General features: G+C 40.4%; 3 protein-coding genes across 8 annotated transcripts in view; 1 reads left to right on the forward strand and 2 right to left on the reverse strand.

Moving 5' to 3' along the window:
• Window positions 1-5928: 5928 nt before the first annotated feature.
• Window positions 5929-31181, reverse strand: znf512b (zinc finger protein 512B). 5 transcript variants are annotated; one of them, XM_088990735.1, is made up of 19 exons: window positions 30938-31181; window positions 30203-30493; window positions 28189-28323; window positions 19691-19764; window positions 19422-19550; window positions 19096-19265; window positions 18712-18989; window positions 17733-17804; window positions 17514-17648; window positions 15955-16076; window positions 14686-14778; window positions 12967-13065; window positions 11519-11767; window positions 11110-11421; window positions 9964-10065; window positions 9744-9806; window positions 8868-8966; window positions 6450-6775; window positions 5929-6253 (listed from the first exon to the last, which is right to left on the reverse strand). In XM_088990735.1, exons 3-19 carry the CDS (start codon window positions 28319-28321, stop codon window positions 6202-6204), a joined length of 2508 nt encoding a protein of 835 aa, XP_088846861.1. In that variant the 5' UTR covers window positions 28322-28323; window positions 30203-30493; window positions 30938-31181; the 3' UTR covers window positions 5929-6201. The 5 variants fall into 5 exon arrangements, with proteins under 5 accessions (XP_088846861.1, XP_088846868.1, XP_088846885.1 ...); XM_088990742.1 differs by having other exon boundaries at window positions 30270-30493; window positions 30618-31181; XM_088990759.1 differs by having other exon boundaries at window positions 11519-11665; window positions 30618-31181.
• A 1945-nt stretch (window positions 31182-33126) lies between these two features.
• samd10b (sterile alpha motif domain containing 10b) lies at window positions 33127-55840 on the reverse strand. Of its 2 annotated transcripts, none has more exons than XM_089003681.1 (5): window positions 55603-55840; window positions 46589-46773; window positions 41557-41725; window positions 40128-40268; window positions 33127-35803 (listed from the first exon to the last, which is right to left on the reverse strand). In XM_089003681.1, exons 1-5 carry the CDS (start codon window positions 55781-55783, stop codon window positions 35781-35783), a joined length of 699 nt encoding a protein of 232 aa, XP_088859807.1. In that variant the 5' UTR covers window positions 55784-55840; the 3' UTR covers window positions 33127-35780. The 2 variants fall into 2 exon arrangements, with proteins under 2 accessions (XP_088859807.1, XP_088860624.1); XM_089004498.1 differs by lacking the exon at window positions 55603-55840 and adding an exon at window positions 50480-50856.
• Window positions 55841-62609: 6769 nt separating this feature from the next.
• Window positions 62610-72089, forward strand: part of prpf6 (PRP6 pre-mRNA processing factor 6 homolog (S. cerevisiae)) — a 15290-nt gene continuing 5810 nt past the window's right edge. Inside the window, exons 1-13 of the mRNA XM_088990769.1 lie at window positions 62610-62838; window positions 63322-63484; window positions 63565-63683; window positions 63769-63847; window positions 63937-64113; window positions 64276-64404; window positions 65854-65948; window positions 66048-66204; window positions 67965-68127; window positions 68207-68325; window positions 68861-69079; window positions 70577-70699; window positions 71492-71613. Of these exons, the coding sequence (XP_088846895.1) occupies window positions 62651-62838; window positions 63322-63484; window positions 63565-63683; window positions 63769-63847; window positions 63937-64113; window positions 64276-64404; window positions 65854-65948; window positions 66048-66204; window positions 67965-68127; window positions 68207-68325; window positions 68861-69079; window positions 70577-70699; window positions 71492-71613 (1853 nt within the window). The 5' untranslated portion in view covers window positions 62610-62650. The remainder of the gene's footprint in view (window positions 62839-63321; window positions 63485-63564; window positions 63684-63768; window positions 63848-63936; window positions 64114-64275; window positions 64405-65853; window positions 65949-66047; window positions 66205-67964; window positions 68128-68206; window positions 68326-68860; window positions 69080-70576; window positions 70700-71491; window positions 71614-72089) is intronic.

Here is a 72089-nt window from a genome sequence, read left to right on the forward strand (position 1 = left end):
TTATTGTAAAGTGTCCTTGGGTGTTTTGAAAGGCGCTTGAAATAAAATGTATTATTATTATTATTATTCAGAGCCTGATCGTTTTAGTGAGCTGAGCCAAAAGAACCGGTTCTCTAAAAAGAGCTGGAATTCCCATCACTAGGACGTACGTTTTGAACCCCGTGGCATTGTGGGATATGTTGGCGTGCCAGTATGGACCGGGCCTCATGCTGAACGCATCCCGTCATGGTGCGCCTCCTCCGGGCGCTGTTTCTCTCCAGCGCCTCCCTAGCCCCAAGCGGTGCTCCGTGACTTCGAAAGAAATAATAAAATAGAAGCCGAAATTCTGCCCTGGCTGCCCGCCGGTGGTGCTCGCCGGGCGGCCTTCACAGCCGCACAGAATCCCCAATGAACGACAAGTCCCAGAATTCAGAATAAAAACCAAGTGCACTTCCGCCTTCCCAATGGTAGCAGTGGGTTTCCATGGGAGGACACATTTTCCAAAATCGATTAAATTTTACCCCAGGCCCAGACCACGTACATTTGAAAAAAACATTTCCTGTTTTGAGAAAAAAAGGCATTTTCAAGGGGTCTACATTGTATAATTAGACGGTGTAGACATCGCTGCTACGAGCGTGACGCAGATTGTTCTATTATATGTAGAGGGAACCAGGCACGATGTGAATGGCCTTTCGCGGCTGAAGCTAGAAGGTAGCCATCTTACGTTGCCATCAGTAGAAATCACTTAAATGTATTTTTCACTGAAACCAGTTATGTCTGTGTTTTATGCCAGAATTATTCTATTAAGCAATGCCAGCCTCTCAAAGAATTAACTTCGCTGTTTGCGTTGATCTTTCTCCGAGTATAATTGTTTGAAGATATTGAAATAATACTGACGGTGATCGATGGAAAGGTTTCTTCAAACGTCATCTGCACTTTTTTTGAAGGTGTCGGACGTTTCGCTTCTTATCCAAGATGCTTCTTCAGGGTAGAAGCCACAAAATTACATACTATGGGGAAAGTACTAAGACGTATATCACAATTATTGTTTTACACTTTTTTTTTCAACAAAACTTTATTATTTAGTTGAAGGTTAAAGAACAGTTCATACAATACGTTTGGGAGAAAACTGTTAACAGTCCAGACTTGGAGGGGAAAATCCTCCTCTGTTAGATACAACACAGCTTTATTTCCGCTATCTTTACTACATCACCATTGTGAGCTACAACTCCATCTCTTAAAAATTCTCCTTCACGATACTGTAATTATACCTGCGGATATCTTTCACTGTTTTCAAAGTAGGTAGCATACAAAGTCAACCAATGTCGTCCAAATAAAAGCGTACAATTCGGAGACGGTCTTGACTGGATTTCTGTCAACTCGCCTCCGTTTTAGGAAACAACAAAGGGAAGACACTTGAGTCATCTGTTGTCTGGCTACAAAAGTCACACCACATACAGTCCAGATTACTAGAAAGCTCAAACAACACTCCTATTTCAAGCCTATTTCATGGTATAGTAAGTGCACTAAATACAGAAACAAACACATATAAATATGCCTTGTTGTCCCATATTGAATAAGAATAAAGGACAACCCCTATGTATTTGTCACTGTGTGTGTATATATATATAGATAAAAAAAATCAAGTTCCTCGGAGGACTCAAAAATGACAAAATAACAGTGTATGAAGACAAATAAGCATACAATATATGTGGTTAAAAGCACTATCAGAGCAAACAAACAATATGTCAATAATTGAGATAAGCGGTACGATTGTGAGAAGACATCAAGACCAAAATATCAGCAAGCACACAAAATCAGCAAAACTTGATGTATTGCTTTACTCTCTAAACATGTTGCGGTTTGCACACACTGTGGGATAGATATGCAATTTCCATATCATAGGAAGACATATAGTAAAGGGTGTAATAAAATATAAAATACCCAGGTGAAAGCGGTTCGAAGCTATCAAATGGGAACACCAAAGTTTGCCTGAAAAGGGGGATAATAAGAATGACAACAAGCAATTGATTTTGTGAGACTCAACAGAGAGAGAGAGCATTACAAACTTTTGATTTTCCGGTAATAACAAAGTTGCTAAATGTTCAACACGCACGCACACACACACATATTCCTGTTTAAATGGTTTTGTGAGGTCCGGATAACTCCAGATAAGGAGTGAGGACCACCGTTGCTAATAAGAGAAGAACTAGTGTTACATTTGAAAACAAAATGTCACCTCATTTCCCACTTTTTTAAAAAAGAAATAAAAAGTGGACTTGAAACTGAAATTACAGCAGGAGTGAGGTTTCTGAATGGCTACATTCAAAGTCCTCACCCCTGTGGTGAATTTGGATAAAATATTCTTTTACTTTTTGTGGTATGGACTTTTTCCTCTTATTAACCACACACACACACACACATATAAACACACACAGTGAGTAAAAAGTGTGTGTATACAAGTGAAATGAAAATACACAGCAGAAAATCATTTTGGGTGAATTTGTGAGGACCTCTCTGAAACTTTAACAGATGCATATATAGACCCTCTAGAAGCCTTTAGAATGAAAAACTTGTGAGGAACGGCCAAAAGGTCCTCACTTGTCAAAAATGTCCTCACTACGTATGGTATAAAATATTCGTGGTCCTCAAAGACTACTCATACAAACACACACATACACACACACACGCACACACACACACTCGACTACTCTGATGGAAATAATCAGTGCTTGTCTCATAAATCGTCACCAGTTAAACCTGGATAGAGGAAGGTGGATAGAAAGAGATGCATAATCAACTCCACCTTGATTAAAAAGGGAGAAACATCTGCGCTTTTACACTATAAAAAATTCATGAGTGTCAATATATATTCGAATTAAGAGTGCGTAATCAGAGGTGGCATCACAAGTTGATTAAAATGACGGCGTTAAACAACATTATGAGGCGCAAACTTCGGAGGACCGGATGAATTCTGAGAGATCTTTTTAGGTCAAGTCATACATTGTCAAAAATGTTGGTGTCATGAACTTTTCTGGATTTCTCATTGACTCACTTCATCAATAAAACATTGGATTCAAGTACAGTGGGACCTTGGCTTACGAACTTAATTGGTTCCCAGACGGAGTATGTAAGGTGAAAAGTGTGTATCCCAAAAATTAATTTCTCATAGGAAACCATTAAAATGAGAATAATCCGTTCCCAGGACCCCATAAAACATAATTTTCTACTTTCTAAGCCTTAAAACTACACAAAATATACCTCAATTTGTGTATAATAAATGTGCTATAGTATTATGATTAAAGAAATAAACTATATTGTACAATAAAGTCATTTTATTTACCTTTGAGATGGTTAATGGTTTTATGGAATGGAGTGTCCGGTTTCCTCAGCATTAAACACTTGGATAAGGAACGTAGCCTTCCTCTTTCACCATCTTGAGGAATGATCCCTTATAGATGCTTTCTCTGCGATAATTGTATCTAGTTCTTCATCAATTGTGATCTGTTTAGCTGGGTTGATAGCTTTTTGCATCAAGTGTACAGATGGCTTGTGCGGGTTATTTGTGGAGCCTGATTGATGGGATATTTTAACCTTCCAGTCTACACTCTGCTTTTGAACTATCAAAGTTGAAATGGGTCCAAATTTCACTGTTTTCTATCCATTTTCTCACTATTTCACTTTTGTTTGTTTTCTGTCATCTCCCTTTCGTGTGTGTGTGTGTTTTCTCACTCTCACTCTGTCTGCCTGTCTCTTTAATGTTTAACCCCATGCCCCACTGCTGCGTTCTTGACCAATCACGTGGCTTTAACCGATGACTGGGGGCGGGGAATAGAGGACAAAAAAAGTCCGCTGCTATTTCCTTGTTTGTAGCACGGGCTCGTTCACAAACGACATATCACTCATTGTGGCAGCTCCGTGTGTATCCCGAAAAATAGTTCGTATGCCAAGGTAAAATTTTCATAAATGTAACATTCGTAAACCGAAAAGTTCGTAAGCCAAGGGGTTCGTAAACCGAGGTTTCACTGTATCTACTCTACTATTCTCTGCTATTGCACACTTTTCAATGTGGTGATTTGATAAGATTGGATTAATAGTTAAAAACTATTATTTTATGAGGTGGCTAGAATGGCTTTTGTGTGGTGAGTTCAAATGTTACAGTCATGCTTGATGATGGATAGGAAAGGTGTCTATTTATCGCTGCAAATAGACTCTTCAAAGTCTGTCCCGAGAATAAAGTATTTCTGTTCCTGTGTGACAGCTACTAATTTATATTAAAGTACTATGTTGAAGTGCAAAATCACAAGAGGCTAATAACGAGGGTTAAAGTGCAATGCAATATCTTTGAACATCCAGGTGTAAGTTCATATATATTATTATACGCGAATCATGATTTGCAATGATAAAAGATCACTTTCCTAAATGGCTACAAAAGATAATATTTTCATTCTAGTCTCATCTCTTTAAGATAACGCAATCGCCAAAATACGTCTCCTTTAATTAAAAAAAAAAAACATGTTTCTACCCTACTTGATTGTGCTGCAACAGTGCAACGATCTTCAAAAAGAATTATTCCTTCAGTCAAACAATTAGCTTTTACGACAGTATTTCAAGCTTATTTTTCATTTGAAATTGTTTCAAATCTTGACACTGTACAGCACAGGTGTCAAAGTCAAGGCCCGGGGGCCAAATCCGGCCCGCCACATCATTTTTTTTCGGCCCGCGAAAGCAAATGAAATCTGTGAAATTCCATGATGCTTGCTAAAATCCTAACCAAAATTTCATATTTTTGGATGTAAAGCACAATATCAGTCATTATTCTTGATTTCAGATTTGAAAACTAGTTATTCATTAATTTGTTGTGTGCTCGATATGTAATATGTGGACGGGATTAAACTCCTCAAATTCATAACGGCCCTTGAGAGGAAACCATAACTACAATGTGGCCCGCGGCAAAAAAAATGACTTTGACACCCCTGCTTTACAGAAAACAAATCCCTATTATATTTTCTGTTAACTAAGGTCAGTTGTGTAAATTGATTTTGCACACTAAATTATGGATTTCAAAGCAGATATACCGTTCAAGTGTTACACGGACAAAATGTATGGAAAAAAAAGTTGAGCTTAAAGGACAACCGACGTCACTTTTTAGTATCCTAACTGACACCTGAAAGACGCTTTATAGCATCTAAAATACCCAAAACACACAGGCTGATATTTTTAGTCAAATGCAAAACACCAATAACAATGTACATGAAAATAAAGTGTCCAAAATCTGCTACAAATCAGCTTGAAACTGGGCATTTTCACAAAGTCCCGCCCCCAGTTCATGACGTCACGCCAAGTCATCTTGCTTTGCTCAAGAAACAAAACAATGGGCTCACGGAGTTCAGATTCGGAGAAGATGCTTTCTTTCTTGTTACTCATCCAGTTATGAATGATTCAAATAGTTCTGAAGAGGAAAGTATACATGTTTGCAATCGATTAAAGGAGTCCTCCCATATCAATTCGAGCCGTCAATGACAGCAATTTAGTGTCCCAGAAAATGCAAGTTGGAAATGGGCTGATTTGTCTGCTGGGAATTTGTGTCAGCGAATATCAAATATTAGTCTTGGTGCAACACACAACGATTCACCATCGCGTCATTTATGTGTTTTCCTTCTTATTTCGCCATCAACACCAAGTTTTCAGACGAAAAAAAGTACCCAAAATGCATTGTGTGTCGCTTTCTCGGTCTTGGGTGTTCCAAATGTGACGTCACGTCGGGGATCGTCATCAACTCGAAAACAGGACATCCTGAATATTCAGCGCGAGTCTTAAAATGTAAAATACGCTCAGTAGAAGTAATTTGAAGTGATTTTACAAATTATGGACACAACTTGTCCGAAGGCATCGGTTGTCCTTTAAATGAGACATCCTTCATTGAAACTGAAACACAACATGAAAAAGCATGAAATCATTTTTGAACAGACACAATCAATGACGGTTTTGTTAGATGCATAAATGTGACGGCATCATTGACTGCAATAAATAGCTTAATAAAGATAAGCGCGTATGTACAGAGTATAACAGTGAAAGAAATGTGAGCGCACATGGCGTTAATACCATGCTAAGAGAAAATGTATTCCGTGACGTGAATCTTTTCAAGCGAATGACCCGCCTCTAACCTGCAGCAATGTTTTTTTTTTTCTGCTGAGAAAATGTCCTCAACGTGGAAGTCAATCATGCGGAAGTCGTCGATTTCATCTCTGAAAATCTCGCTGAAGTGTGGGAACTGAAATGAGACATTTGAAATGAGATAACTTCAATGGAAACAGACCTCTTATAAGCGTCGGCTTTTGAACTGCAGCTTTTTTTTTTCTTCCTATCAGTGCTCGGTTCTCATAAAGTTCAATCACATCTGGAGCAGGCGGCCTCTGTGGTTCCTTTGCTGACAAAAAAAAATAACATTAAAAAAAAAGCAGACCTACTCGCACAACGACAGCTTCTTCGGTTTGCTCTGCCGTGAGGAGAAACTACTGGACTGTTGGTTCAGGTCTGAATCGGTCATCTCCGTAAAGTCAGGACTATGTGTGGGGGACTGGGTTGAGTCAGAAGACTGAGTGGAGTTTTGATCAAGGTTTGCTGCTTCAATTTGTGTTTGGAGAGGAACAACCACCGGCGGGCGCTCTTTGGGCTTGCGACCTCTCTTTTTGGCAGGGGTGGCACCGTTCTTCACTTCTTCTCTAATGCCGCTGTCATCCAGGGCTTTATTCTTGTTGGAAATCCCTTCACCGTCCGACACACGGAACCAATTCTGAAGCAATACAAATATTGTTAGACCTGATTAGAAGTTTGTGAAAAGGAACCGGTACAGCAGGATTATTTTCACACTTTAAATAGAACCATAGACCATATACAGGTATCATCCGAGTTACGACCGGGTTCCGTTCAGACAAAACGGTCGTAAGTCAAACGGTCGTAAGTTGAAATTCATTCAAAATGGCTGATGTGACGTTTACACGACTGGATAGTATACAATTTCAATCTATTGTTTTTAAGCAACATTTTCTATTGAATACTATTATTATTATTATCATTTACAGTTCATTTATAAATGTTATAACTTTTAGTGTCATTTTTATCATTTTATATTTTGTATTCTAGATTTTTATTACTGTATAACTGTACCTGTAATGTATACAAAACTGTTTACTGTACAGTTCATTTATAAATGTTATACCTACCTTTTAGTGTCTTTTTTCTAATTTTATTTTGAAAAATCACTCTCCCTGTTAACGGCCAGAAGAGGTCGCCCAAAAAACGCTCGGACTCAGGCGGACACCGAAGGAAAAAAAGCAGTGTACAGTACTAGCCGAGGCGGTATCTGCACTGTATAACTACTGTATTGAGTGTAGTCACGCAGTAGATTGCTGTGTGAGTGTGTGACATGCTGGCTGGCGCGTTGCGGTGCGTTGTGGTGCCAGGCGTAGAATAAAAAATAACTATTAAAAAAGGTGTGGCGGTCGTGGTCGTAAGTTCGGGTGGTTCTAACTCGCGACCTTCGTAACTCAGATGTGACCTGTATTTGTATACAGACGAATACTGGTATAACCCCGAGGTGCCCAAAATGGTCCACTTCCTGTCAGATATTATCCTAGTCCACATATTGCCAAGCATTTTACAGCATGTGACATCCGCACAAAACCCTCCAAAGGAAAGCAAAAAACTCTGTAATTTTATTCGGAAAAACTGTTTGCTTTTGGCCTTTTCCGTTCTTTCGTAATCAGCGCTAGAACATCAGATGGTTCATGACCATAAAGCAGAAGAAAACATATTTAGGAAAAACATAACTGTCAACTTATACGTTTTCCCCGTATTTTAGACATCTTTTTTTTTAGCATTTCACATAATGTACGGCATACTACAACTTTTATACGGGAAAAACCCCCAAATTGTCTCAACTGCTGGTAGCCAACAACGATGCTGCCGCCGATCGCTATCATTGTCACAGCAAACCAGCAAAAGTAATTCTCAATCGTATTTATATATTTTTCTTATTGCTGCGTACGGTCGTATTAATAAAAGCATAACTTGCGCATGCGCAGTAAGTTTTCGTTGGTTTGTTGCCATTTTGAGGCAACATTGTGGGGGAAATGTCTCACCCAAAAAGAGGCAGAAAATGGCCACCGAGCTCCTGAGGAATGAATCAGCCCGTTTCCACAGGCTGATAAATTCCTCACAAGGAGCTTGGACACCCTCTTCTGGCTCTTTCTGGTGCAACACGAGGTTTTCAGACCAAACAAGCATTGATGTGATGGAAGGACTGCTACAAAGTGTCCTTTTTTTGGGTCAGGGGCGTTCCTTCAGTGACGTCACGTACGGATTCCTCACCAACTCAAAAACAAGACTTCCTGAATATTCAGTGCGAATCATAAAATGTAAAATATAGCTATATGCGGTGGAATAAAATGCGCTCAGTAGAAGTCATTTGAAGTGACTTTACAAATTATGGACACAACTTGTCCGCAGGTGTCAGTTGTCCTTTAAGGTACAGTAAAGTCTCGTTATATCGATATCGGATATATCGATAGTCCCGGTTATATCGATACTATTTCTATGCACGCACGGAGAAAATTACATGCAAACAGGGTCGGATATATCGATAGTCCCGGTTATATCGATATTTTTTCGGACTCCCTTGAATATCGATATAACGAGACTTTACTGTATATGCGGTGGAATAAAATGCGCTCAGTAGAAGTCATTTGAAGTGATTTTACAAATTATGTTCACAACTTGTCCGGAGTTGTCAGTTGTCCTTTAAGGTATTACAAAATAAGCGAGACAGAAAGTGTCAGATGTTTTAAATTTTACATTTGATTGGTATATTACTGTGAGTGACCAACCTGTGAGTGTGTCTTACTTATGTGGTACTTGACACCACTCTCTGAATTAAACGCCTTCTCACAGATCAGACACGTGTACTTGGCCATTTCTCCACCTCCCTGTAACATAAATCCAAATACAGATCTTACTGTTGCTCAGCATGTATGTTTTTTTTCTTGTCAGTTCTTTAAAGGTAACAATTTTAGGCCCAGTCAGGGATGATCACTTTGTTCAGAAACAGATTGGCTTTGAAGGATATTTGGCCCAGGTTGCATATCAATCAAAGAGCATGATTGTCCATGTTTTAAGAGGACTCCATTGGATGTCAACTAACATGTTGTCACTACTAAGCGGAGATGCATTTGCATGATTTACATTGCATCAGTGTTGAAGCGACTAGTAGACTTGACCAATCATAATTGGTAAAAAAAAACAAAACAGCCAAACGATGGGAATGAAAGTCAATTTGCCAGGTCCATAGGTGAAGTTACTGCTAGCTAGCCCGCACACTGCTCATTAGCTTGCACGCTAGCTTTCTGCTGTCTCTCACAGAAGTATATTGATGCTAACGTTAGCATGGGGCTTGTCAAGTAGTTTCCTTCATGGTATTGTTTCATTGCAAATTAGAATCACGGCAGAACCTTTTCTCTCCACAAAGGCGAATCGTTTGGTCCATTCAACCTGAAGTGTAGGATACTCGTCTTTTTTTTTTTTTTACTCGTCAGGCTTATCCAAAAGGGAGTGTTTACCTGTTTCGACATCAACGACCACCTAGGTCAGTATCATCCAATAAAAATTGGTAAACCAGTTTTTAAAAAACATTTTGCTCGATTTCCCACCACGTCGGTGGTCTTTGCGGTGTCAGGGGAACTTTTGCCTCTGATGAGTGTTGATACCTGGCTACAGTTGGCAAGGTGAGCTTTTAGTCCAGACACACTTGAATAGACAGCTTCACAGTTCTGCGAATAAACAACCAAACAAAACAACAATTCAACAGTCCACCAAAACAGCAGCATCACTGTTAAATATTTAGTGCTCAGACTTGTCAGGTTTGATAACAAAAACAAATATGCTGTCATATTGTGTGCGACTCATGAAACCTGGAGATATTCTCACTTCATTGGTGCAGCAGATGAAGCCATTTTCCTTGACTTGAGTTTTCCAGCTCTCAAGAAGGTCCCTGCTGAAGTTGGGAAGACCTGGACGAGTGTAGTTCAACTATGTAGAAGAAAAGTGGAAATTAACTGTCTATATTAAATAAAACAAGACAGACAAGTGACCACTACCTTTTTACAACTTGGGGTACAAATGAATTGCACCCGTTCTTGTGTACGGAGGGAAATCATTTTCAGGCATTTGAATGAAAGACGACAAATTGAAAAGCTGACACCCATTTACACCTAAGACACTACGGATTGCAAGGAAGCACTGTTGATTTTTATGAAAAGCACTGGAAATTTTAACTCATTCACTGCCAGACGATGTGAAAAAATGTGTCCACAACAGTGGCAGGGTTTTTGTCATTTTCACTCAAATAGCAGGACCCACAGAATATTGAGTTTTGGGACTACATAAACCACAGGTGTCAAAGTCAAGGCCCGCGGGCCAAATCCGGCCCGCCACATCATTTTTTTCAGGCCGCGAAAGCAAATCAAACTTGTTAAATTCCATGATGATTGCTAAAATCTGAGCCAAAATTTCATATTTTTGGATGTCAACCACAATAAAAGTCATTATTCTTGACTTCAGATTTGAAAACGAGTTATTCATTAATTTGCCGTGTGCTCTATATGTAATATTTGAAGGGATTTAAACATTCTAATGGGTTCCCCAAATTCATAACGGCCCTCGAGAGGAAACCATAACTACAATGTGGCTCGCGGCAAAAAATGACTTTGACACCCCTGACATAAACAATCAATAGAGCGTTAGAAACCTTAGACTGTCTTCTTACATCAGAAAAAAAGAGTTAATTCATAAGTTATATGAGTCTGGACTTATCTGAGCTTCAAATGGGAGTGGCTGTACAAAATAAAATACATATTGATTGATATAGCGCTTTAACAACAGCTGAAGCTTGAACAAAGCGCTAACATGGTCAAAAGGCAAATGCTGCCCCTTGTGGAAAGGCAAAAGGCATTGCCAGAGGTCTGACCAGCGCTTTATTGGCACTCCGTGCAAGAAAAACCAAACCTGGACAAATTCGGGAATGGCGCTCCACGTCACACTTTTCAATTCCTGAATAAATTCAGTCTCCCTTACCCTCTTGCTATCAGGCACCAGATCATCCTTGATACGACGCTTGGTGCCCCAGTCTTTGGCAAGCTCATCTTCTGCTATCTCCTGAAGGTGGAACACCGCCACCTGAGCTGAGCGGCGCCTCACTCTGCCACTAGGTGTCCGTTCAAAATCTTCTGGAAGGCTTTCACTGTGTGCTGCGTTTTCCTGAACCCTGTTTTTCAGTTGACTGTCTTTGTCATGAACCTTGTCCTTCTCTCGGGTCAACTGTGTTTTGACATGCCATCCGGGCTGGCTTTGCTCTCTCTTTCCTCCTGAAAGCTTCTCAAAGGTGACCTGAAGGAACAATAGGGCACAATGAAACCTTACTGTACACATATGTAAACAAGAATATTTTCCTTTCAAAAGATCTATGTCATGTTTGTCAAATTACCCTCTCTTTGCCAGTGTTGTTGTTGGTGTCGGTCCGATTGTCTTTTTTGGTGTTGGGGGCTGTCGTAGTTGAGGGCATGGTTGCGGAGTGCTCAGTGCGTACGTGGTTGTCTCTGACAGCCTTGGAGCGATATGTTTTCCCACAGTGCTGGCACAAAAACACGGTGTTCTCAACATCAGAGCATTCGCGTCCACAACGCTTCTGGTGGTACTGGAAGCCCATTAGACTGGAGAAGTGAGCTGAACAGCCCTGCACATTAACAGGGGAAGGTGAAAGGTGTATGAAAATTATAGTTTATATACCATAATCCATAAATTAGATTTTTGGAAGACACTTTTATGCTGAATCGTTTTATTGGCTTCTAAGGAAGGCATATCGATCAAGAAATGTTTTTTTTTACAATATTTATAATATTGATTATAACTAAAATGGCATCCCGTAGTATTAGTTTTGTAGATAAAACAATAGCTGAAGATTCTATTCTTCAGAATACAAATACAGGTAACATCCGAGTTACGACCGCGTTCCGTTCCGACAAAACGGTCGTAAGTCAAACGGTCGTAAGTCAAAATCTATTCAAAATGGCCGATGTGACATTTACACGACAGGATTGTTTTTAAGCAACTTTTCTATTGAATCATATTATATACCAAACTGTTTACAGTTCATTGCTACATTTTATAACTTTTAGTGTCATTTTTATCATTTTAAATTTTGTATTATCGATTTTTATTACTGTATAACTGTACCTGTAATGTATACAAAAGTGTTTACTGTACAGTTCATTTATAAATGCTATACTTACCTTTTAGTGTAGTTCTTATCATTTATCATTCTTATCACAGTTCTTATCATATTTATCAAAGGAGATGTTGCCGAGACGGTATCTGCACTGTATAACTACTGTATTGAGTGTAGTCACACAGTAGATTGCTGTGCGAGTGTGTGACATGCTGGCTGGCCAAAATTGTAGTACGCGTTGCCGGCTGCTTGCGCGTTGCGGTGCCAGGCATCAAATTAAAAAAAAGGGGTCTGGCGGTCGTGGTCCTAAGTACAGGTGGTCGTAACTCACACCTGTCCTAACATGACATATTACCTGTATAGGAAACGAATTTTCTGGATATTTGGTAACAAACGATATAAAACCGAGCAAAGTAATTTGCACTCACTTGGACACCTAGAGTAATTCTGATGCAATCTTGTGTTGACAGCTGAGAAAATGTCGCTAGATATCAGAAGAATGGGGTACTCACTTGTACCAACAGAAAATTTACTTACACTCTTACTTATTTCTCTCCTTTATTTTCTACAACTAAAAATTTATGGCGGTACTCATTTGTACCGTCAGTATCGAAAGGGTTAATCATCTTAATTTGCAGTCTGTTGGTTTTCTCTCATCATTCCATTGGTAAACTCATGAAGAAGGGAATTAAAAACCAATGTCATACCTCACTAGGACATTTGATTCGACCCATCTGTTTGAGAATTCGGCGTAGTCGTTCTCTCTCCTCATACTCGTCATCCAGCTGACCTTCACTGCATGAGGACTGGAGGGAGAATGGGAGGGGGCAAACAAACACATGTCACACTGTTTTCAAAAAGTCATGGAATGTAGTTTCCATTTCACGTGTTGACAGTTTGCAAGGATAAAATGGCTTCACTTAGGAGACTGTTTTTCATGGTTATGACACCCTGAGCGTTAACACGACCAGAACTAAAGATGGCAGAGCTGCTATGGAGAAGACCTGCAATGAATGGAGAGAGAGTTTCTGTGTTGTGTAAGCAACGGTTTCAGGCAATAGAAGAGGTTGAAAAACCTCTGTTGATTTGGATTAACAAAAAGCAGATAGAAGGGGACAGTGTGAGTGATGGTTTTATCTCAGAGAAAGCACGGCAACTTCACTCTGATATCATCAAGAGGCAACTACATCAACGACCATCAAAAAGGTAAATAAAACGACTTTATTATGCAGTTCAGTTTATGTCTTTAATTACAATATAATAGCACATTTATTATACATAAAATAAGGTGTATTTTGTGTAGTTTTTAGGCATGTTTAGTAGAAAATTATGTTTTATGGGGACCTGGAAACAGATTATTCTCATTTTTAATGGTTTCGTATGGGAAATAAATGTTCGGTAGATGAAATCTTTGCCTTACACACACTTTCTGGGAACCAATTAAGTCCGTGAGCTGAGATATCACAATATGGCAATCCCAATATGTCAATATTTATATGGTTGTAAGTCAGCTCTGGTTTAAATCAAGTCATCAGTGTACACAGGCTAAAAAAGGCCGTCTGTATTTGACACTTTTTCATCCTGGCTTCTGCTGACAGTTGAAGCAATCACATGGTAAATAAAAATCTACAACACAGTGAAACTTCATAAGATGGATGTGTTTTCAACATGTGACACGAGAGTCAACCATGCGGACAATACTTTAAGGCAAAACCAACAGTGTCCTTGAACCAAAACCGGAGCGCTTAACCAAGGTGATTTTCTTTGAAAATTCAGTGGCCAAACCGACTTTTCATAAACGACGTCACTCCAAACTGAAGGATCCAATATATGTCACAAATAAAAGATTTTGCATGTCATGCATTATAATAAAGTGTGGCCACAAAAAAAAAACCCTGCAGCATGCCACAGGGTTTGCAGCACATGCATTCATGAAACATTCATGCTACTTTTTGAAACTGTTTTAAATTATTCAGCAAACCCCAGAGCGCTAATGCAGGAGTGCTCTGATAATATCTTTAAGATGCTCTCAGCTGTCATACTAGAGACAGCTGCAGAAAAAATACTCAGCACTTGAGGGACGTCTGTTCACTCATGAAACCGAAGATAAAAACTTGAGGGGGCTTTGTGGTGACTAATTAAAATGCAGCATGCAAATAAGCTGCAATGTAGCTTATGGTAGTTGCTCGCGTGAATGTTTCATGTATTTACAGGATTCCAAACTAAGAGAAAAGTGACACCGCTTTCAGTGTGTGGAGGATTTCTGTGAATAATTACAGTCTGCCCTCTTGAGGTGTCTAGTAACAAATTGTCCAATTGGGTGGACTCACCACGTCATTGGATAAAACAAAAACTCGAAATATGGACTGCTTTCTACAGTGTTGCTGAGGGGAATTAAGTGACTTTTTGTGCTGATGGGTGTGTACCTTGGAGTTGTGTTCTGCCATGATGTGGTAGTTGAGTCCTGCCTTGGATTTGAACTGTTTGTGGCACTGCTGGCACCGCAGGGCCTCTTGGAGCTGCATGTCAAATGAAGCAGCCATTTTGAAATTACAAATAAAAGCATATAAGACAATCAGCAAAGCAATATTTCATCACGGTTCCCACTCGTTTCTTGACATTATTTGCCAGGACTCTATCGGTCAGGTGATCACAACATACACAAATGAATTCTAGTGTTGATTTTATATACAGTATGTCTATCTGTCTAGATATATAACTGTCTATCTATCCATCATTTTTCCCCCCATTCATGTTTCGATCCGCTTTATCCTCAAAAGGGTCGCTGGGTGGGTCACCCACCGAGGTCATTTAATTTTATATTGGGGAACATTTCACGAGTAACGTTTAAATCATTCAGAAGTCCAATTAAGAGTATAACAACCCCAGTACAACTATCGCAATGAGGTATACATTGAGTCAATGGTGATTAACTCATTCACTGCCATTCACAAATTTATTCAGGAATTGAAAATATGACGTAGAGCGCTATTCCCGAATTTGTTCAGGTTTTGTTTTTTTCCTGTTTGGGTGCCGATAAAGCGCTGCCCATGACCTTTTGCAATGTTTTTTACCCTAAAACAAGGGGGCAGTATTTCCCTTTTTTCCATGTTACCGCTTTGTTCCAGGTTCAGTTGTTGTTAAAGCGCTATATAAACCAATATGTATGTATTACATTGTATTTTGGACAGCCACCCTCATTTCAAGCTCATATAACTCCATGCTCATATAATTAAGGAATTAACTCTTTTTTTCTGATGAAAGAAGATAGTCTAAGGTTTCTTACGCTGCATTGAATATTTATGTCGTCCTAAAACTCACTATTCTGTGGGTCCTGCAATTCGAGTGACAATGACAAAAACCCTGGCACTGGAGTGGACACATTTTTGCACATCGTCTGGCGGTGAATGAGTTAAATAGCACGAAAAGCACAACACCGATTTGTTTGCTTATCAACGGTGATATAGTTAGGATAAAGAAAACGGAAGTATGAAACTAGCGCCAGCTTTTTCAGCAGAAAGTTTGGATGTAACTTGAAAAGAACAGCGGCACGAAAAACTTGCAATATGTGTGTTGAATATAGCAATATCGCAAAAGCAGTGTTTTCTCCCCACATGCTGTTTAAAGTTTGACGTAACGTAATTGCTTCTCAGCTGCAAATATCATGCAGTCACAAATCCCCCCCGTCTTCTGACCTTCTGGCAAATCTCCATGTGTTTCTTCAGGCCGTGGAGTGATTTCCGGGTGACAATGGAACAGGTGGGGCACACCACTTCACCTCGCTCTGATATTGACTTCTGCCACTGAATGTCAGGAACTGTATCAAGAAAAAAAGCATATTTCGCTGTGAGTGAGCAGGTCAAATATTTGTCGTATGAAACTGAGGATTTGCCACTGAGCTGGTTTTATTGGTGTTGCTTTTGGATGACATTTTTTCCTTGCCTGCTGATGTCGGCTTTGTGTCAATAAGACTGGTTTCTTGACTAATGATGATACTGTACATGTTATTGTTGAGTCCATTTATATTTATTACTTTCTAGAGTCTAGACATTGTACTTTTGAACAAAAGCAGGTTCGTTTCAAAAAACAAGTACCTTGCTGCCTCTTACTGGTTACAAACAAGCCCCCATTTTTTCTTTTACATTTTATTTTTGAATGGGCAGGAATCACGCAAGAAGAAATGCAATATTTTATATGAATGAAGATTACATCATAAAATAAGAATGTATAAGCTAAACTCACTGAGTTTGTTGTGCCTGTTGTGACTGCTAAAGACATTAACTCGTTCACTGCCAGCCGTGCACAAAAGGTGTCCACTCATGTGCCAGGGTTGTTGTCATTGTCACTTGAATTCAAGGACCCACATAATATTGAGTTTTAGGACTACATAAACATTCAATGCGGCATTGGAAACCTTAGACCACAGGTGTCAAAGTCAAGGCCCAGGGGCCAAATCCGGCCCGCCACATAATTTTTTTCGGCCCGCGAAAGCAAATCAAACTTGTGAACTTGTCCATTATACTTGCTAAAATTCTAACCAAAATGTCATATTTTTGGATGTAAACCAAAATAAGTCATTTTTCTTGACTTCAGATTTGAAAACTAGTTATTATTTTATTTATCGCTCTGTATGTAATATGTGGAGGGGATTACACATTCTAATGGCTTCCCCAAATTCATCACGGCCCTCGGGAGGAAACCATAACTACAATGTGGCCCGCGGAAAAAAACGACTCTGACACCCCTGCCTTAGACTCTCTCTTACATCAGAAAAAAAGTTAATTCCTAAATTATATCGGTCTGGAGTAATATGAGTTTGAAATGAGGGTGGCTGTCCAAAATACAATGCAATACATACATATTGGTTTATATAGCGCTTTAAGAACGGCTGAAATTGGAACGCTATCATGGAAAAAAGGGGAATGATAGCACCTTGTGGAAAAGAAAAAAAACACTGCCAGAGGCCATGGCCAGTGCTTTATCGGCACCCTAGCACGAAAAAATAAAATAAAACCGAACAAATTCCTGAACAAATGGCGCTCTACGTCATATTTTCAATTCCAGAATAAATTAGTGAATGGCAGTGACTGAGTTAAACATTGCATTCAACATTAATTTTTCAGATTCAACTTAAAATAATCAGATGTTTAAATGTCTTTTTACAGCAACAAAAGTACAGTACAAACTGTTTAAAGAACGTCTCGCAAAGATAAACCCCACCTTCTTAAAAATTTGGACAAAATGAATGCTTCACCTGAACTGGTACTTGCTGTGTGTTTGGCGAAGGATTGATTCGAAGTTGGTCTTCTGTGAGGCAACTCGCTAAGTCCATTCCCGTCTGGCCTCTTTGCGCGACTCGCTTTGAGCTTCTCCTCCACTTTCGTCATACCTGCAGCATGCATATATGCAGGGGTTGTCAAGTCAGCTCTTCACATTTCTGGAATCGAATTGAGATGGATATTTCTGCCAATACCTTTTAATCCAAACGTTCCCGAGATCGAAGGCTGCTGCCCAGTGAACTTCTTCGGTGTTTTCTGCTTCCGTCCTTGCTCAAGAAATCACACAGAAGGAAACACAAAAAAAGGTCAAGCAATTACAGTACAGTGATACCTCGGTTTACCAACCCCTTGGCTTACGAACTTTTCGGTTTACGAACGTTACATTTATGAAAATTTTACCTTGGCATACTAACTTTACCTTGGCATACGAACTTTTTTCGTACACGGAGCTGCCTCAATGAGTGATGTGTCGATCGCGAACGAGCCCGTTCTTCTAACAACAAAATGGCAGCCGACTGTTCTTGTCCTCTTTTCCCCGGCCCCAGTCTTCGGTTAAAGCCACGCGATTGGTCAAGAACGCAGCAGTGCGGGGCGGAGGGGGGCAGGCAGACGACTGAGAGAGTTTCAACTTTGATAGTTCAAGGTTAAAATATCCCATCAATCAGTAAACTTGATGCAAAAAGCTATCAACCTAGCTAAACAGAACACAATTGATGAGGAACTAGATAAAATTATCACAGAGAAAGCACCTACAAGGGATCATTACTCAAGATGGTGAAATAAGTAGGCTACGTTCCTCATCAAGTGTTTAATGCTGATGAAACCGGCCACTCCATTCCATCAAGCCATCAACGACCATCACAAAGGTCAATAAAACCACTTTATTATACAGTACAGTTTATTTCTTTACTTATAATACCATAGCACATTTATCATACAAGAAATCAGGTATATTTTGTGTACTTTTAAGGCTTAGAAAATTAGACAGTAGAAAATTATGTTTTATGGGGACTTGGGAACGGATTATTCTCATGTTAATAGTTTCCTATAGGAAATTAATTTTTGGGATACACACTTTTCGCCTTACACACTCTGTTTGGGAACCAATTAAGTTCGTAAGCCAAGGTATCACTGTATAAGCATGCGGTGAATATGAAAACGCTTTCATCTTACTGTGTTTCATTCGTTCTGGGTCTTCATCGGGGTTAGACGGCGGTAGGCTGCCACATTCGCTTTCACTACCCCCTGTATCTGAGGATGTGCTTTGTGACTGCGATGGCTCAAATTGAGGCTGGGCTGACTGGGACTGGTGAGTCTGTACTGATGGCTGGCTGTGTTGTTTCCTTTCACTCCTCTGGTGTGTCAGCTCCCCGTTGTGAGATGGACTAGACACCTCCAGGGTCTTTTTTACTTTGAAGAACACTGGCGATGGAGGGTTGTTATCCAGGTGCCTGAATTAACAAATCAAGGAAAGTCAGGTAGCAATACAGTATGGCAAAACAAACATTATTTGACTTGACAATAAGGCAGCAAATTTGAGCTATAAATGCTGTTTACCTTTTCACATTGTTGAACTTGACAGGGGTCTTCTGAAGTTTATCATCCTTCGACTCTAAGCTAACCCTGTCTGGGTGGTTCCAAAGCATGTGCTTCTGTAGGCGTACCTTAGTTGCAAACGCTGCCTCACAATAAGGACAGCCATGATTCTGCTTGTCAGTGACTGTGGTCTGGGAAAAAAAACAGACACAAAGGCAGGGAATTTAGCGAAAGCACATGTAATAGCTTTTGTTTCCGCAAAGGTGATCAGTGTCAGTCTGATGTGAACGTCAAATAAAGTGTGCATGGAATATTACTATGTAGGTTGAGAGCAGAGAGCGGCTCACCCCCTGGCAGCGTTGATAATGGTACTTTACACCGTAGATGCTGGGAAACTCTAGCCAACAACCTGAACACGGACATTTAACTCTGGAGCGACGTTTAAACTCTTCCTTCCATTGGACAAGCAAGTGGGCCTGTTTGGGGTGAGGAGAAGAAATGAATACATGTAAGAAGTATGGTGCTACATTGTATATTATACCAATTCATATAAGGCAGCCACACTGAACAAATAAATGACGATCACTTCAAACTCAGTTTAAAAAGGGCTACTCACGGGTATGCTTCTCAGTTCCTGCTCATCTGCTTTAGGACGCCCTTTGCTCTTGCTCTCTGCTGTCGCATCACACACTAGCAAAATACAAAAACATACATAAATAAATTCTGTGTTATTGCTGCATTAAAGTGGTGAATCATTCAGTCATTCAATCATTTTGTGCTGTGTCACATTTTTCATATTTCAGGTTTTTTTAACTTCAGACTCATTCATGGCAGCATCTAAACTGGCTCAAAGCACTCAGCGTAACTACCAGGATTATGAAAATGGAATGAAGATTTTGGCAATGAATAAACTGATTGGTTTTGTGTTGGAAAGAGTTTACAGTAGCGTCAAGACCTTAGCCCTGACAGACATTCATAAATAGCACCTCTCTCTCCATCAAGGCGCTATAACATTCTCCAAACTCACTCATTTCCCACGTTTTATCACCATTCAGGTTGTGGATAAGATTCACTCATATTTAATGACAAGGTGTGATGATAAACTGAGCAGGGTGTGACATCAAGCATTTGTTGACGGTAGCCTGAAGTGAGCTATGGCGCCTAAAGAATACTGAATGTAATTTAAAATCATGTTTCTGCTGCTTGACAAACAAAATAATCACTTGTCAAAATGGATTCTTTGTTCAACATTACACTTTCAACGAGAGCCAGCCGTTTTCAACACTTAACTCATACACTGCCATTCCCGAATAAAGCGCTGGTCAGACCTCGGGCAATGTTTTTTTTCTTTTGCAGCTGTTGTGCTGAGCAGGAAATTGAGCATCCGTTCCTATCTCACAAAACAAAGGTCTCCAAAAAAAGTTCCTAATTAACACAACTCGCTCCTGAGGAAGATATATTGCCGTTGCTTTGGGAATAAGACAAGTCACAGTTAGCATGATCAAAAAGCTGTTTGCAGCGATGTAGTTTCAATTAGATTATTGGATCCATTCAATGAACAGTCAATTAAACCCACGAAGAGTACTTGGTACGCATGAAATATATACGAGTCGACAATGTAGCCCGCCTCGTTGCTATTGCTCGAGTCTGAGGGGCACACATAGCCATTTTCCCAGTTGAAAGAAAGCTGGCCGGTGTCCCATCCAAATCTTGTCTCTAAGACACAATTCAAAGGGATAAAACAGCTGTTCATTTCATGTGAGGGAACAACTTGCCCCCAGCTGTCTGCGCACTGTATCTCTGCAGCTGTTCAATCGTGGAAACCAAGTCGGGTATGAGAGGAGCGAGGACGAGAGTAATGAATCGAATTTAGGGCTACAACAAGAAGTGGATAATATCATGTATACTGTTTACACCAGGCATGTCCATCTGTGTGATGAACATGCAGAGAACAAAGAAACCAGGAAAGGGTTAAGTACAGCAGTACTGTGTGTGTTACATGGAAGTAATCTATCCTTTGTCTAATGCCACTGTTGAAGGAAAATATGATACGCTTGTCAGAATATCATCACATGCATGTCATTTTTGAAGTTCTTTGGGGAAAAAAAAACTAATACAGTAAAGTCTCGTTATATCGATAGTACCGCTTATTACGATACTATTTCTATGAACGCAAGGAGAAAATCACATGCGTGCAGGGTCGGATATATCGATAGTCCCGGTTATATCGATATTTTTTCGGACTCCCGAGAATATCGATATAACGAGACTTTACTGTACATATTCACTCATTCACTGTTCAATTCAGCATAAGAAACCTTACACTCCCTTCTTTTATAAAAAAAAGAGTTAATTCCTAAGTTATATGGGTCTGGAGTTATCTGAGCTTGAAATGGAGTCAGTTGTACAAAATACAATACAATACATACATATTGGTTTATATAGCGCTTTAACAACAGCTGAAGCTGTAACAAAGCACGAACATGGACAAAAGACAAATGCTGCCCCCTCGTGGAAAGGAAAAACATTGCCAGGTGTCTAACCTTTATCGGCACCTCCTTCAAAAAAACAAAACTCGAACAAATTTGTGAATGACGCTCCACGTCACACTTCAATTCCCTAATAAATTTGAGAATGGCAGTGAATGTGTTAAACATCTATGTGTTTGAATAAAGTGTTATGTGTTAAACATCTATGTGTTTGAATAAAGTGTTTGAGAATGGCAGTGAATGTGTTAAACATCTATGTGTTTGAATAAAGTGTTTTTTTTGTTGTTTTTTTTTACGAGAGAGGCACCAGGACCCAGGGGTCCTGTCAGCTGTCTGATGCTCTCATATAACACGGGTTCTCCTAGCTACGCCTGCAACTGCTCCCAACACGATTTGACCACACATGCACACATGCATGCACCCACACACACTCACACAACAGTAACAGAATGCAGATTTGTTTTTCACTGCCAGCACTCACACAGGAGCCATTGTCTAGATCTGCCCCCGTTGGATTAGAACGATACTGCTGCCTGGAATACGCTTACAAATGACTCCAGCACAGCTGTGTCATTTTCACAACTTTAATAGTGTCACAACTTTCCGGCAAAGTTGACCTCTCATGAGAGAATATGTGACTGACTGGGGATGAACGACAACGTTTTTTTTGTTTACAGAGGGCCTTCAAAAAAAAATGTCTAAAACGCAGTGTTTTAGACAGTTTAAATAGAACTGCCTGGTCAGCGACAGGAGTCTAAAGTTAACCTTTCTTCCAATGCAGAACATCTAAAATTTGAGAGAGGATACAGAGAGTCCTTGGGTGGATTAAAATAATCGAGGCAGGGCGACTCATTGCAAGTCATTACATTACATTACATTACAGACAGACATTACAGTTAGGACAGCGCAAAAAAAATCATTGTCACCGCCCTACCCACTCTCGAGGACTTGCACACTGCATGAATCAAAACGGGGACGCGGACAAACCTACTGGACCCTCGGCACCCTGCCCACCACCTTTTCCAACTACTCCCCTGGACCAGGCGCTAGCGATCCATGCGCACCAAATCCAGCAGACATTTAAACAGCTTCTTCCCCCAAGCCATTAACTCCCTAAACAGTAACTCAAATAGAACTGTATAGTGCCTCAATTTTTCTTATGATGATACAAGTGCAGCGTGTTCTACCGGAGACCAATTCCTTGTGTATTCTACATACTTGGCAATAAAGATGATTCTGACGCTGAAAGAAGCAACTCATATGGGTCGAATCCATTTTGTTTTCGCTCTTTCAAGCATAGCTTCATTTGTTCAAATGGTTAAGCCCTGCTGGTAGACAAAAGCTTTTGTGAAGTAAGCACCACTTGGAGAACGCACCTGTGGCTTAGTTCTAGCGCACGTAACATACAGCGCATGCTTCAAATAAAAGCGCTTAGGTTTCGCATCCCTGCCTCTTTCTCTGTTAATTCAAAGGGCCTCAATGGTCTCTTCAGATTGGCACTGATTATAAGAGCTTTCGACATCAGCTACATATTTCACCACCCTGGAAGCTGTATCTTTTGCCAGATGCTCATTTGAACCAGGGCCAACAGTGAATTTCCTGATGTTCAGTCAGGAGCGCTTGAGTTACTGTCCAGATTCAGTATGTGGTCATTTATAATGCTAGTGACAGAAGGCAAATGTGAACGAGCAGAGATGGAAACGAAATGCTTGATTTTACAACACAATGGCTGTGACAAAAAAAAATGGTTGATCACGCTCTCCATATTATTACTGTTTTGTGAGTTTCAATAATTATTAATAACACTGGTCAACTCCATTTTACATTTTGGGTGCTGATTCACTTGCTTTTTCTCTGGCGCATCATGTTGTATGTATGTCAATGTTGTGGACTATATTTCATTTAACCAGTAGGGTTTGTTTGAAGACTCTAAGGCAGGGGTCGGAAACCTTTTTGACTAAGAGAGTCGTAAAAGTAAAATATTTAGAAATGTTTTTCAGTGAGAGCGACATGCACGCGCACACACGCAAACACGCACGCTTGCGCGGCCACTTTTAAACAAAATTTCAGATTGTATTATTTAAGATAACTTTGTGATAGTACTCACCATTAACATGAATGGTTTTCCGTTCCTCATGATTGGTAAAAATCCAGCCAGTTGATCGGAATGAAAGTCAACTTGCCGGGTCCATACGCGAAGTTACTGCTAGCTAGCCTGCACACGGCTCATTAGCTTCCACACTTGCTTTCTGCTGTCTCTCGCAGAAGTATATTGATGCAAACGTGAGCATGGGGCTTGTCAAAGTGCCACTGACGTTCAACTGTTTAATCAATGGTATTGTTTCATTGCAAATTAGAATTAGAACCATTTCTCTCCGAATCCTTCCGTCTATTGTACAATTCTTGTCACTTTTTTACTTGTCGAGCTTATTTAAAAGGGGCGTTTACGTGTTTCAATATGAACAGCCAGTATGATCCAATCAAAAATTGCGCTTTCTGTCAACCGAGGTTAAGTATCATCCAATCAAAATTGCGCTTTCTGCCAACTGCCGCCCAAACAGGAAATGAGCAGCGAAAAAGTGAGAATATGTATTTCGTTTTATCGGCGAGCCACATGCAATCATCAAAAGAGCCATATATGGCTCATGAGCCATAGGTTCCCGACCCCTGGTCTACGGGGTGGGCAGGAAAATGTATTTTATTTCCAATGCGTGGGTTGACTGTAGATAAAATATGTCACCCCAGTTTATGAATGGCTTGCTAAACAAATATTGTTTTTTTTTCTTCCTTCAAACTGAGTAATCGACAAACTAACAGAATGGAATATCGTGGATCATGTTTGACCTTGGAGCTTCTGCTGTATGTGATGAGAACTGGACAAATAATGCAGGCAGAGGATAGTAAAGAAACCGATGCCGTTTCAAATACGCAGGGTCAGCAGATGGCACATGAACGATGTCCTGCAGTCACTGAAGTAGGCAGGCGCTTAAAAGCATGCACACACAAATGGGAAATAAATAAATAAAATAAAAGGAGCAGCACCTCGTCTCATGAGCAAGCACTTCATCTAAGAATCACAAATAGATTTGAACTTTGTCCCATTTTCTGACATGCAATAATGGTGATCAAATCTTTGTGAAGACAGAGTGGCGCATTATTAAAAAAACAAATTTTAAAAAAGGATTTTAAAAAACTTAGCTGGTCTACTAACGTCGCTCAAACAGGTATTTTTTGTTTGTTGACTTTCCTTAAGATTCTGACGTCCAAATTTATGAAATGTTCTTCGTAAAGCTGTGGATTAAGAACAAAAATGCTAGTAGCCAATTTAGAAAAAAAAACATACAGTAAAGTCTCGTTATATCAATATTCTCGGGAGTCCGAAAAAATATCGATATAACAGGGACTATCGATATATCCGACCCTGTTTGCATGTAATTTTCTCCGTGCGTGCATAGAAATAGTATCGTAATAAGCGGTACTATCGATATAACCGATATCGATATAACGAGACTTTACTGTATTTGTTGGGCAAATGTAAATTGTGTTTTAATTTTGGGGAAACAATTTTACAAAATTTCCTTGAATACAAAGACACTCCAAACATTAAGAACAGTTTTAAAGCTGAAGATGACTATTTGTAAATTCATGTTTTCAACAGTCCATTTCTGTCTATCTACCCGACAGCCTTGCTTCTTTAATCTCTACTTTATATTCATGCGTATGGTTCCTTGCGATATGAGCTGGGTCTTAGGTGAAGGTTTTTTGGGTGGTGGAACTGTATACTGTATTCATGAAGTCCCATCATATTGTGTAAGCCTTTGATGAAAATATTAGTTCAGTGGATTTATTTTAATTTGTGCAGGTTGTGTTTTTTGCAGTACAAAATCCCATCCATTTTCTAATACGCTTATCCTCATGAGGGTCGCAGGGCTGCTGGAGCCTATCTCATCTGTCTTTGGGCAGTCGGCGGATACATCCTGAACTGGTTGCTAGCTAACAAGCTTCAAATTTACAGTCACACCTTGGGACATTTTAGAGTGTCCCATTATCCTGCCACGGATGCTTTTTTGGGACTGTGGGAGGAAACAAGACTGACTACCTAGAGCAGGAGTCGGGAACCTTTTTGGCTAAGAGAGCCATAAAAGTAAAATATTTAGAAATGTTTTTCAGTGAGAGCCACACGCACACATGCACGCAAACACGCACGCATGTGCGGCCACTTTTGAACAAAATGTCAGAATATTTATTTAAAATAACTTTGTGATAGTACTCACCGTTAACATGAATGGTTTCCCGTTCCTCATAATTGGTAAAAATCCAGCCAAACGATCGGAATGAAAGTCAACTTGCCGGGTCCATAGGCGAAGTTACTGCTAGCTAGCCTGCACATGGCTCATTAGCTTCCACACTTGTTGTTTCATTGCAAATTAGAATCAGAACCTTTTGTCTCCACAAAGGCGAATCCTCCGGTGCTTTCAAGCTGAAGTATACTCCTCTTTGTTTTTTTACTCGTCGGGCATATTTAAAGGGTGTTTACGTGTTTCAACATGACGGCCAGTATCATCCAATCAAAATTGCGCTTTCAGCTAACTGCCGCCAGAACAGGAAATGAACATCGAAAAAGCAAGAATATATACAGTAAAGTCTCGTTATATCGATATCGGATATATCGATAGTCCCGGTTATATCGATACTATTTCTATGCACGCACGGAGAAAATTACATGCAAACAGGGTCGGATATATCGATAGTCCCGGTTATATCGATATTTTTTCGGACTCCCTTGAATATCGATATAACGAGACTTTACTGTATTTAGTTTTATCGGCGAGCCATATGCAATCATCAAAAGAGCCATATATGGCACGCGAGCCATAGGTTCCCGACCCCTGACCTAGACAAACCTCAAGCAGCCACGGGAATAATATGCAAACTTCACACAGGAAGACCAGAACCTGGAATCCAACACGGCACCTCTGCATTGCAAGGCGAACATGCTCACCAGTCAATCGCATTGCCCCCTAGGATAAAATCCAGCAAAGAATTAACGACAACGGTTTATAGGGTCAAAATCAGCTCCATTGAGTGATTGCCCGTGGGTTTCAATGTGCCTCACACAATGCTGTGTACGACCCACATATGTACAACTGTAGTACATGACAATCTATATACATGTCAGTAATATTCTACATTTACATAAGTACTCTGAGATATGAATTCAGCACAAGGTGTTCCTGGTCTTTTAGTTCTTGTCTCACAAAGGAAGATTTGTAAATCTGTCAACTGCCCGCAAACGACATGTCATCCCAAACACTAACACGCACGCATATACAGCGTCACATGCATCATAATCCATCCTTGAGGGCAGCCTATTAACCTAAAAAAATTGAAGCACCATCCTTCTGTGCAGCGGTATTAGTGCTGAAGAAGGGGGTGCGGGGGTTGGGGTTCTAAAGGAATGTTTGCAGCAGCCAAGACAACTGGGTCATTAGAACAGCCCCGGTTTTCCAAGTCGACAATACGGTATTTAAAAAAAAGTAATGCTGGCTATTGAACTGATACTCAATTATGTAGTTTTGGTGAATTTATCTTTGGAGAAAAATTAATTTGATGGGCAAGTCTTTATTTATACCAGGCGTGTCTGTGTTTTGACCCTCAAAATACAGCTCATGGGGACAATGCCACTTCAGGTCAGACATTAAGAACAACATACAGTGATGCATTGCCTTACGAACGCTTTAGCTAACGAACTTTTCACCTTACGAACATTAAATTTGCGAGAATATAATCTTGTCAGACAAACTAGTTTTCAGGAAACACACGAAGCGCCACAATGGCTGGCGGACTAGTTTTCGGCAGATGAACACCAAACCACACGGCCAAACGGCTGCCGGACTATTTTTCCACAAACCCTTTCTCTGAGTGCAAACGTGGCATACATGGTTTGTTATCAAGGATACATTTGTTATTATGGGACCGAAAAAGACCCCACTACAGGCTAGTGTTCAACCGAAGAGGACACAAAATAAAATTACGGATAAAGTGGATCGGAAAAAAAACAATTTTGTTCGATGTATAGCCGTGGTTGTTTTTTTTTTATGTTTTGTCAAACAAAGTGGAGGTCTGAAACACTGTTGGCATTGTTTTCCAGACCAATTACGCGTCAAAAAAAGTAAAGCTAGTGTCAGCAGTCAATCATCATTAATCTTTAACTTTTGTAAGGTCACATAGAAACTACCATGGCAGAGTTGGAGAATGACATAAAAGTCTGTATATGGAGATGGAAAAGCCTTCAAACCAACTGCCAGTTTGAAATCAGCAAGGAGTGAAGTGACATATTTGAGTTCAGGAGTTTCTTGCCGTGAGCAAACGAGTCAGTCCGGTGATATTTGAACGTCATCACGGATAACTTGTGGTTTAATAACCACAAGGAAGCATTTTTGTCAAGGCTAACAGGCTCTATGTCATGCTGCATCCCAATAAATTATGCAAGATTGTCGATGCGGATCCTAAAATGGAATTCTACCAGGAACTGATCCATGCAAACAAAGCTTAATCAGTTACCACGTCTTAAACAAACTGTCAATTATTTTGGTTGAATGAAATGGAACAGCTTGCCACTTACTGTGTTTGATGTTGTTTTCGGGGCATGGCACATTTCTAACAGGCTCCTGGTGATGTCCATGCTTGGAGGTTCGGCCCCTTAGCAGCCCTGGTGTTGACAGCTTTCCAAGCCTAGTACCACTGGGGTTTTCCATCCCTACATTGGGAGGCGGGATGGGAAAGGGGAGGGGTGGGCAGACATAGGAAGTATCAAAAACAGAAGTCCTGTTGATTCTGCTAAAAATGTAAACAGCGGTGATAGTATTAGTGATACTGTATTGACTACAATCATGTATATCTAAGCTATCCCAGTTCTGCAATTAGAGTGAACATTATCTGATTGGAGGCACATACATAATGTGTAATGGCCATGAGGTTATGACCTTCCATGTTTGATTTAAAAATCAATCTTCTCATGACCTCGCCAACTTCCTGTTCTGCCCCTTAGATAAAGGGTGAGTCAAACAGAGGAGAAGGGCTGAGGGTTTCAAAGCTCCTTACGACAGTTCCCTACACATCTGGGTCAAGTCCCAGTGCAGTTTTTTTTGCTTTAAAAAGGCCCATGTGTGTTATTAAATGTACATTGCCATCATCCATAACAGGATAGATGTCAGCGACAAGCTCTGGTTGTTGAAACCTCATTTCCCGTGGAGTTGGGAGCAGTCTAATGGATGATAGGCCGACAATCGCTAATTATGCCAAGTGGACTGATAGCGATCCCACATACTTTCTCTGAGCTCACATTCCTGTCAGTCCCATAATGATTTACAACAACACGCCAAGGGTCACTCTGAGAGGCCACTCAGCGTCTGTTTACGTCCCATGCCATTCAGTGTGAAAATAACTGCACATGAAACTATTGCCACTTAGGTTGTTAATATATTTTGATGGTATAGGCTTGCACTGAATAACATTATGCACTTAATATAGAGGTACATACAGCGTGTGGACACAAGAATTTCCTTGAAATGTATCCTTTATAGATCACCAAAATGTGATTGTTTAATGTCTTGTCATGCAAAGTATGGACATCATCAGCAGTGCAAAAGGCATAGCTGTACATCTAACTCAAATTTTTAACACTGTACAAGAATAAATATCATTTCCAAACAAATATTTGGGCGTGGTTCTCAAAATTGCTTCTTTTCCCAATTCACCAATCTTATAGATAAACTATAAAACAGCAAATCTGGGCAAGGTTTATCATTATTATGTGCACTGTATATTTGTAATATTAATTTAATAAAATCTCTTTTTTCTGTTTCAGTATGTACATGTATTTCCCAATTACAACATAATTATACATGGGCCATACAGTGGTCACTTGATAAAACAATACAATGACTACTTTATAAAAAGAGACTAAATTCATATTTTACATAATTAAATTACACGTCCCATTCACTATATTAATTGCCCACCACTAAGTCGCAGTATGGGACCCTGTGATCAGCGATCTTTCTCTTGACATGACCCCAAGTTCAATTATTTTTTTTTTTTTTTTTTTTTTGCTGCCGAAGTACCAATAGTCACAATTTATGGTATTGTGTTAATTCTGATGACTAAAAGACACTGCACATGTAACATTAACATATAGGGCAGCGAACTACCAACCATCAATCCCTTTTCTGATCCGCTTATTCCCACAAGGAGTAAACTACATAGATGACAAATAATAAAGAAATAAGTTTGAGATATACTCAAACTTTTTTCTTATATGAATGTCACACTGTGGATGAATTTACATTTGTCTGATGATGTAATACATATAAAAATTATGACAAAACTGCATGTGAATTTCTTGTGTTTACATATTTGATCATAAATCTGATTCTTATTCAAATTGGAGTTAAGTACATTTTAGCACAATTTAATGTTTTCAGAAAAAAACATACAAGGAGTGAATGACAGCAGGAGATATAAAATAGACTACACACAACACCCCTACTCAAATCCACTCACACAATCTGCTGACAAACTGGAAACAAGTCATTTAGTCGTGCACATGGCATGCTGCCATGTTTTGTGTGACTCACGAGAGTGATGAGAGAAACAAAAGTAGCACTTTTCTTGCTTCCACGAGCTGTGGTCAGCCACACCGACCTGAAGTGTTGGCTGCTCCACCACAGCTCACGATCGGCTGGCCCCAGGTCAGCTAGCCCCCACGGGTGAAGAGGAAGGGGGGGTCCGGAGACAGGCACCGTATTGGGCGTCTATCTGCCAATGTTTTTCTTACATCCCAATCCCACCTGCTGTGTCCCGATGTCAAGGGCTGGTCACAACGCTGTTGATGGGGGGGCGTCGTTTTATCCTTCCCACCACCTCGCCTTGAACCGATGGGGGGGGGGGAAAAAAGCAAAAAATGAAAAATTGCGCGTGGGTTTTAAAAAAAATCCAGAAGACTTTAATCTAGTCGTGCCCCTTTCCTTTGAGGCATCAATGTGTATTTACCACGAGGCAACGCTCCAAGCTTGCAGTTAAACACTCTAAAAATAGCCAAAAAAGATGCGTAAATCCTCGACTCCTTGAGAAAAATATATTGGAATTCCGGATGGTTTATACAGGCACTGAAGCAAAATGGCGACTTTATAACGAAGGAGAAGCAGGAGAGGGAAAAAAAATCCTCGCGCTGGCTGGATCGAAAGGGAGCGACCAAATTATAATTTCGACGGCTGCCAGACACTTTACGAGAGTAAAGCGACCGTAAACGGAGGGAAATAAAGAGAAACGGCGACGGCTGTTCGCTTTTCGGCCACTCCTCGGCTTCTTACCTCGGGATTATTTTCGGTTTTAATACGGATATGTTGTCTCTGCGCGAGGCCGTGTACACTATTCCACTAAATATGTGCTGGGTTGCACGTTTAGCTAAGCACGACACCCCTGACAGCGGCGACGACACTCAAGGCAACTTGGTGTCATCGTTGTCAGAGTTGTTATTTCCATCGTTATTTCCGATATGGAGGAGCTTCATCGTGGAGCTTCCAGCGAGGGTAAAGTTGCTGCTGTGCCCCCCGCTCGGGCTCTTCCGACGTAACGGCGTTCGCGCCTGACGTTAAACGGCCAGGGCTTCAAAAGCTTTACCAACTATTTCAGCCATGGAAAAAAAGGAGAAGAAAAGCACGATCTATAATAGTATATAACACGTTAAATCTTTTACTCCACGCCACGGTTATTTTAATTATTACATTTCGAGTTTACTGCCTTTTCATGTGGTGGTCGTTTAGCCAATCACAGGCTTCCTTATAAACCATGAAATCAAAATCAGCAATATTAAACACGCACAATTTAATATCCCTCAAATAATATATCAGTTCGTGTTATGGGGCCTGAACAACACAAAATGCTCAAAAGGCAACTGTATTTTCCTTATTGCCGCAGCTGTTTTCTGACATTTCCCGTTTGAACTCTGCTAATAATAACACCAACCGTTCAATCACATGGAGGAATCACCTTCCAAGTGAACGTTAACCAAATGGGGCATGATGATCAGTAATTACAATACAATACAATTGCAAAAAGGCTTTCGATTACGTCTTTGATTGGTGCCAATAGTCATGACCTCCGAATAAGCATTATTTGAGACCCTAAAAACATTGTTTATAGTTCAATCAGGAGAGGGCAGGAGAACATAAATTCTGCGCGAGATTTCCTCTCGCGTGATTAATAAAGGCATATCTTAATTAAGCAATAATTCTGAAAGATTGTGTATCCTAAAAGCATTCATAATTTTAATGTGGTTATTTTATTTTTAATGTTTTCAAATGGACGTTTTATTAAATGTGGTAATAAAACACTGTACACTTCATCCATTTTGGTCTTTTGGAGATACGTACAGTAATTTTGATTTTATCTTTGCAATCATGTTGCTTTCCTTGTTTGCATTAAAATTCCACTAAGGGGCGGTGTTGTCTCGAAAAAAAACAATAGACTGTTGAAAATATTGCCACCTTAGATACTTCGTCTACATTCTACAGTCTACACAATAACGAGCACGTTAAATTTACAATCAGCGAATACGCTTTTATCCAAAAAGGTGACCATCTGTGACGTGGTCACACTTACATTTTCTTTCTTTTAACGTATTTCGAGTTTCAATATGTATTGACATGTTGCATATACAGTATAGTATGCATCTCAACACCTTTACACGGGCTTAGTGTGCTATAATTCGTTAACGTCGTTATTTTTCACTGTCAGTAATGCATGTCTCATTTATTACCAATGTTGCAAATATTGCTGTAACTAAATATACAATATTTATTAATTAGCATGTAAGATCCAAAAATGCAACATCTAAACTCTGCTTTATGATTTATTTCAATCATTAGTATTTGCTTATGTTGGCAGGGGACACAGCCATGCATGACCAACACCCAAATTCTGCAGCCCTTTGCCAAGATATTTATTGAGAGTATCTGCAAATTCAAGTGATACATTAGTAAAACCGAGTCTTCTTGATTTGAATACCACACCCCTGGACGCGACAAGCACCAACAACTATAAACAACAGATCATAGACATTTTAATTAGTTATCTTTCCCTGAACCGATAGATTTGTAACCTGGCTAATGACCTCTTGATGTGAAGGAGTTTCCCGAGTCCTAAATTCCGCTCAATGCCAGATCTCCTACATGAGGATGACAGTTTAAAAGGCTGTCTGTTCACCTCAGATTGACCCCAGATTTTCTGTGCTTCCATCGTGTATTCTAGTCACTTCTATTCTCTATCAACATGACAAAATAGAAGGTTTGAATAAAGTACACTTGGATATTTATTGATCTCTAAATCCATCATTTTTGCTCATCAGACAGAGTTGGCTCACCAACTGTTCAGTCAAAGCGAGTTAGTTCTCACGTGTGAATCTGGATATCAACTTTGACCTCCATCTACTGGTAATCTAATAGAAAGCATCATATCTCAAAAAGAAAGAAAGCAAAGCAGCATTGAGATTTTTTGACTTGAGTAGTTTATTACAGTGTATAAAAACAAAAAAAAGTAATGTTTTATTTTCCTTCCATCTTTTCTATACAGTGATACCTTGGCTTACGAACTTAATTGGTTCCCAGACAGAGTGTGTAAGGCGAAAAGTGTGTATCCCAAAAATTAATTGCCCATAGGAAACCATTAAAATGAGAATAATCCATTCCCAGGTGTCCATAAAACATAATTTTCTACTTTCTAATTTTCTAAGCCTTAAAACTACACAAAATACAGCTTATTTTATTTATAATAAATGTGCTATGGTATTATAGTTAAATAAAAAACGGTACTATGTAACAAAGTCATTTTATTTACCGTTGTAGGTAGGTAGGTGCTTTTTCTGCGATAATTTTATCTAGTTCCTCATCAATTGTGTTCTGTTTACCTGGGTTGATAGCTTTTTGCATTAAGTTTACAGATGGCTTGTGCGGATTGTGTGATGGGATATTTTAACCTTGCAGTCTATACTCTGCCTTTGAACTATCAAAATTGAAACTCTCTCACTGTCGTCTGCCTGTCTCTTTAATGTTTAAACCACCTCCCCTCACTGCTGCGTTCTTGACCAATCACGTGGCTTTAACCGAAGACCGGGGACGGGGAATAGAGGACAAAAAAAGTCGGCAGCCATTTTGTTGTTAGAACAACGGGCTCGTTCGCGAACGACACATCACTCATTGAGGCAGCTCCGTGTGTATCCCGAAAAAAGTTCGTATGCCAAGGTAAAATTTAATGTTCGTAAACCAAAAAGTTCGTAAGCCAAGGGGTTCGTAAACCGAGGTATGACTGTAACTAAACACACGGCAATGATCAGGTACTTCAGCAAACCCGCAGTCGGTTATCACCCTTTTAACAGTCAGTCTCTTACAGTTTGGTGCATCCGGCTCCGAAGCGCCAGACGGACGGAAGTTGTCCGCAGTGTTTTTTTGTTGGAAGTTTGTCTCTTGATGTATGCAAATGTAGCATCCTCATCAGCTTACAGTGATGTCTGCGCCTAAACACTGACGTCAAGCGCACTCACTTACGGAATCAACATGGGTAACTGGGTAGCTGTCAGGGTATTACATCATTTTGTAGCTTTTGAAATCACAGTGTCACACGGGGACAGCAAGGGGGGAGGGGGTTGAAATACATTTGGGCTCTGTCCTTTTGTTTGTTCGGGTAATGACTTCCACAAATGCTACTGAACAACATTGCAATTAAATGCTGCATCTGTAACGGGCAAAGCATAATTGGCATTCTTCCCAGCACACAGACTCGAAAATAACGCCTTTCAATATGTCTTACTTAGCTCTAACAGCTCGTCCTCACGGTGTAATTACATTTAAATGATTGTTTGATCAAGCATAGACAATGAGATCATCGCATTACACTTGGGTGTCCTTGGGGATTTGTCTCATTGGAAAAAAAAAACTACTCAGCTTCTGGGAGAATGCACTTGTTTACCTATGCAGTGATACCTCGGTTTTCGACCATAATCCGTTTCAGAAACCTGTTCGAAAACCGATTTGTTCAAAAACCGAAACATCACTTTCCATTAAAATCAATGTAAAAAATCACAATCCGTTCAAAGTCTAGAAAACAACTTTTTAACTATTTCATCGCATAAACCGGATAAAAACTGAATAATAGAGCAGGTCATGTGTAAAATTCTATAAAAACTAACTTTTATTTTCACTAATTTTCTTTCTGCCACAGGGCGTTTTGGCACCTATCCCAGCTGTCTTTGGGCAAACACAGGAAACACTAACTTTTCAAACCATCCCCTGCTTGCTTTAAAATCATACTATTTAGGAGATCTTAACCAAATATGACTGCATTTTCGCAAAAATAAAACAACAAAAATATTAATGCGTCAGTCACAATGAGGAAGACGTGACATATAAGGAAGCGGAGGGTAGTCGAGTGATGCATTTAGATGCACTCAGTTTGGTTGAGAACCAAATTTCGGTTGTATTCCGGGGCATAAAAAATATGACATTTTTGGTTGAAAACCGAATGGGATGAGAACCGTCACGTTCGAAAACTGAGGTTTGACTGTATGTATATTGCATGTTATTTTACGATCCTCAGATGTACTGTATATACTGTCTGGCTACACAGTTAATCTACCCTAATTCAATCACAATATAAAACGTTTGATGATAGTATCTGCTATGAGTCATCCACCAGCGATCTTAAATGGATGGATGTTAAAATTAATTACAAAGAAAAAAAAAAGATCACCAACTACAGCCTTTAAAGGACAACCGACGCCTCCGGACAAGTGGTGTCCATAATTTGTAAAATCACTTCAAATGACTTCTGCTGAGCGTATTTTATAAAGATTCCACGGCACATAGCTATATTTTACGTTATGACTTGCACTGAATATTCAGAAAGTCTTGTTTTCGAGTTGATGACGATGCCTGACGCTAACGTTACCATCCAGGCCTCGAACGAGGTTTTGTGGCTTGTCCCGAGATCTGGTGAGCCTGCGTTGAATGAGAATCTCAGAGATTGGTTGGCGTGTTGTCAACCGGCTTTTCCTCAGCTTGATTCTGCATCGCAAACGTGAAGGCAGCATCTCATTGGCTCCTGGTGTATTTTTTTCTTAGTGGCTGAGGGCAAGGGCTGCCAAAAGGACCACACGGTGAGCTAAGAGAAGTTTCCAAAGGAAGCTAAGGGAAAGAAAGGGAGAGGAGAAAGACAAGAGGGCAGTACATGGTTAGGACGACCTCAGGTCTGCGAAACAGACATTACCTTGGTTTACGAACTTAATTGGTTCCCAGACAGAATGTGTAAGGCGAAAAGTGTGTATCCCAAAAATTAATTTCCCATAGGAATCCATTAAAATGAGAATAATCCGTTCCCAGGTCCCCATAAAACAATTCTAAGCCCTAAAACTACACAAAATATGCCTTATTTTAAATTCTGAGTTAAAAGTCGGAATTCTGAGTTAAAATTCGGAATTCTGAGTTAAGTCGGAATTCTGAGTTAAAAGTCAGAATTCTGAGTTAAGTCGGAATTCTGAGTTAAATGTCGGAATTCTGAGTTAAAAGTTGGAATTCTGCGTCAAAAGTCAGAATTCTGAGTTAAGTCGGAATTCTGAGTTAAATGTCGGAATTCTGAGTTAAATGTCGGAATTCTGAGTTAAATGTGTGTGCGTTGGGCGGCCCGGTAGTCGAGTGGTTAGCACACTGGCTTCACAGTGCAGAGGTCGCCGGTTCGCGTCCCACCCCGGCCTCCCTGTGTGGAGTTTGCATGTTCTCCCCGGACCCGCGTGGGTTTTCTCCGGGTCCTCCGGTTTCCTCCCACACTCCAAAAACTCCAAATTGTCCCTAGGTGTGAGTGTGAGAGTGACTGTTGTATGTCTTTGTGTGCCCTGCGATTGGCTGGCAACCAATTCAGGGTGTCCCCCGCCTCGTGCCCGAAGACAGCTGAGATAGGCTCCAGCAACCCCCGCGACCCTAATGAGGAATCAGCGGTACGGAAAATGAGATGAGATGTGTGTGCGTTACTTCCGGGTTGAGTGAACGCTGGCGCGTCTGGCTACCGCTGCTCACTCAGAAAAACATTTTTGTTCTTATCCTGTGACTGTAAAGTGTTCTTGAGAGTTTTGAAAGCAGCTTCTAAATTGAATGTATTATTATTATTATTATTATTATTATTATTATTATTATTATTATTATTATTATTATTATTATTATTATTATACAGCGTAAGAAACCTTAGACTTTCTTCTTTTATCAGAAAAAAAGTTATTGTTTTTTTCTTACTTGGCTCAAGAGTAATCTGCATTGAAAGTGGGCTTTGTTGTGAAAAAGGCAAATGGTGCCCTCTCATGGGAGCGAAAAACATTGCCAGAGGTCTGACCGTAGCTTCAAACGCAACCCCCCCACAAAAAAAATAAATAAATACATAAATAAATGTAAAAAAAAAATGGCAATGGCGCTCCACGTCATGTTTTTCAATTCCCGAATAAATTCAGGAATGGTAGTGAATGAGTCAGTGTAGTTCATTTTTAATATAACACCTTTGCCTTTGCGGTTTGTTGCTGGCTACTACTGTATGTAAAACTTGGTTATGTGACAGCGCACCACAACAAGCTTCACTCCAAAATGAAGAAAACTACAGATGACACCAGCCAGTTTCCCTGACGATCAGCCAATTCCCGACATCGTCATTAGGCAGTCACACTTTCCTCGCCAAAACTGTCGGCATCATCACCTGGGAGTTCCTCTCTCTTGATAGTCCACCAAGACGCCGCACCTGTTTCCCCGGGTGTGCACAGATGCGAGCGTGGCACTTGAGTGAACCTGAGCCGCGACGCGCAGCGGCAGAAAAATGAAATGGCTGGAGATATGATTTCTCGGATGGATATTTTAAATGAGCTCCCAAAGGAGTCCTCACAGAATAGGTGACACAGGAGGAAGTGGATGGAATGGGAGATGCACCAAACCCCACGACAAAATTTGTGCAGAGAAGATGATACACGTCTCTTGTATGACTGCATTTTCCAGTGTACAGTGATACCTTGGCTTACGAACGTAATTGGTTCGCAGAGAGAGTGTGTAAGGCGAAAAGTGTGTATCCCAAAAATTTATTTCCTATAGGAAACCATTAAAATGAGAATAATCCGTTCCCAGGTCCCCATAAAACATAATTTTCTACTTTCTAATTTTCTAAGCCTTAAAACGACACAAAATAAACCTTCTTTTATTCATAATAAATGTGCTGTGGTCTTATACTTAAATAAATAAACAAACTGTACAGTATAATAAAGTCATTTTATTTACCTTATGTTAACGTTGCAGTCTACACTCAAAGTTGAAACTCTCTCACTGTCGTCTGCCTGTCTCTTTCATGTTTAAACCACCTCCCCTCACTGCTGCATTCTCGACCAATCACGTGGCTTTAACCGAAGACTGGGGGCGAGGAATAGAGGATTAAAAAAAGTCAGCAGCCATTTTTTTTTGGAGAACGACTTCACTCTCTTTGTCTGTAAACCCCAACCCCCTCACTGCTGCGTTTTTGACCAATTACGTGGCTTTAACTGAAGACTCGGGTGGGGAATAGAGGACCAAAACAAGCCGGCTGCCATTTTGTCGTTAGAAGAACGGGCTCGTGCGCGAACGACACATCACTCATTTGTCATGATCTGGTTGGCGACCAATGGGGGGCGCTGTCGGCCCCGCCTGCACCTGCACAGGTGCTGGTCGTCCCGATCAGATTGGCGACCAGCGGGTAGCGACGTCAGCCCTGCCGGCAGCCTCGCAGGTGCTGGTCGTTATAATCAATGACACTTAAAAGGACACCTGGCACAATCATCCGGTGCCGATTCATTGTTTGTTTGCTGCTTGGTTGCAGCATGCATCGTGTACGGGTTTGTTTAACCTTGGCGGGCTTTTACTTTTGGTCTTCTTTTACTACTTTGTATTTTTTCCATTCAGATCATTTTGATGTTTTACATTTTGTTCCTGCTGACTTTATTTTAATACAATTTGTCAAACAACCTCCTGCTCCCTCCTGCCTGCTTTTTGGGATCCAAACCCGCCATCACCACCTCGCAAGACGTGACATCATTAAGGCAGCCCCGTGTTATTATTATTATTATTATTATTACTACTGTCAGCAGCCAGCGACTGCATTTCCCCCCTTTAGAAGACTGTAGCGCCTTATAATGTGGTGTGCCTCATATTTGGAAAACTTTTCTACATTTATATATTATATTTAAAGTTGTTTCATTCAATGAAGGAGCGCCTTATAGTCCGGTACGCCTTAATACAGTATATGGAAAAGGTTTGAAAATAGACCATTCATTGGAGTTGCGCGTTATACTCCGATGCACCTAATACACCAGAAAATATAGTATCTTGTGCATCACACATATAGCCCGTCAGTTCAACAGTGAGGCAAGCCAAAGCAAAGTAACTGTAATGGTGAGCCGCATCTTCTAAGTGTTATTGCAAGAGAAGGGGTCAAAGTTGAGATTGTGAAGGTGTATAACCGTCATCTGGCTTCAACTAATTACCATTGAGACGCTGAGGCATGGCAGATGGCTGCCTGAAAAGATAGACTTTGATGAAAATTTTATGTGTCGAGACGGAAGGAGGAACTGACAATTCATTAGAATGATAAACCAACGAGCATGAGATGAGGAGGTGTATGCTTAATAATAATAATAATAATAATAATAATAATAAATAATAATAATAACAAGTTAAGTCCGAGCAAGTTGTGTCAATAATTTGTAAAATGGCTTCAAATGACTTCTACTGAGTGTATTTTAATAAGATTGCACCGCATATAGCTATATTTTACATTTTAAGACTCGCTCTGAATATTCAGGAAGTCTTGTTTTTGAGTTGGTGATGAGTCCGTACGTTACGTCACGAAAGGACCGCCCCCTGACCGAAAAAAGACACATTGTAGCAGTCCTTCCATCACGTCAATGTATTTTGCTGTATTGTTTGGTCTGAAAATCTTGTGTTGCACCCAAAAGCAGCCAGAAGAGGGCATCCAAGCTCCATATAAGGAATTTATCAGCCTGTGGAAGGAGGTGGCCACTGTAGGTTGCCATTTTGTGCCTCTTTTTTTTGGGTGAGAGATTTTCCCCCAATGTATCGTGTTCGTAAGTTGGCGAGCGTCTGTAATAGCCTTTGTTTATTTCGCATTATGCTGTCAAAATATGGAATGAGCGGCACCACATAAGTCACGAAATATGGGAAAAGTATTGCAAGCAAGACTCAGCTGGATCCAAGCCAGCTTTGTCGTATAGCGTCATTTTATTGATGACTGACTGTTGACTGAAACTGTGATTCTGAGGCAGGGCAGCAAATTAAATGCAGCCGTCAATGAAAGCACATGCTGTCTCTTCGATGTCCATCTCCATCTATGTCACAGCAGGCGCACCTGCTCCCATGGCTGTCAATTTAGCCAAATTTAAATCAAATCTGACTGTTTCTTCGAAGCTAACTCGAGCGTGATGATTTTGTGACTTACTCCGACTGAGGAGCTGAAGGTTGCGGACCTCTTCTCGAACCTGAAGCTGGAGGACTTGTTGGAGGACTTCCTGTCTCAGCGTGTCTTGGACTATTCCCATTCTCTGAAGCTTCTCCCCGTTTAAACGCAGCAAAGCTCGTCCTGTCAAGAGAAGATGGAGTTTTAGTTTCAATTCCCTCATGGTAAAGGGTTAAAGTGGGTAAACACTAAATATAGTTAGCTCATTCACTGCAATCTATGAATTCATTTGGGAATTGAAACTATGACGTGGAGCGCCATTAACGAATTTGTTCAGGTTTTGGTTTTCTTGCCGAGGGTGACGATAAAGCCCTGGTGAGACCTCTGGCAATGTTGTTTCCCTTCCACGAGGGGGCAGCATTAGCCTTTTGTACAGTTGCCCCCACTGGCACCTTATTTTACTCCAGACCCAAATAAGCTAGAAATGAACTTATATAAATCAATATGTATTGTATTGTATTGTATTGTGTTTTGAGCAGGCACCACTATTTGAAGCTCAGACTACTCCAGACCCATATTACTTATGAATTAACTCTTTTTTTCTCATGAAAGAAGGTTGTATTGAATGTTTATATAGTCCTAAAACTCAATATATAGTCCTAAAACTCAATATTCTGTGTGTCGTGGTATTTGAGTGAAAATGAAAAAAAAACGTGGCACCGGAGTGGACATATTTTTGTGTAAATTAGCTTGGCATATGAACTCGTTTTCGGCGGACGAACCAAACCACACACCACCACGGGTGCAGAATGTCAAAAAATGTTCGGAAAGAGAGGCTGTAAGTTAGATTGTCTATTGTGCGCCTTTTTCCGGCCGAGGTAGCTTGCGATTGGCTGCGTACTGTGCTTCGCGCACACACACATATTTGAGGTTTTCAAGGGATGTTTATGTGACGGACACCAAGGCTGACCAATCAGCTATGCTGAAGTGTTGCTAACGAGTTCACGTCCCAATCCGCCGAGCTCACTTATGATTGATTGCATACAGTATGTGGGAGGGGAGAAAATCCCTCTTCCCAGTTGAGGCTGCGAGGAGGAGGCGAATTGCGATGCATAACAAAAAGTAATGGCTGCTGCTGGCACCTAATTCAGTAATTACGTGCCAGCAGCTTCAGTCATGGCTTACTGAAGACCCAAGGATATATGTTGTCATTCTACAGTATGTGTGAATTTATTTTATGACAGTTAGAACGTCTGTGTTTTATACTTCCGTCCAGTGTTTGATTTAAACATACATTCCATACAAAATATAGCACTGAAGCAATTTACAAACAAATTAATCTTACGAACGACCGCTCGGAACGTATCTCGTTCGTAAGGTGGGGAGCGTCTGTAATTGGATCATAACCCAGACGGATAAAGAGTTGATTAAACAGACGATCCACCCTTACAGTGCGTGATTTGTTGAGTACCTGTGATGGCGTGATGGGAGAAGGCTTCAACATAGGTCAGGTAATTGTGAGGACAGTGTTTCTTGAGCCATTTGCAGACGTCTTGCTGAGTCCAGAGCACCACAGGCTTGGACAGACTGGACAACGTCGGGCTTGTGTGATACACAGTGAAGGCTTCACCTGGATGGAGCTGAAAACAAGCAGGCCATTTTGGAAAATGAGATTTTTATTAAAGTGCGCTGTGTGGTGCTTTAAAGAACAACAGACACAATTTTTTTGTTTCCTACCTAACATCAGAAAACTTTTTATAGCATCCAAAATATCCAATGCACGCAGGATGATATTTTTAGTCAAATGCAAAACACCAATAAAAATGAGTTAAAGTGTCCCAAAACGACTACAAAATGACCCCGGAAATTTAGCGTTTCAGAAGGTCCCGCCCCCTTGTTCGTGACGTCACGCCCGGACGGCGAAACGTTCGCGAGCTAAAGCGTTCGTAAGCTGAGGTATCAATGTACTTTTTTCCATCTTGCCATCACAGTACTGGTACCTGTTAATACCATACCATCTCTATCCTAAATCACCTGCACTTCCTTATCGTTTCTGTCTCTCGGTCTTGCTAATCTGTAAAGATCAATCTCTCCTTCCTTGCTGTCCAGCCTAGCATATAAATTTTGACTGACTGTTAAAATCCCCACAACGAAGATTGATTACAGTAATTATTTTATTTAAGTGATCGATGCCTGCAAGTGCCTGATACAGTAATCCTTCAGTGTAATAACGAGAATAATACACCATTTGCTTTCCCTTATCTCAAATTTTGATGGAATCGTTTTTAATTTTCCATCTGACATTCAGTATTGGGAATTTTGCAGCACATTTCAGCTCAGTTTCATTGCAAACTGTTTATTAGAGATTCTGCTCCATTTCAAGGGTCCCTGGGGAAAGAAAGTAAATCAGTTTGGCTCTCCGGATGTAATGAACGCCGACAAGATGAAAGGTTTGTGTATGATTCTTGTCGATGTATATTATTAAAATACGATGAAAGATTAACTGTGCATTAACACTTGAACATGAAGGCTTTAATTTCTATTTAATGGCTTACATCTGTGGAACTGCAAACTGGCATGAATAAATGAATGAAGTATATTTCTGAAAAAGGCAGGCAAGGGACAACAAAAACAGAATTGTAAGGCATTAGTCGAAGAAGGCGGCAGAAGGCACAGTGAATGATAGTTCTGCATCAACCCTTCATTTTGCATCCCCCCAACCCAACTCCCACTCCTTCGCTCTTGCATGCCTTTATGGCCATCCATCAGTGTCTATGTCCTCTGGCCAATTTTCTTTTGATCCAGTTCACACTTTGTGTCGACTCCCCCACTCTACCCAAGACCTAATTCTGTCCGATGGGAGGAGCACTCTCATTCATTACATGCACAGTGAGTGGGGGGAGTGATGAGGATAAGGAATGGAAGGCCAAGTTGAAACTCAATATGGAGCTCGGCGTATGAGAGATGGAAGGATGGGTAATATATATATTAGAGTTATCGTCTTCCCGTTGTCAATCAAGACAGTGAGATTTTACACAGTAGAATTTGAGTTTACAGCACATACAGTAAAGTCTCGTTATATCGATATCGGATATATCGATAGTCCCGGTTATATCGATACTATTTCTATGCACCCACGGAGAAAATTACATGCAAACAGGGTCGGATATATCGATAGTCCCGGTTATATCGATATTTTTTCGGGCTCCCTTGAATATCGATATAACGAGACTTTACTGTATTTAATTTCAACCTCAGAGCTTGCAAGCTTCAAAAAGTCAACACACTCCTATTTAGCTTTAATTGTGGCTACAGTACAGTCTCGTTATATCGATATTGGTGATATCGATAGTACTGCTTATTACGATATTATTTCTATGAACTCAAGGAGAAAATTACCTGCCCGCAGGATCGGATATATCGATAGTCCGGTTATATCGATATTTTTTCAGACTCCCGAGAATATCGATATAACGAGACTTTACTGTATTTTGATTGACGATGGCAGGAAAATATTTTTGGGTACAGTGACACCTTGGCTTATGAACTTAATTGGTTCCCAGACAGAGTGTGTAAGGCGAAAAGTGTGTATCCCAAAAATTAATTTCCCCATCGGAAACTATTAAAATGAGAATAATCCGTTCCCAAGTCCCCATAAAACATAATTTTCTACTTTCTAATTTTACTACACAAAATATACACAAAAACACAAAACAACAACTACACAAAATATACCTTAGTTTATGTATAATAAATGTGCTGTGGTATTATAATTAAAGAAATAAACAGTAATGTATAATAAAGTCGTTTTATTTACCTTTGTGATGGTCGTTGATGGCTTGATGGAATGGATAGCTTTTTGCATAAAGTGTCTCAAGGAGCTCTAGGAGGTACATCTTGGAGGTTGTGATATTGCAACAGATGCAAGCAGACAGACTAGAAACATCATTCATAGCTGGTTCCCTTTCTTGTCTTTTAATTTCAAATTGAACTGATGGCTAGTGCGGGTTATTTGTGGAGCCTGATTGATGGGAATTTTAACCTTGCAGTTGAAACGAGTCAAAAATTTCACTGTTTTGTATCCAGTTTGTCACTCTCTCTGTCGTCTGCCTGTCTCTTTAATGTTTAAACCACCTCTCCTCGCTGCTATTCAATGGATGACGAACTTCCAGGTTGCCTCTTGATGATAACCGAGTGAAGTTGCCGTGCTTTCTCGGCAATAATACACTCACTCACAGTGTGCCCTGCTAGCTGCTTTCCGTTATTCCAAATCAACAGATGTTTTTCATCCTCTTCTATTGCCTGAGACCGTTGCTTAGACAACACAGAAACACCCTTAGCCACACGTAGCAACGGTCGACTTAGCATACTGGTACTAATTCACACAAACGCACACCTCATTCGTGTTTTTCGATGATCTCCTTCTTCTGCTCGACCGCAATTTTCTTTTGTGTCCTCTTCGGCTTAACACTAGCCTGTGGTGGGGTCTTTTTCAGTCCAATAATAGCAAAACTACTCCACTCGATAACAAACCACGTCTGCACTCAAAGAAAGGGGGGGGACAAAAACTAGTCCGCCAGCCACCGTGGCGCTGTTCGACCGCGTGGATTGGTGTTCATCCGCCAAAAACTAGTCCGCCAGCCACCGTGGCGCCATGTGGTTTGGTTTGTCCGCCGAAAACTAGTTCGTATTGGCTTTGATTGGTATATGATATGATTTGTGTCTGGATATGAGTTTGCAGAGTGCAAAAGTATATAGGTGCGCATCATTAACACAGTCAAACGGAGAAGGACGAATCCCAAGGTTGCACTTGAAATCCAACAATGAGCTAGCTTCACATAACTGCTCCCTCAATAAACTAAATGTCCACAGTGTAATGGAGAATAATCTAATCATTACTTGTGGCAAACATGACTGTGCGTGCAAGCCGAACGCCTCAAAAACACAGGAACAAGCATTGAACGTACAACGTGTGAATACAGAATCAAGTACACTTTCAGGGTTAGGGATAGCTATTTTTTAATAATGTATGAGGTGGCGTGTTGCCACGAGGAAACGGAAAGCCTCATGGTGTAGATGTTTAATTATCTGTCCGCCGTGTAATCATAGGAAAACAGCTTACCACTCGTCTTTTATTAAACCTCGTCTAGTTGTTAAATCTGAAGGGGCAGTCTTATGAATTATTAAACAAACTTGCAGTGAACTTGTTCATTGCACAGCCTCCCGCTTAAGCCTGGTAGGAATACTCCATTTGTCGATGAGGCTGTCTTTCATGTGACCAGCCAGATCCAGAAAAGGAGTCGGTAGTGTCATTCGCTATTTTGGGTCAAGTAAGGCGATGATGAATGCTTTGATTTTTGTTTTTTTTTGTGTTCTTTTCACACTTTGTTTTGTCCCTGCTGTGGTTTTTAAAGATGGTAACTAATTCTACACAAAAGTGACATGTGGACATGAATGGCGCTGTGGCTGCTGTGCTTCATTATACATCTGGGACATGAAGCATTGCCAAGATGTGCGGTGTGCGTTTCATGTAACATCAAACATCATCCGCAGGAAATCAGTGCGTATGGACTTAAGTACAAAAGAGTGACTGTGCTCAATGAATCTGAATTAATTTGTATTACTAATCAGCATACACTCACTTACACCAACTAAGATTTAAAAACAGATTTGCCTTTTTAATGCAAACATATTTAAAGGACAACCGACACTATTTTTTGTTTCCTAGCTGACATCAGAAAAACGTTTTATAGCATCTAAAATACCCAAAACACGCAGGCTGATATTTTTAGGCAAATGCAAAACACCAATAAAAATGTGTTAGTGTCCGAAAACTACTTTAAAATGACCCTGGAAATTGCGAGTTTCAGAAGGTCCCGCCCCCTCGTTCGTGACATCACGCCAGGATGTCTTGCCTTGCTCTAGAATCAAAACAATGGGTTCAGATTCGGAGATACGTTCTTGTTACTCATCCAGTTATGAATATGATTCAAATAGTTCTGAAGAGGAAAGCATAAATGTTTGCAATCGATTAAAGAAGTCCTTCCGTATCAATTCGAGCCGTCAGGACTCCAATGTAGCGTCCTAGAAAATGCACAAGATGGCACCCAAGTATGTAGTATGAAATAGTAGTCTTGGTGCAACACACAACGATTCACCATCGCGTTATTCGTGTGTTTTCCTTATCACGGATCAACGCGGAGTTTTCAGACCAAACAAAGTACCCAAAATGCATTTTGTGTCATTTTCTCGGTCAGGGGCGTTCCTTCAGTGACGTCACGTCAGGCATCGTCATCAACTCAAAAACAAGACTTCCTGAATATTCAGCGCGAGTCTTAAAATGTAAAATATAGCTATCTTTGTAGAATACGCTCAGTAGAAGTCATTTGAAGTGATTTTACAAATTATGGACACAACTTGTCCGCAGGCGTCAGTTGTCCTTTAAAATGAGTTACAAAAATATATTGAGTTTAGATTTTTGATTGAAAACAAATGAGTTGTACCTGGATGCCCTCTGTGCCAGGCTGCTGCAGCAGTTTGACAGTGCGTGTGTGTGCTGTATTTTGGCCACGGCCATCATGCCAGGTAAGGTTGCTGCCTCCGGAGCGGCGTGGCAGCTGGTAGCTCAGCTCCTCAGCTGACAGCGTGTGCTCCAGGGAGGCACGGCAAAAGCTGAAGCTGGACGCCGCTGAGAATAGACATAAGAAGACGGAAGTGATACACTGTCACATTACAATGACTTTCTTGAATACAGATTTTATGAATGGGCATCAAGGGCAGTAATATGAGGAGTGATTATCTTCTGAACAGAAAGGGCCGTATTCACTCTTGATTACATGCTTTGTAGATTGAGGGCTAAGAATCTGGGCTACACATTATGCCGTCGAGCAATTAGTGATTGTTCAAGAACGCAGCAGTGAGGGGAGGTGGTTTAAACATTAAAGAGACAGGCAGACGACAGAGAGAGAGAGTGAGAAAATGGATTTCAACTTTGATAGTTCATAGGCAGAGTGTAGACTTCAACGTTAAAATTACCATCAATCAGGCTCCACAAATAACCCGCACAAGCAATCTGTACATTTGATGTAAAAAGCTATCAACCGAGCTAAACAAAACATAAGTGATGAGGAACTAGGTAAAATTATGGCAGTGAAAGCACCTACAAGGGATCATTCCTCAAGATGGTGAAAGAAGAAGACTACGTTTCTCATCAAGTGTTTAATGCTGATGAAACCGGCCACTCCATTCCATCAAGCCATCAACGACCATCACAAAGGTAAATAAAACGACTTTATTATACAGTACAGTTTATTTCTTTAATTATAATACCATAGCACATTTATTATACATACAATGAGGTATATTTTGTGTAGTTTTAAGGCTTAGAAAACTAGAAAGTAGAAAATTATGTTTTATGGGGCCCTGGGAACGGATTATTCTCATTTTAATGGTTTCCTATGGGAAATTAATTTTTGGTTTTTAGCCTTACACACTCTGTCTGGTAACCAATTGTAATCGATTCTGGAAGAAAGCCGGGCAAAGGGGCTCAAACTGAACACATGTAAAATTCACTAATTAGGCATAATATCGAGCCTTTGTCTTTGCATGATGGTGCATTTTTTGAAAGGTCTGCAAAAAACAGAACTTAGCAAGAAACACAGATGAGAGGCAATGTTCAAGCTAAAGAGTACTAAAATTAGAGGGCAAAGTCAAACACAGGTGTGTGTGTGTGTGTGTGTGTGTGTGTGTGTGTGTGTGTGTGTGTGTGTGTGTGTGTGTGTGTGTGTGTGTGTGTGTGTGTGTGTGTGTGTGTGTGTGTGTGTGTTTGTGTGTGTGCGTGTGCATGTGTATGTGTGTGTGCGCACAGACAGACGGTTGAAAGGTCAGAGCACCTTCGCCCACTGAAGCGTAACCTCATATCCACTCTTCATGGCAGCAAAGCAAATCTACTATGCAAAGCAGTAGGGAGATCTCAAGGGTATTTCTTCACAAAAGGTAATTAAGCAGTTTGGCACATCACCGTTGAAGGTCGTTCCAAGCCAAGTCCCACCTTCAAATAACATTACTCGTTTAACACCAAATAAGGTCTGTACAGTTTTTGTCAGGTTTCCGCATCATCTTGATATCAGCTTAAAGGACAACCGACGTCACTTTTTTGTTTTTTAACTGACATCAAAAAAACGTTTTATAGCATCTAAAATACCCAAAACACGCAGTATGATATTTTTCGTCAAATGCAAAACACCAATAAAAATAACTTAAAGTGTCCAAAATCTGCAAAAAATTGAGCTGCAAATTGGGCATTTTCAGAAAGTGCCATACATCGGGGTGAAATCTCTCACACTAAAAAAGAGGCACAAAATGGCGACTTCCTGTGGCCACCTCCGTTTCCACAGGCTGATAAATTCCTTATATGGCGCTTGGTCGCCCTCTTCTGGCCTTCTGGCGGCTTTTGGGTGCAGCAAAATACATTGACGTGATGGAAGGAACACTACAATGCGTCTTTTTTACGGTCAGGGGCGGTCCTTTAGTGACGTCACGTACGGACTCGTCACCAACTCAAAAACAAGACGTCCTGAATATTCAGCGCGAGTCTTAAAACGTAAAATATAGCTATATGTGGTGGAATCTTTGTAAAACACGCTCAGTAGAAGTCATTTGAAGCCATTTTACAAATTATGGACACAACTTGTCGGAGACATGGGTTGTCCTATAAAGGATAGAATTGGACAATGTTTTGCAGGCCACGTATAATTGTGCAGTGCTGTATTTTATCTGCATATTCCCATCGTCTTCATCCTCAACACCTTTCTATTCAACTCAAACATCAAATTTATCTCTGTTGCCTGAGTCTTTGTTGAAATCACTTTCATTTCATTGTGACCCCAAAATGTGTGAAACTTCATCAATCTGTGATTTCATGCCTGCAGATAAAGCTGATTCAAAAAGTGGAGTACCAGCAGAGATGTGCCATCAATTCCCAAAAAGGCGATGGTGTACCTGCCAATAAATAGTATTGCATGTGTGCAAGTGGCTGATTTAAATAAGATTTTTAGACAAGCCTGATTCAGATCTGAGAAAACAATACCATTGAATATAAATGATTCCACTCATATGATGTAATTCATTCATTCTAAACCACCATGTTGTGGCGTATGCACGCAAGATCCCATTCTGCCTTGAATGAATTTGCATCAGGCCCTCTCAATTTGTCTCATTCTATTTGGAGATTTGATCAACCTTATTTCAAGCTAATCAAATCAGCCATTTTTAGATGTGACCACTCTGCATGTATGACCCACAAGCCACATTAAATCTCATTTGTCAAATTCATGCAATTAGCCACGAAGAGTCCAAGTACCATGGAAAATGACATTATAAGGTTATATCAGACAGAGCAGAACTGTTAACAATGTTGTAAAGGTCAGGCTAATTTTTACTAAATGCAGATTGTCGAATAGTTCTGACATGTACGATTCACATCAATTACAATCAATTTACTTAAGGATTTCATCAGTGGTGCCATCTAGAAAGAGCTGACCTTATTTTCCAGCGTTCAAATTTTAATAATAAGATATGATCACATATTTCATGTTCTCCATCCATCCATCATTGACAATGCTTATTCTGTTCAGGGTAGATGGGTGATCAAGCTTATCCCAACTACCTCCAGGACTGCTCTAAAAATCATTTGCCGGGTACAGATAGACAAACCACCAATCCCACTCACATTTTCACCATCGCTGAGAGGCAACTGACCTAATGTTACTTGCGTATAAATTGGGCGAGAGTAATGCCACACCAGTCCCGACACTACACATGTCATGTCTTCTTCTTTTCCTTTCTGCTTTTCCCTTCAGGGGTCGCCACAGTGAATCAGTGTCCTCTATCTTCAGATGTTTGATTCGCATGTTTGTTTAGACCAAGCTTTTACGTCGGATGCCCTTCCTGACGCAACCCTCAGTATTTATCCAGGCTTGGGACCAGCACAATGAAGCACTGGCTTGTGTCCATTTGTGGCTACAGAACAAGCAAACTCTATGAACTTAATAAAGACGAAGATGTTCAATAAAAGGCTGCCAAGCATGTAATATCCATATTACGACATTTAAGAAAGTTAAGAAAGCTAATGGAATAGGGGAACACACCAATTAAACAGCAAATGTACTCAGATAAAGTCATCAAGATATCAACTACAGTAAAGTCTCATTATATCGATATTCTCGGGAGTCGGAAAAAATATGGATATAACCGGACTATCGATATATCCGATCCTGCGGCATGTAAATTTTCTCCTTGCGTTCATAGAAATAGTATCGTAATAAGCAGTACTATCGATATAACTGATATCGATATAATGAGACACTACTGTATATTACCAAGAGTATAAATACCTTCAGTTAGAGCCTGCCAGGTATCCAACACACTCAATCTGGTGACCATTGAGAAACCAACAATTTACACGATCATGTGATTTGTCGTTACGAGTCCAAAGCCGATGATTGTCATGCGCCGAGCTTAAACATGCCAGAAAGAAGTGAAGGCTTTTGAGCATTCCACTTTCATGGACTTCTTTTCCAAAGGTTTTGTCACATGCGGTCTATTAATCATTCGGGTGTGCTAATGCTGTGGCCTGCTGAGTGATTGGCATGCAGTTGGGTGCACAGATCAATATTATATTGAGTGTCCTTAGCCAACGCTTAACACACATGCACGCCACACCATTGATGCATACGTGTCACAGACCTCGTTGACAAATGAGAAAAAATGTCTGAGTGATGTAGCGAGGCTAAAATAACACCCGGTCAATAACACTAAATGTAGCCGCGCACACAGACGACGTGCACACTCGCATGAACACAAAGGCCATCGATCATTGTGTGTGGTTTGCAAACAAAGACATGAATAAATGGCCATTGTTAGTGTTTGTTAATGAACTGCTCAATGCTTTTCCGGCATCCCCATCGAGACATGCTGAAGGAATAAAAAAACATGCCATTTGCGCCTTAAAATAGATTTGTCATATTTTCAGTAGGATTATTTTTTAATTTCCATTTTACTTTTTCAAAAAAAGAGCAATATCTATCATTTGAACATCTTGTTCAAAGGGTTGTAATGGCTTACAAAGCAATCCATAACCTATCATGAATTTAGTTTCGCCTTTTCGGCAGCACAAATATGTCAGCACCGTTTTTGATTGGGAGGAATGTCAGTGCCATTTGACTGTCATCGCTGGACAGCTAAGGGGCGACTGTGCTTTTTTGTGCCTGAAATGGGCAGCAGTTTTTACAGCCCCGCTTTGTTCAGCAAAAAGGTCGGTGCTGTTGGACAGTCTGCAGCTGGATGGATGCTTGGCTTGAGGAGCACGCGATTGAAAAGAAAGGAGCGTCAGCGCAGTGCGCCAATGCGTATGTGGAACTGTCGCGGCTTGGAATTGAAGCGGATTTACGTGGGAAAGGAGATGTGAGACAGCAGTGAATGAGTTAAGATACTCTTCCCCAAAAGCTTTAGACCATAGACACTATATATTATTTGTCCCAAACTGAAAAGCATTCTCTTTGTCCCAGGCAGCCCTGCAGTGTGAATGTATTAGTAAAATTGAGTTATACCTGAGGTCGTGCATGCATATGTATAAGCATATGCATATGCATATGTGTCGTGTGGGTGCATTCTCTTGCAGCGCAACAGTGACCTGGAACAGAGGACAAGATGGGGAATTGACAGCATATAGTCTGCCGTGTCTCTATGGTTGACGGTTTTGTGACCTCTGCAACCTCCCCCTACATTCTGCTCAAGCACTGATTGAACAGCTGTCATTTCTAGCTAAATCCAACAAGATGTATGCAACCTAACTACGTACAATTTTTCACAGACTGAAGATAGATCAAAAGGAGAGCAAATCATGACTCAAGATTGGTTTTAAAATAATATATCTGGTGATTATTTGTAAAAGTCAAAAGTATCAAAGATCCTTGGTTAACTTTGTTTCACAGGTTTCCAAAGGATTTTTTTTTCTTTCCGTCCCATTGAATTACTAGCAGTACTAGTAGTAGCCTGTAACTCTCTCCCACTCTACGGAACAAATCCCGACTAATCTAAGGATAAGGGACAGCATATCACAATGGCTTTTTACAAAATCAGGTCAAAAGGATGCAGGCAAGCAAAAGAGCATTATTGTACACGGAGTATGCAGTGTACACTGAGTACAATGTTAATTACATCTTAGTACATGTTAATTACTGATGAAATGTTACCCAATTCGTAATACATTCATAAATGTGTCATGCATTTTTACCATCACACCGACATCTATTCAGGCCCGTTTTTCCGTCTCCTTAATTAAATGGGAGAAATTGGATATGGATCCATGAACACAATTTCAAGAGAAAGAACTGCGGGGAGTGGGGTGTGACTTATTGGGCCCACATATTCAGGCACTGGATATGAGAAGTGAGGCCTTGTCATTTGCAGAAATGTTGGTGGATGGCAAGGTTAGTGGTGAGGTTAGACTGGATGAGACAGTTGAAGTGTGACCAAGCATGTGCGCTAGTGCTAATCCGTCTCTTTCCTCTTGCGCATCACTCCGAAAAAGCCGAAGCGTGTGGATGTTTATCCACTGATTTATTCATTTATCATACACAATATCCAAACTACAGCTTTCTCAAATCATTTTGCCCACAGGAATAAATGAAAAAAAAACATACATAAGATAAAGTGAATCAGCACTTATAACATTGTACTTTATACATTGTACTTTACAACTTTTATACAGGAATTGTAATCATTTATAACGGCAGCTATTAGCCAAGGTTGACAAGGTATGAAACGAAATGAGGGAATTAAAAAATGCAGTCTAGACTACAGCCAGTGCAAGAAACAAAGCTGCTGTGAGGGATTTAGATACACACAAGTGAACTAACTGAAGCTTAAAATGAATGGCGAGTACATATTATAATTAGCTCAGAATTTTTTAAAGTCACCAGCCAAGGTGGATATTTAAAAAAAAATAATTTACAACTGCTAATGTGTGCTTGCAAAACAAAAATATATATCTGGGGTCCCTATTAAACAATCTTCATTAGACAACCCTATACAAACAAACACCATCTGAAACTTTTCTCGTTGTTGATCGATTTTTGTCTGCGGGGTCTTTACACAGAGTGACATACCGTGTGCTCCGAGGATGTGGAAGTGGGCGGTTGGTTGGTCACAAACTCGCACGGCTTTTAAAAAGCATGCAATAGATCCTGTACTGGGCTTCTTGAAAGATTTTCCAGCATCATGCAATAGACAAAAGAGGTCAAAACGTGATTTGCCATCAGCGCCCAGTCGGCCAAATGGACGTTATTCCCAGCAAGTGATGTAACGCACACCATTAAAGGGTGTGTTTGTCTGAGAAACTAACACACACCCCACAACAACACCTATCGCCGTCTTCACACCCATTAGGGGTCCTGGCTGCCCTTCTGCTTCATCTGCATGTTCACACAAACACACATGGGTCACAATGCACGCAACATGCACATCCGAGAGCGGTGGCATATCGAGAAAGTCTCACTGGGGGAAAGCACAATATCACGCAGGATGAATGAGCAAAAACCTAGGTGACACAAACACCAGTTTATAAGATGTATTTTGTTTAAATATAACTTGGATGAAATTCCTTATGACAAATACAATAAATGCATTCTGAAAAATGTGAATACTGTGGGTTGCAACCAATTTATGTCCATGATATATTTTACATTACTGTACAACCGTAAACAGAGAGAGAGACAGACAAATAGATATCGAACAGACAGCCAGCCAGCCAGCCAGCTATATAGATAGCTAATAGAGAGCTAATAGATAGCCAGCCAGCTAGCTAGCTAATAGACATCTAATAGATAGCCAGCCAGCTGGATAGATAGCTAATAGATAAATAGCCAGCCAGCCAGCTAGATAGCTAATATACAGCCGATTTAGGGGGTAACAAATCGGAAGGAACTTGTCAACTCAATTATTAAAATTATACTCCCCTACTTACAAACATTCCAGTTAGGTATAGATAGAAAGCTAGCTAGCTAATAGATAGCCCATAGATAGCTAATAGATAGATAGGTGGGTAGCTAGGTAGCTATTGATTATGAAAAATGTTCAATATCTTTGATGGTTTCTGTTTATGTCAATAATTAATCTCAAAAGTTAGCGCTCCAAAAAAACAAACAAACAACAACACTAATGATGTTTTTCACACACTTCATTATTACCACTACAAGATCCTGAAGGAAGAATATGTAATCTATCAGTCATAATATTGAAAACAACAGTCATACACAAACCTGTACCACCATACGGCATGGCTGACAAAATCCAAAATACCCCACTTGTAGCATCACAAACTGCAATGCATTTAATCAACAGGAGTGACAAGATAATGTAAACTTTTACAGCGTGCGTTTTCGTCTCATTGGCAGTGAGGGCGAGGTTGGCCGGGGGCAGCGGAACTAGAGATAAATAGATGGTTTGCTCATGTGCTTCGATGCAGCTCTGTGTTTGGCTCGATTCCAGTCAGGCTGATGTACTGTATATGTGCATGTGTTCGGGTTTTGGTTTTTCTTGCCGATAAAACGCTGGCCATGGCCTCTGGCAATGTTTTTCCCTTCCACAAGGGGGCATCATTTCCCTTTTTCCCCATGTTAGCGCTTTGTTCCAGCTTCAGCTGTTGTTAAAGCGCTATATAAACCAATGTGTCTGTATTGCATTGTATTTTGGACAGCCGCCCTCATTGCAAGTCCATATAACTCCAAACCCATATAATTTAATAATTAACTCTTTTTCTCTAAAAAAGAAGAGAGCCTAAGGCACAGGAGTCAAAGTCAAGGCCCGGGGGCCAAATCTGGCCCGCCACATCATTTTATTCGGCCCACGAAAGCAAATCTAACTAGTGAAATTCCATCATGCTTGCTAAACTCCGAACCAAAATTCCAAATTGTCGTATAGAAACCACAATAACAGTCATTTTTCTTGACTTTAGATTTGAAAAGTAGTCATGTATTCATTTGTCATGCGACCTATATGTAATATGTGGAGAGGATTAAACATTCTAATGGCTTTCCCACATTCATAGCGGCCTGCGGGAGGAAACCGTAACTACAATGTGGCCCGTGGCAAAAAAAATGACTTTGACACCCCTGGTCTAAGGTTTCTTTCGCTGCATTCAATGTTTATGTAGTCTTAAAATTCAATATTCTGTGGGTCCTGGAATTTGAGTAACAATGACAACAACCCTAGCAGTGAATGAGTTTAAAGAAACATTGGTAAACCTGCTTTGTAATTAAGTGAATTATTTTCAACAAAAAGAAGTAATTTCAAGTGATGCACTATTTCAAGCAAATCAATATACGAGCCTCACACAAATCAGGGAATGCTAATCCACGTTCCCTTTTCCTCTAGCGTGAAAACTGCATCGTTGCCATGCGTGTGAAAGAAGAAAAAGTGTCGCTGACCCGGTTACGTCAAGACAAAGCGCGCCTACCGTCCACGGCCATGCTCGGTCTCAGCGTGGGTCTCTCCCGTGATGTTGTCACCACTGTTCTTCCATTCTGCTGCCGGCGATATTCGGAGGGTGTGGATACCGAAGAAGGAAGAGAAGGAGAGGCGCTCTCTCTTCGACAGCGGGACGACACTCTTGGTTCGCCGCCACCATTTGTTGTCATAAAAGCCGGCAGCCAGCACGCATGAGACTGTTACGCGTTGAAGCTCCGCCCATTCTCTGCACCTGACAGCCCAGAGATTGAAAGGTCACGACCGGACGAACACTGCGCTACTTTCTCTCTTTCCATCACTCATTTTTAGTCCTCAACATGATGTTCTGCTGAGATGCCATATTTTACATTGATGTCTTGTATAAAATAATTACATACTCTGAAGGTGCCATGCTTTTAACATACTGAACAAGTGTCATATACAAACTGCAGTATGTTAAATACACCATAACAATACAATGAGCACATTCTAATTCTAGTCCCACAGTGTACAAAATAGGAATCATCCGCCCCTGAACGTCTCCCCAGAATGTAATTATAATTTCCCCTTTGCATGGAAATGACAGGAACTGTCATTATTATGATTTCTTTATTTTCATCTGTAAGCTCTGCAATTGACTGTTACTGTCACCAGAATGAATGCGAGGGAAAAGGGATGGATAGTTATTTACATTTTGTCTGTGTACTACTTTTAAATCATCGCGGAATCAATAGTCTCTCTCTCTCTGTCTCTATCTATCTCTCTTTCTTGCAAACAGGCACACGCACGCACGAACACGCACGAACACGCGCGCGCGCACACGCACACTGTTGAAAGACAAGACACAACAACAGTATAAATGATGAGCTCTATGATAATTCGTTAAATTTCCAGAAGCAGATTTAGTAATGAAAATGCAAACGCAAAAACAACTTTGATGAGTGTCGGACCCTTTGGGAGTTCATCAGAACTTTATTCCAATTGAAGGACTGCTTTTAGTCTTTTTTTTTTTGCTCGTTATACTTTAATTAGAGACATAAATAGCTTCCCTGAAATCCTCCAATTACTTGACTACTCATAGGAATGTAAAATCAATCAGGTATTTTACAGGCTGCAGTTTTGTACAAACAAGTTAAATCATGTGGGTCCAAATTACAGACTGGTATTGTGTACAGGAAATAAAGCAGTGACAAAGATAGTAGAAAGCACCAGGGAGTGAAACCAAGATCAAATTGGAATCATGCTGAGTTGAATGCAATAGTGTACAAGTGAGTTTTGAGACGGGTTTTCAAGATGAGTAGCGAGCGGGTTTGCCGAATGTTCAGTGGAAGGTCATTTCAGAGAGTGGGACCAGCAACGGAAAAGGTCGATCCCCTCTGAGCCTCCGATTTGTATTTGGCATATCTAATAATGTCTGGTCAGCAGACCTGAGGTGTCGGGAAGGTGCGTAGATGTGGATGTGCGCAGAGAGGTAAGGCCTAGTGAGGCTATTTAAAGATTTGAAGACAAATACTAACATATTCAAAAGAACTCTAAAATGTATAGGGAGCCAGTTATGTGCTCCCTCTTACGAGTACCAGTCAAGAGGTGAGCAGCAGCATTTTGGACCAGCTGAAGACGCTTCATGGAGGATTCCAAAGTAAAGCGCATTACAGTAATCGAGCCGACATGTGACAAAAGCATGCATTACTGCTTCAATGAGCTCAAGGTGCTGAAATCCATCATAAGAACTATGAGAGCATGCTGAATATTATAACTTTATGAATAATAATATCTACTGTATCTTAGTGTGTGTATTACACATGCTGTGTACACTTGATCAGTTCCACTCACATCACAACATGATCCCACAGAGTGAGATAGACTCCACAAACATATCACGTCAGAGAGTCAATGGTCTCGCTTATTGGGTCTTGTCAAAGCCCAATCCACCATTGTTAAGACCGTATTGATCAGATGCTGATTCACTGTCATTTATGGAAAACAAACATGTGTTTTGTGAACGATAACATCCATGGAAACATTTGACCATCATGAATGAAAATTGTGCATTCATTCATTCAGTTTCCCAACCGTTTCATCCTCGCTAGGGTGGCAGGGGGTGCTGGCGCTGATCCCAGCTGTCTTTGGACGCCCTGAATCGGTTGCCAGCATGTCACACAGACACGAACAACCACTCGTGCTCCCACACAGATCTCGGGTCAATTTTGAGCGTTTAATCAGCCTGCCATGACTGTTTTTGGAATATGGGAGCAGGACCGTGGAGAACATGCTAACTCCACACAGGGAGGCTGGATCTGGAATTATTCCTGGTACCTCTGCACTGTGAAATTGACGTGCTAACCACGCCCTGAATGAGAATTGTGTTCCAGCAAAAAGGATTAAGCCAATCAATCAGGCCATCAGATGCCATGGTCCGCCAGCATTTTCCAACAGGCATTTCAAAGAGGATCATTCAGGAGCAAATGGAGATTGTGTCTTTGTTACTATAATCTCACCATATCCCTTGCTAACCATCTCCGGCATTCCGAGGCTGCTTGGCACCAGTTCACCTAAATGCTTGTCCCCAAAAGACCTTAAATAGGAGAGAATGGAAGCATGCACGATTTTACAATGGGAAGGTTGTGCTTTTCACAATTCCCTTGGATATCATGTGGGAAAGACGACAACCGATGTCTCCCGACAAGTTGTATCCATCATTTGTAAAATGGCTTCAAATGACTTCTACTGAGCGTATTTTACTAAGATTCCACCGCATGTAGCTATATTTTACATTTTAAGACTCGCGCTGAATATTCCGGAAGTCTTGTTTTTGAGTTGGTGACGATTCCGTACGTGACGTCACTGAAGGAACTCCCCTGCCTGAAAAAATTGACACATTATAGCAGTCCTTCCATCACGTCAATGCTTGTTTGGTCTGAAAACCTTGTGTTGCACCAGAAAGAGACAGAAGAGGGCGTCCAAGCTCCATGGAAGGAATTTATCAGCCTGTGGAAACATGTATGCTTTCCTCTTCAGAACTATTTGAATCATATTCATAACTGGATGTGTGACAAGAAGCATATTCTCCGAATCTGAAGCCATTGTTTTGATTCTCCAGCAATGCGAGACGTCTTGGCGTGACGTCACGAACTGGGGGCAGGACTTTCTGAAAATGCCCAATTCGCAGCTCAATTTTTTTTTGCAGATTTTGGACACTTTGACATTTTTATTGATGTTTTGCATTTGAATAAAAATATCATACGGCGGGTTTTGGGTATTTTAGATGCTATAAAACGTTTTTCTGATGTCTGACGTCGGTTGTCCTTTAAATGGCTATCTGGAAACATCTGTCACAAAAGGTTGACTAATCCTCTGTAAACCATCTTTTTTTTTACTCACTCGCTCACTCACCATCCCCGAGAGACGCACACATTTTCAAATGTGTTTAATCTCAGAGACAGATCTTAATTTAGAAGTGCGCTCATGTTCGCCTGAAAGGACATTTGGTCCTATCTAACGGCGAGCAGTCAAAGCATGTATCTTTAATTCAGATGATGGTCAGCCCTGTGAATAATGAAATAGACTTTGGAGGGGTGAGAGTCTTGTTGTGCCAACCAGACGGCAAAGTCAGTAACATGAATGCATTTGACGTTCCCTCTGAATTTGTTTTGATCATACCTTCCTTATAATCTTGAAGCAACAGATGACACCACATATTATATTCGATTAATTTCATATGCAGCGGTATGTATAGGCTATCATCTTCTTACCAATGTTTTTTTGAAGGCCATGCATGTCGCTCCTAGGCCTTCAGTACTGCTACATCTGAATCAATCGTCTGCGAGTGTGGTGTGATATTACGACACATGCACTAGAGGGTGCCGTTGGCTAGGAAATAACTTGTGACTTGAAGAAACTTAAGACATACTATCATGAAACTGATTGTATCTTTATTATGAATGTGCGGATTCATGATAACCTCATAAAATTGCTATTTTTACTAGCTTTGAGACTGTCCAACCTTAATGATGTCCATCAATTTATGGAAAGTCTGTCTTGAAAATGGCTTTGACAGTATATCTGCAACCAAATCCATTTCTTTTCCTCCTTCTACCATTGTGAGTTGACAAAACCGCTATTAAATCAACAAAACAATATATTTGCCTATGCAAGTCGCTACAGATATAGTGTGCTAGCTCTGGCCAGTATGCTGTTATCACTAGCGGTTAGTGATACTATGATTGGCGAGTGACTAGCTATTCATTTGACTAGCCAAATATAGTTTGCGAAAGCAGCAGGCCTTGGCTTGCCAACTCGTACTCTGAATGGTTAGACAACAGTTTGATTGACACATTTGATGCTCAGGGAAAAATAACAAAAGCAAGCTGAAAGACAATTTGGAATGATTTAAAAAGAATTTACGGGCAAAATATAATTCACATCAGTCTGTGATTCCGATATTTTAGGCCAGCAGAGAAGGCCTTGCAGGCCTTGACACCCCACCAGTGTTTTTATATGGCCACACAAAATAGAGAATCACCTCAAGCACCCAATTTAAAGATAACACCTGATATGTGAGTTGTAGTATGCTTGTGCTCAAACGGACTATTGTGGCCTGATAGCGGAAAGAAAATGGACCTTAATGGGCTCTCGCACCATCCAAGGAGAGAGGAGCCCTTTTCTGAAAAGGCATACAGAGAAGCTATTGATGCTTGGAGTGTGGCATCAGCCTTCCCAAAGCTGGTGTCAGGGTGAATGGCTGTCTTTTAGTGGGCACTGAGAAATCACGGTGGATAAAGAGCACACAAGAAAGAGGGGGAAAAAACCTGGATGGTGGATTTCAAGGACAACCGACGTCTCCGGACAAGTTGTGTCCATAATCTGTAAAATGGCTTCAAATGACTTCGACTGAGCGTATTTTACAAAGATTCCACCGCATATAGCTATATTTTACGTTTTAAGACTCGCGCTGAATATTCAAGAAGTCTTGTTTTTGAGTTGGTGACGAGTCCGTACGTGACGTCACTGAAGGAACGCCCCTGACCGAAAAAAAAGACACATTGTAGCAGTCATTCCATCACGTCAATGTATTTTGCTGTACTTGTTTGATCTGAAAACCTCGTGTTGCACCAAAAAGCCGCCAGAAGATGGCGTCCAAGCTCCATGGAAGGAATTTATCTGCCTGTGGAAACGGGCTGATTAATTCCTCACAGGAGCTTGGACGCTATTTTCTGCCTCTTTTTGGTTGATACCTTTCCCCCAATGTAAAATGCCCAATTCACAGCTCAATGTTTTGCAGATTTTGGACACTTTAAGTCATTTTTATTGGTGTTTTGCATTTGAATAAAAATATCATACTGCGTGTTTTGGGTATTTTAGATGCTATAAAACGTTTTTCTGATGTCAGTTAGGAAACAAAAAAAACTGATGTCGGTTGTCCTTTACGCACATAGAAACTGAAGTCTGAAAAAAAGGGACACTCAATGGAGCTTCTTAATGTGATATGAAAGAGGTGGCTCTTTCAGGTGAAAGTGAAAGAAATAAATTCCCAACGGGCACCTGTTTTCACTGCTGAGTGCAAATGATTGAGAGGAAGTCACTTTATCTTGTCAGGTTGTGCTCCTGAGCTGTGAGCTGGTGGGGTATTCTTGTTCTTCTCGTGTCGTTCAGGCCCTTCTCTGTAACAAAGCCGGATCTCCTCTCATTTGTTTCAACCGGAGAGCAGAAGGTGACAGAATCTATTTGAGGAAATCAGTTTTTTATCTTCTGATCATTATTCCCTGCATTATTTGCGGCTGTCATATGTTTGTGAATGCTTCCATACGGGTCGTGTATATGGGCTGTATACGCAAACAAGCGATGAGATGCATATCATCATGGAGCATATGTCCTTGCCCTTCCATACACATCCCTCTGGTTCATGCACTGCAACAAAAGAGACTAGAAAAATCAGCCTCCAGGCAGGAAGCAATTGAAGTGAAACTCTAAGAGACATGGCAAAAAGAAGAAAGCTGGGGTTGGGTGAGGGGATGTAAGATTTGCACCATTGCTCATCATCTTTTTTTTAATCTTGGGTTTCATCTTTGGGGGTTTTCATTGTGGTGGTCGCTCCACCTCCGACCACATTGACAATATGTTTGTTATATTTCAGTGAGGGCTTGTTTTCATTACGATTTAGCTTTTTTTTTTTAATCTCTCTCTGTACCTTTCTTTCTTCATGACATACCAAGACATACATTGAAAATCTATTAAATTTGAACACTTCTTCAAACATGGTTCACTTATCTCATTTGTATTCAGTTCCTACTCAGTGTCATGTGGATGTGACTGGTTGTTTGTCACTCTTTATGCCCTCTGACTGACTGGCGACCGGTTCAGGGTGTACACTAGTAGTTTGGAAACTGAATAGCTGGAAAAATAACGTGCAGACCAGTAGCACAGTGGTTCTTAAACTGGGTTAAATTGCACCCTCGGGGTTCGGTGAGTCGGTCTCAGGGGTTTGGTGGATCTTCGGCCGCAGAGGTCCACCCCTCAGTCTAGTCTACAGTTAGTGGGCACGGTCATTTAAAGAAGGGGTTTGGTAAATGAGCACATGAAATTGATGGGGTTCGGCGCCCCCAACAAGATTAAGAACCACTGTGCAACCAAATGTGCATAGAGTTAATTACACTAATTTAATTATTATCCGCACAATGCTAAAACAGTAAATGTCTTAAAATAAGTGCATACGAACATAACCGCAACCAAACTGAGACAGTCGACAGCAAACAGCGCCCTTCTATGGATATTTGTTGAATTACATACACATTTACTTGGTCCGTTTATTACAAATAACACCTGATATTTTATTATCTACTCAAAGTTTAAATATAATTTAAATATAAAAATAGTTTAAATACAAACATTGTGCGTCCGTTTCGGTATAAGAACTTTACTACATAAACTCTCCTTTCCGGTAGGGGCGCTCTAATACTTGCGACGTTTTTAGTTTTAACATAGGCGGATGTGCCTGTATTGTTTTTCCGGTATTGTGCCTCCTCGTCGTCCAAGTGTGTCTCTGTGAATGTGTTGCAAAGATGTCCGCTAGTGTGGCGAAACAGCCGTCTAAAAATGCTTCTAAAACTAACGCAGCAGCCACCGGAGCAGCGGGGGCAACCGGTGGTCCCCCAGTTATTCCTCTTGCCTCCCCGCTGATGGGAAAAAAGAAGAAACCTTTCCTCGGGATGCCCGCCCCGCTGGGCTACGTTCCAGGTTTGGGTAGAGGGTAAGCTAACTTTTCCGCCAGCTTGTCATCTACAAACATGTCCACGAATGAAATGTTTTACGGTTAACTTGACCCTTTGCTGGGTGTCTTGTGAGGTTTAGTTGTTGATTTTCTGCAATGCAATAAAAGTAAAACGCGAATAAATATTGCTGCTTTTGTCACGTTCATCGAAGCCAGCCAGTAGGACCCAACACGAAGATATCATTTAGTTGTGCGTGTAAAAATTCTAACATGAGCTGATTTTTCAATTTGAAATGTAGCGTAGATTTCCTGGGTTTATAAATATGTTACAACATAATGGTCAAGAAGCAAACAGTTGTTATTTTAAACTAGCTCATGATTCATAATGGTTACCTCAATCGGCTTCACGGAACCACAGTTGAATAGACATCAGTGACACTAAGCCAATACGTTAACTCCACATGTATAGTTTTGTCTTTGTGTTGTGTGCAGTGTAACATTTTCCTAATTGTTTTCCTTCAGAGCTACTGGTTTCACTACCCGATCTGATATCGGTCCAGCTCGTGATGCCAACGATCCAGTTGATGACAGACATGCACCCCCGGGGAAGAGGACCGTTGGGGACCAAATGAAGAAGAGCCAGGAGGAGGACGATGAAGATCTAAATGATACTAATTATGATGAGGTGTTGTTTATATTTCAGGATCAACCTCTTATTGTTACTAATTGTATACTTGAAAATATTTAGTTCTAAATTTCTTCCAGTTTAACGGCTATGCTGGAAGCTTGTTCTCCAGTGGTCCTTATGAAAAGGATGATGAAGAAGCAGATGCAATATATGCGGCTCTGGACAAAAGGATGGATGAAAGACGCAAGGAAAGAAGGTTGATCAAAAGAACATCTGTTATAAACTGAAATAATTTCAGAATCTGACAATTTAAGCCTGAAATCTTCGTTTTATTTTTTGAGGGAGCTGAGAGAAAAAGAAGAAATAGAGAAATATCGTATGGAGCGACCCAAAATTCAGCAGCAGTTTTCAGATCTAAAGGTACAAATGTATTCATTTTCTGCCACAATGTGCTGCCTTTCTACTCGTTGCTCCATCGGTTTTTTATACCGCTTCTCTTCTCCTCACAGAGGAAATTGGCAGAGGTCTCAGAGGAAGAGTGGCTTAGCATTCCTGAAGTGGGAGACGCCAGGAATAAGCGCCAGAGAAACCCACGCTATGAGAAACTCACTCCTGTACCAGATAGCTTTTTCTCCAAGCACCTTCAAACGGGAGAGAAAAACACCACTGTGGACCCTCTGCAGGGGGTTAGTATACATTCAAATACGTATCGAGTGTGAATGAAAAATATTGTTCTGTTTTTGCTGTAAAAATGGCAGGGAAGGGAGTGGAATTTCACAATATAGGGAAACCATGGTAAATTTTTCAATCTCGCCATGTTGGATGTCACTGCCTTTTCTCTCCTTTAGCTTGGTGGCCTGAACACACCGTACCCAGGAAGCATGACACCAGGCCTGATGACACCAGGGACGGGAGACCTGGACATGAGAAAAATTGGTCAGGCCAGGAACACACTCATGGATATGAGACTCAGTCAGGTAATCATTTTTTTGTTGTTATGAGATGTTAATGATTTGTTTTGTCTGTGTTTTTTTTAATAACAAAAGAACTTATTTTTTTTGTCTGACTCGCGTGAACCAAGTTAAAAACGTCTTTATTGCATGTGAAAACATCTGTGTACAGTGATACCCCTTCTTACGAACTTAATTGGTTCCCAGAAAGTGTGTGTAAGGTGAAAAGTTCCTCTGCCAAACATTTATTTTCCATAGGAAATCATTAAAAATGAGAATAATCCGTTCCCAGGTCCGCATAAAGCATAAATCTCTACAAAATAAGCCTTAAAACTACACAAAATATACCTTATTTTATGTCTAATAAATGTGCTATTGTATTGTAATTAAAGAAATAAACTGTACTGTATAATAAAGTCGTTTTATTTACCTTTTTGATGTAGTTGCCTCTTGATGATATCCGAGTGAAGTTGCCGTGCTTTCTCTCTTTTAATATCCTGACTAACATAGTCCCCTGTTAGCTGCTTTTCGGTAATCCAAATCAACAGAAGTTTTTCAAACTCTTCTATTGCCTGAGACCGTTGCTGAGACAAAACAGAAACACCCTTAGCCACACGTTGCAATGGTCGACTTAGCATACTGGTACTGAGACGCTAATCACACAAACGCACACCTCGTTTGTGTTTCTCGATGATCTCCTTCTTCTGCTCGACCGTAATTTTCTTTTGTGTCTTCTTGGGCGTAACACTAGCCTGTTGTGGGGTCTTTTTCGGTCCCATAATAGCAAAAGTACTCCACTCGATAACAAACCACATCTGCACTCAAAGGGGGTGGGGAAAACTAGTCCGCCAGCCACCGTGGCGCTGTTCGACCGTGTGGTTTGGTGTTCGTCCGCCGAAAACTAGTCCACCAGCCACCATGGCGCCATGTGGTTTGGTTCATCCGAACTAGTTCGTATGCCAAGATTATGTTCTCGCCAATTTAATGTCCGTAAGGCGAAAAGTTCGTGAGCTAAAGCGTCCGTAAGCTGAGTTATCACTGTATATAGTACAGAGAGAAAGTTATACTGAAGATTTTTTTTTCCTCACTCATTTTAAAAAAAACACAGCATCTGAAACTGTGCCCACACACAAATGCTAAAATTTACCCAAAACCTTTTCCTTATTGAATCCAAATATTTCAATCCATTTAGTAAATTCCAGTATCGTCTTGGTGCGCATTATGCCTCACATTAGCTTTCAATCAGAGAGATTTGATCCAGATTTTTGACGCACTGCATCAAGTAGTACTCAGTCATTCATCTGATACATGCTCTGGAGTCTCTGGATTAAATGTCTTATCTCTCAAAATCGTTTTATAAAATAATAAAGCACTAAAACCCAACTTAACACCAATGGTAGCAATAGAAGTGACCGGATATTGTGCCGTTTAGATGGTGATTCTGTTTGTCAATTGCTTGCCGCTTTCTTATACCAGGTGTCTGACTCGGTCAGTGGTCAGACAGTGGTGGATCCGAAAGGCTACCTGACGGACCTCAACTCAATGATCCCCACACACGGAGGAGACATCAGGTAGAGGCACACTGCCACGAAAAAGGTCCATTTGGTTTCTTTGTGAATATGCATTCGTTGAATTCCTCATGGCTGGCTTTTGGCTCCCCTTTTCTCTAGTGATATTAAAAAGGCTCGTTTGCTGCTGAAATCTGTGAGGGAGACAAATCCTCATCACCCACCCGCTTGGATTGCCTCCGCCAGGCTGGAAGAAGTGACTGGCAAGCTGCAGGTGGCACGAAACCTCATCATGAAAGGCACGGAGATGTGTCCAAAGGTAAACGAGCAAAGAACCTGAACAGAACTGACATGTTGGCGGGGGCTTTGTTTTGGTCGTGTAATCAGTGAGTGTGTTTGTGTAAAACTTTGTATTTTTGTCTGTGTACATTTTTTTTGAATTGTTTGTGTGTGTTGTGCAACGTCATGGTAGAGTGAATTTTTTATTTTTCCGTGATCCACCGGAAACTGCCGAAAGGGCTAATCCAGGGGTGTTAAAGTAATTTTTTGCCGCGGGCCACATTGTAGTTATGGTTTCCTCTCGAGGGCCGTTATGAATTTGGGGAACCCATTAGAATGTTTAAATCCCTTCAAATATTACATATAGAGCACACAGCAAATTAATGAATAACTCGTTTTCAAATCTGAAGTCAAGAATAATGACTTTTATTGTGGTTGACATCCCAAAAATATGAAATTTTGGCTCAGATTTTAGCAATCATCATGGAATTTAACAAGTTTGATTTGCTTTCGCGGACCGAAAAATATGATGTGGCGGGCCGGATTTGGCCCGCGGGCCTTGACTTTGACACCTGTGGGCTAATCGAATATGGTGCATTGCAGTATTTACATCAAACATGGCGGATGGTTGCAATATGGAGCGTTAGAACATGAACAATGCTCTAAAATATATTAAAAACAAGCAGCAAACAAACAAATTGTCTTTTTTTTTTAAAGAAACAATTGAATAAGTCAGCAGTGGGTAGTAACAGTTCTCTGCCGTTAATGAATTTCGTGGCGAATGGGAATGATTTCAGCGCATTGGAAAGAAATTTAAGTAAGAAATTTGTTTAAGACATTAGTCAGAAATATTGTGCTAATAAGTTTGTTCTCTTTGTATTCTCTGTAATACCGTACGACACAGGTGTCAAAGTCAAGGCCCGCGGGCCAAATCCGGCCCGCCACATCAATTTTTTTGGCCCGCGAAAGCAAATCAAACGTATGAAATTCCATGATGCTTGCTGAATTCTTAACCAAAATTTCATATTTTTGGATATAAACCACAATAACAGTCATTATTCTTGACTTCAGATTTGATAACTAGTTATTCATTCATTTGTTGTGTGCTCTATATGTAATATGTGGATCGGATTAAACATTCTAATGGCTTCCCCAAATTCATAACGGCACTCGGGAGGAAACCATACCTACAATGTGGCCCGCGGCAAAAAATGACTTTGACACCTCTGCCGTACGATATCAAAATAGCATAGGATTGAATGTGCAGTAGCTGAAGAAAATTGAAAAAAATATGTACAGTAAAGTCTCGTTATATCGATAGTACTGCTTATTACGATACTATTTCTATGAACTCAGGGAGAAAATTACATGCCCGCAGGATTGGATATTTCGATAGTCCGGTCATATCGCTATTTTTTCCGACTCCCGTGAATATCGATATAACGAGACTTTACTGTAATTTATTTCATTTAAAATTTAATGTATGAATAAATCATTTGCCTTGAATTAAAATTGTTTGTTGATATATTAGAAAAATAGGTTATACTCAAAAAAATGTTTTTTCATTTGCAATTTAGAAATATGCTCCAATGAATGTATTTTTGTTTATTTCAAACAGTTTTGTATACTTCGGCAATCTAGTTAAATCAATTTTAGAATGTAACCCCCTTTTCTGACATTAAGTGGCGAACTGGCCCCCTTTTGAAATTTCCCAGACGCACCCCTGCACCTGTTTAGCAACGCTACTAAGGGTTTTGCTTGCCGTTCAGCAAAGCAATCATTGTTTTCTGTGCCCATCAGAGCGAGGATGTGTGGCTCGAGGCAGCCAGGCTGCAGCCCGGCGACACGGCCAAAGCGGTTGTCGCTCAAGCTGTCCGGCACATGCCTCAGTCGGTCCGAATCTACATCAGAGCCGCCGAATTGGAAACTGACGTCAGAGCCAAGAAAAGAGTCCTCAGGAAGGGTACAATTCAAGTTTCATGTGCTACACTTTGTTTTCTGCTCTTTTTTTTTTTTTCAAACGGTACTTCATGTTCGCACAGCCTTGGAAAACGTGTCCAAGTCAGTCCGTCTGTGGAAGACAGCTGTTGAGCTGGAAGAGCCTGAAGATGCCAGAATCATGCTGAGCAGAGCTGTGGAGTGTTGCCCAACAAGCGTGGAGGTACTTAACATATTCACTGTCAGATGATGTGCAAAAATGTGTCCACTCCAGTGCCAGGGTTTTTGTCAATGTCACTCGAATTGCAGGACCCACAGAATATTGTTATTTCCTAAATGATATGGGTCTGGAGTTATATGAGCATGAAATGAGGGCGGCTGTCCAAAATACAATGCAATGAGTGACTGACTACTACTATTTGATGTACTGCATTAAAAATCTTGATCACATATGTGGTCAAACGCTGTTGATATTTACAATACAATACTATACATATTGGTAATTAGTGCTTTAACAGTTTAAGCTGGAACAAAGTGGTAACATTGACTAAAAGGGAAATGCTGCCCCCTTGTGGAAGGGGAAAATTATTGCCAGAAGTCTGGCGAGCGCTTTATCGGCACCTAAGCAAGGAAAAAAAAAAAAAAACCCAAACTAATTCAGTTATGGTGTTCTATGTCATATTTTCAATTCATGAATAAATTTGTACAAAACACAAAAAATCCATTCATGCTGTGCTGTTTCTGCCCATCATTTTCAGCTGTGGCTGGCTTTAGCTCGACTAGAGACATACGAGAACGCCCGACGTGTCCTGAATAAGGCCCGAGAGAACATCCCCACCGATCGCCATATTTGGATCACCGCCGCAAAATTGGAGGAAGCCAATGGCAACACACAGATGGTGGAAAAGATCATTGAGAGAGCAATCACCTCGTTGCGTGCCAACGGCGTGGAGATTAACAGAGAGCAGTGGATACAGGTTTGTTTGGGTTCATCCCAAAATATTTCCATCGAGGGCAGGATTGCCAGCTGGGGATTGAATAGTGATGTTTTTGCAGAGTGATTTTTAGTCCGGGGGTCATCGTTTCAGGGATGCATTCCGCCATTGGCGCATTTTAAGCGCTACGTGATCTGTGCCCACATATGACATACTTTTGTTCATCAGAATCAGAAAACATTTAATCATACCACAATGGGGAAATTTGCAGTCCAAAGCAGCAATTTGAAAGGGGGTGGGTAAGATAGAAAGTATAATAAAAATATCAGCAGACTGAGATGTATACTGTAAAATAGCTAAAGAAACAAATTTAGTTAAACAGCAATTGAAAACTGTTCGTTTTCCTTTAGAGTAGGGGTGTCAAAGTCATTTTTTGCCGCGGGCCACATTGTAGTTATGGTTTCCTCTCGAGGGCCGTTATGAATTTGGGGAACCCATTAGAATGTTTAAATCCCTTCAAATATTACATATAGAGCACACAGCAAATTAAGGAATAACTCGTTTTCAAATCTGAAGTCAAGAATAATGACTTTTATTGTGGTTGACATCCAAAAATATGAAATTTTGGCTCATATTTTAGCAATCATCATGGAATTTAACAAGTTTGATTTGCTTTCGCGGGCCGAAAAAAATGATGTGGCGGGCCGGATTTGACCCGCGGGCCTTGACTTTGACACCTGTGCTTTAGAGGTTTTAACTTTCATCGTGAATATTCATTTACCTATTGTGCATTGCAGTATTTACATCAAACGACATCGACATAGATGGTTGCAATATGGAGCGAGAGAACAGGAGCAAAACTCTAAAAAACGTTAGAAAAAAGCAGCAAACAAACTTACTTTCGTTTTTTAAAAAACAATGGAGTGGAGTGAGAATTCGTTTCAGCAAACTGCTGTTAATGATTTGAATTTAGTGTATAATGGGAGTGATTTCACAGCTGTTGCAGAACGTTGGAAATCTTAAAGGCAAAGAAATTTGTTAAAGTAGACACTAGTAAGAAATATTGTGCTAAGTCTGGTCTCCGTCTTGTTTGTAACAGCGTACAATATCAAAAAAGCACTTGATTGATTGTGTAGCAATTAAAGAAAATAAAAAAAATTGTTTATTTTATGTATGAATATATTATTTGACTTGAATCACAATTGTTTATATAGTAGAAAAATCAATTTTAGTCAAATAATGTTTTTTATTTGAAATTTAGAAATATGCTCCAATAAATATATTTTGTTTGATTTCAATTAGTTTTGTAGACATTTAATCGGGCCCATCAATTTTAGAATTTGGCCCCCTTTTTCAGACACAAGGGGACTAACTAGCCCCCGTTTTAAATTTCGCAGCTTCATCCCTGTAGTATAAAAGTCATTTTGAGATTTGACCTTTCAAATTCATAACTGGGATGTGCATACTTGGATTCTTGCACACTGGACAAACATGAATGTAGAGTCGATGACCACTGTAATGCATCGTCTTTCCTGGCAGGATGCAGAGGAGTGCGACAAAGCTGGCAGCGTGGCGACCTGCCAGGCCATCATCAGAGCAGTCATCGGGATTGGGATTGAAGAGGAAGATCGCAAGCACACATGGATGGAGGACTCTGATAGTGTGAGTGCACAGTTGTGTTCACAAGTTACAGAATTTTTAAAATGCGTACCATAAAAAAAACAGCCACACCCATAAAATCCCTTAATTTTATTTGAAATAGGGTGCCTATTAAAGGACAACCGACACCACTTTTTTGTTTCCTAACTGACATCAGAAAAACATTTTATAGCATCTAAAATACCCAAAACATATGATAGTTTTAGTCAAATGCAAAACACCAATAAAAATGACTTAAAGTGTCTAAAAACTACTTCAATTTGAAACCGGAAGTGGCCACTTTCAGAAGGTCCCGCCCCCTTTGTTCGTGTTGTCACGCCAAGACGTCTTGCCTTGCTCGAGAATCAAAACAATGGCTTCAGATTCGGAAAATATGCTTTCTTGTTACTCATCCAGTTATGAATATGATTCAAATAGTTCTGAAGAGGAAAGCATACATGTTTGCAATCGATTAAATGATTTATTCCATGTCATTTTGAGGTATCTGGGGGGAGGGGGGATGTAGCACCAAAAAGAGGCAGAAGATGGCGACAAAGCTCCGTGGAAACCGGCTGATTTGTTTCCTTTGAATTTTTGTCAGAGAATATCAAATAGATGCTCATTGCAACACACAAGGATTCAAAAAATAATAAAATAATGAGCTGTGATCGTGTCATATTTTTTTTCAAAAACATTTCAATTCTGCCACGGTGTATACATTGATAATCCCGCCTTTAAATTAAACACAAGATATGCCTATTCCCTAAAAGCTGCTTGACTCCCTGTCTCCTAATATGATTGTGTTTTGTGTTTTAGTGTGTGGCCCACGGAGCATTGGAATGTGCCAGGGCCATCTATGCTCATGCTCTGCAGGTGTTCCCCAGTAAGAAAAGCGTGTGGCTTCGAGCTGCCTACTTTGAAAAGAACAACGGAACCAGGTAGACGGTCGCTCCTTCCAAAGGGGACCTTTTCTATTTAACTCATTCGCTGCCAGACATGTGCAAAAATGTGTTCACTCCAATACCAGGGGTTTTGTCATTGTCACTCGAATTCCAGGACCTACAGGATATTGAGTTTTAGGATTACATAAACATTGAAGAAACCTCAGAGCAGGGGTATCAAAGTAATTTTTTGCCGCGGGCCACATTGTAGTTATGGTTTCCTCTCGAGGGCCGTTATGAATTTGGGGAACCCATTAGAATGTTTAAATCCCTTCAAATATTACATATAGAGCACACAGCAAATTAATGAATACTTCGTTTTCAAATCTGAAGTCAAGAATAATGACTTTTATTGTGGTTGATATCCAAAAATATGAAATTTTGGCTCAGATTTTAGCAATCATCATGGAATTTAACAAGTTTGATTAGCTTTCGCGGGCCGAAAAAAATGATGTGGCGAGCCGGATTTGGCC

Source organism: Hippocampus bargibanti, linkage group LG01 (genome assembly GCF_051943395.1).
Source record: "Hippocampus bargibanti isolate YZ-2025 linkage group LG01, ASM5194339v1, whole genome shotgun sequence".
NCBI lineage: Eukaryota > Metazoa > Chordata > Actinopteri > Syngnathiformes > Syngnathidae > Hippocampus > Hippocampus bargibanti.

Excerpts from the sequence above, each read along its gene's own strand:
- znf512b (XM_088990735.1), bottom strand. The coding sequence starts at position 28,321 with ATGGAAAACCCCAGTGGTACTAGGCTTGGAAAGCTGTCAACACCAGGG. Across the intron at positions 18,990-19,095 it reads AAGTTCAACAATGTGAAAAG|GCACCTGGATAACAACCCTC; the intron begins GTAAACAGCATT and ends TTGTTAATTCAG. Across the intron at positions 14,779-15,954 it reads ACATGGAGATTTGCCAGAAG|CTCCAAGAGGCCCTGCGGTG; the intron begins GTCAGAAGACGG and ends TTTGACATGCAG.
- samd10b (XM_089003681.1), bottom strand. The coding sequence starts at position 55,783 with ATGACAACAAATGGTGGCGGCGAACCAAGAGTGTCGTCCCGCTGTCGA. Across the intron at positions 41,726-46,588 it reads CTGGCACAGAGGGCATCCAG|CTCCATCCAGGTGAAGCCTT; the intron begins GTACAACTCATT and ends GCTTGTTTTCAG. Across the intron at positions 40,269-41,556 it reads CTCCCATCACGCCATCACAG|GACGAGCTTTGCTGCGTTTA; the intron begins GTACTCAACAAA and ends TTCTCTTGACAG.